This window comes from Eretmochelys imbricata, chromosome 23 (genome assembly GCF_965152235.1).
Source record: "Eretmochelys imbricata isolate rEreImb1 chromosome 23, rEreImb1.hap1, whole genome shotgun sequence".
Lineage (NCBI taxonomy): Eukaryota > Metazoa > Chordata > Testudines > Cheloniidae > Eretmochelys > Eretmochelys imbricata.
Genome location: NC_135594.1, coordinates 8,801,140 through 8,873,228, shown reverse-complemented (window position 1 = coordinate 8,873,228; position 72,089 = coordinate 8,801,140). Strand labels below are relative to the sequence as shown.

The window sequence follows — 72,089 nt, the reverse complement described above, 5'->3', positions numbered from 1 at the left end:
TAAATTTAAAAAGCTATTGCCCTCCCATCCTTGTACTGAACTTGGGAATAGGGAGAGGATCCCCCAGGCAAACCATACCAATGTTGACATCCTCCCCTGTACCATACAAAAAACACTACCCCCAATGTAAGTCCAATAAACAGGAACACAAAAAGTCCTGGTGGGCTATGAAGGTCCCAGTAGCTGGAAAGCTCAGTCCATGGGTTGGCTGTAGTGTTCATTCGTGAAGTGGCTCGTCTGCTGGCTTGCCAGGGTCAGGTGGGGGTTCTGTTGCCAACTTGACGTAGCTATGGTGAATCCAGGAACCTTTACCTGCAACTTTTAAAGCAGAATAAGTACATAACAGAACCTGGTACGGCCCCTCCCACCGAGGTTCCAGGGGGTCGGTGCGGGGGATCTTTTTTACCATTACCCAATCCCCTGGTTTAAAGGAATGAACTTGTAACCCTAAGGGTGCGGTTTGAAACAACTGAGCTTCAGACTGGTTTTCAGTCAGCTCCTTTTGCAGTCTAGCAACATATCTGGCCAAAGTTTCATCTCCATTCAAGAGGCTAGCATGTACAGGAACATAAGTTCCCGGGACCAAAGCTGGTCTCCCAAACAGTACCTCAAATGGGGACAGGCCTAGGGGCATGCGTGGCGTTCGTCTTATATGCCATAAAACTATAGGCAAGGCCTCTGGCCACTTAAGTCCAGTTTCCTTACAAAACTTTGCTACCATTGTCTTTATTGTTCGGTTCATGCGCTCCACCTGACCTGCAGACTGGGGGTGGTACGGGGTGTGTAATTGTCGAATAATCCCCAAGCACCGGTACAGTTCCTCCAAAATCTTTGCAGTAAAGTGTGAGCCCCGATCTGAATCAATGACTTCAGGGACACCAAACCTGGGTACAATGTCTTTCATTAAGAACTTGACCACAGATCTTGCATCTGCCTTTCTGGTTGGTATTGCTTCAGGCCATCCGGAAAGTTGGTCCACTATAACAAGGAGGTGGTGAAACCCTGAGCATTTAGGCATTTCTGCGTAGTCCATCTGCAAGCGCTGAAACGGGAAGTTTGCCCAGGGTCTCCCCCCTTTTGAGTTGGCATCGAGCCGAGTCTTAGCAGAGAAGGCCAGGCAAGTAGGGCAGGAGCCAAGAACTCGCTTTACCGCGGGATAAACATGCGGTGCTGCCCAGAACTTTAGTATGGCAGCCACCGTGCCCTGAATACCAGCGTGACCCAGGGAATGAAAATAATGAGCAGCTGCGAGTAGATAACGACGGGGGAGAATAGGTTTGTTCCCGATCCGCCAAACCTTATCGGAGCCCTTAGATCCCTCCCAGCGTTTCCAGTCATGCAGCTCCTCCAAGGATACGTCAGCATACAGCAGTGTCCAGTCAGCAGGTGGGAAGGACACATCCAGGGGGAGGGAAGCCGAAACCAGAAGGGGCTGTAGAGCTGCAGCCTTTGCGGCTGAATCAGCTAATGCATTGCCCTGAGACACAACACTGTTAGACTGCCTGTGCGCATAACAATGAACCACCGCCACCTGACGAGGGGCCTGAATAGCTTCCAAAAGGGCAGAGATTAGAGGGCCATTAGCGATTTTTGTGCCTGAGGAGGTTAAAAATCCTCGTTGCTTCCAGAGCTGGCCTGTAGCATGACAAACCCCAAAAGCATACTTAGAGTCTGTATAAATGGTAACAGTTTTTTCTGAAGACAATAAGCAAGCCCTGGTAAGCGCGTGTAACTCTGCACCCTGGGCGCTGAAGGAAGGTGGTAGGGGGGCAGCCTCGATAACGTCTGCCTGAGAGGTAACCGAATAGCCCGAGACCCGGTGGCCATTTAAATAGTACGAGGACCCATCTGTGAAAAGAAGTAAATCGGGCTCTACTAAAGGGGAGTCCGCTAAATCCGGGCGGGGCTTACCATTCTGCGCGACGACATCCATGCATACATGGTGAGGGGTACCGTCCTCTGGGAGGGGTAGCATTGTGGCTGGATTGAGGATGTTACAGCGGCGTAAAGTAACGTTGTCAGCGGCCAACAGGATTAGTTCATATTTATGAGCCCGCTGTGGAGACAATGCCTGTGTAGAATGCTGTTTTAAAAGAATTTCAACCTCATGAGGGACCCAGACAGTCAAAGGGTGCCCCAAAACAATAGGTCGTGACCGTTCAACCATGACAGCAGCAGCAGCAACAGACCGTACACAGGAGACAGAGCCCTGAATCACAGGGTCCAGTTGTACTGAATAATAGGCTACGGGGCGTGGGCGACCCCCCAGATATTGCAAAAGGACGCCGCTAGCCACTCCCTGTCGTTCATGAGTGAAAAGAGAAAATGGTTTACCGTAATCCGGGAATCCCAAGGCGGGCGCAGAGATCAGAGCCTTTTTGATGGATTTAAAAGCATTTTCCATTTCCGGGGTCCAGGAGACAGGATCGAGGGTCAGTGTTGTAGTAGCTTGAATTAACGGTTTTACCAATTCTCCGAAAGCCACAACCCAGGGTCGACAGAACCCCGCAGCCCCCAGGAAAGCCCGTAACTGCTTTTTTGTAGTCGGACGTGGGTAATCCTGGATTGCCCGCACCCTATCAGGGGAGAGTAAACGCTCTCCAGGCCTAATTACAAAGCCCAAATAAATTACCTGATTTAGGCACAGCTGCAACTTGGATGGGGAAGCACGATGACCCTTATTAGCTAATGCAGTAAGCAAAACAACAGAGTCAATTAAACATGCGTTATAATCTGAGGCAGCGATTAGCAAATTATTTACATACTGAACCAGGACAGACGAACTAGGCAAAACAATGTCTTTTAAATTCTCGGTGAGAATCCGGGAAAAAATAGTAGGGGATCCTGAGAACCCCTGGGGAAGACGCGTCCATGTTAGCTGCTGACCCTTCCAGGTAAATGCGAATAAATATTGAGAATTAGGGTGCAAAGGAATACTGAAAAATGCTGCACACAAATTTATGACAGTAAAGCAAGTGGCTGACTGAGGAATTAGCGTTAGAATAGTGCTCGGATCAGGGACAACTGGATGGGGGGCTATAACATAACCATTTATAGCCCGAAGATCCTGAACAAATCGATAGACTGGACGCCCGTCTGGTCCCGGTTTAGGCTTCCTTACTGGAAGAATGGGAGTATTACAGGGCGAACTGCAAGGGACTAAAACCCCCTGAGTCAAATAACTGTCAATAAGGAGTGAGATGCCTTCTTCCGCCTCCCTCGGCAAGGGGTATTGTTTTACGGACGGAGGCGGTCCGCCCCCTGTTTTCAGACTCACTGGAACTGCTGATTTAAGAAGACCCACATTAGTAGAATTTGTGCTCCACAAAGCGTGGGGAACACTGGACAATTCAGAGGGCACACCAGGAATAGGGGTAACCGATGTCATAAGAGAAGCAACCGCCGAGTCCGGGACGGACATGCGGAGCCCCTCGGGGGCGCAATATATATGTGCCCCCAATTTGCCCAGCACATCCCGCCCGAGGAGGTTTGCGGGGCCCTCCGGCATTACAACAAATCTATGTGATAGCTTTAAAGAACCAAGCTCGATAGGGACAGGGTAGGATAAAGGGGCCGGGCAGGGATTACCTTCTATACCCTGCACCCAAACCTTGGTATCGGACAGAGAGCCCGGAACAAAAGTTAAAGTGGAGAGAGTGGCCCCAGTATCTACTAGAAAAGGCACAAGGTGTTCCCCAACCTTTAAATAAATTTGTGACTGTAATTCCAAGTCCCATTCCAACTCTCCCAAAGTCCCCAAAACCTCCGCCTCTAGTCACTGGGGGTTAACGAGGTTCTGGGGGGCGTTAGGGGGAAAAGAAGGATTAGCCTCTACCTGGTTCTTTCAAGGAGCCCCTCGGGGAAGCAGGGGACACTCCCTTCTCCAGTGCCCTGGTTGTTTACAATAATTACAATTTCCGTCCCTCATTCTATCCCAACCTTTCCCTCCTCCTGTCCCCTGTCCATGCCCCCTTCCCCTCATCTCTCCGCGCCCTCGCCATTGCTGGTTTCCCGAAGGAGCCTGCAAGGCAGCAGCTAACATACTTACCTCCTCCTTCTTCTGTTTACGTTTTTCCCGTGCTTTTTCATTGTTTCTGCCGTTAAACACAAAGGTGGCCAGGCGGACAACCTCCTGGAGGGGTTTTCCTGGCCAATCGGGCACATGCTTAGAAAAATATTTTTTTATATTTGATGCTGCCTGATCAACATAAAAGGAGACCATCATAGGACGGTTTTCCTCTGCCTCAGGGTTTATACCGCCCCCATATACACGAACTTGCTTGGACAACCGGGCCAAAAAGGCGGAGGGGTGCTCAGTAAGCTCTTGCTGACATTCACGAATTTTAGACCAGTTAGCCGTTTTACTACCAGCTTTACGTACAGCTTTTAAAAGGCCGTTTCTACCTGCCTTTAAAAGGCCCATTTGAGTAGGCACATTAGGATTCCAATTGGGATCAGTCAGGGGCCAAGAAGCCCGGGTACTATTCTCCCCTGCCCAGCGCCTATTAGCATCCAGAATGGAATATTTTTCGTCAGGGGTAAAAAGTGTGTCCAGGATTACCTGGACATCTTCCCATGTAGGATTAAATGCGGTAAATACAGACCGAATGGTTTGCAGAACCTTCTCTGGATCGTCACGCAGGCGAGGCATCTGCTGTTGCCATGTTACTAAATCGCCTGGGCCAAAAGGGCGGTGAACATAGGGAAAAGCAAACCGTTCACTTCCGTCCGTATTATGAGTAACAAGGGGTTGCTGAATGAGGGGAGCTTGCAGAGTAACCGGTGGGTCAATGGTGGGCCCGCACGGGCAGGGGGGTGGTGAGCAAGGAGATGATAGGCATAAGTCAGAAAGCCGAGGGTAAGCCGGGGGAGGGGCAGAAACAGGCCGGGGAGGAGAAGAAACAGGCATAGCACAGAGTGGGGCTGAAGACCCCTGAGATAAATAGGAAAAGGAGGAGGAAAGAGGACGTCCTTTCGCACGCGCATAAGCCCAGTTGTCCCATACATACCAATAATCCATTTGGGCTGGAGCTTTGTCCTCCAGCCTTCTTCTAAGCGTTGTTAATGTATCCCCAGCAAAGGACCCATCCGGTGGCCATTCAACAGATGTTTGAGTTGTTAGTGCTGGCCACTCAACCTTACATAAAATAACAGCTTTCTTTCTGCCTAACCCATGGGTGCCAGAGATATTCCCCCAATTTTCGAGAATTTCAGCTAAAGGGGTCCCCTTACTTACACTCTGCCCAGAACCCATAATGGGCTACCAAAAGAACACAAAATGTGCCACCTTATCGCCTAAGCGACGGCTCACACCCCCCCCTCCTCGGAGTTCTCAAAGGTGAACTCACCTTGTGCCGGCTGGAGCTGTCCGAGAGGAGGAGTGTAGTCTCGCTTGTTGGGGCGAGCCTAGAGTCCCTTCGTGGTCGCCAAAACTGTTACGAATTACACCTGGTAGGACACGCACACAAGTGCTACGAATTACACCTGGTAGGACACGCACACAAGTGCTACGAATTACACCTGGTAGGACACGCACACAAGTGCTACGAATTACACCTGGTAGGACACGCACACAAGTGCTACGAATTACACCTGATAGGACACGCACACAAATGCTGCGAATTATACCTGATAGGACACGCACACCAGTGCTGCGAATTATACCTGATAGGTCACGCACAGTTCGAATCTAGGCTGAGGCACAGAAACAAAGTCCACAACTGCAGAGTTCCCAAAAGACACTAAGTTTATTACGCTCGAGCGTGGTGCCCCCCTGCTAGCCAGGAGGGGACCCTGAATGCAGATTATACAAAGGTTATATACCTTTTAGCAAAGCATGTTGCCCTCGTGCATCGGAAACCTTAGCCAATAAACAAACCCTTGTCTTATCTACCACCTATCCCTGCTTGGTGCATTCCTCGTGCTATACCAGTATGTTAATTACACAGCATGGTCCTAAAGCCATGCATCAGTAACTTTTATTATCAGGATGGGAGGCCTCACATCAAGGCCAAGAGACAGGGAGTTAGAGACTAACAAAAACCAGATACTGGGAGACAAGGCAGGCTGGAGACAAGGAGGAGGATTTTCACAGGAATTCAATATCTAAGAATTACTCCTCCTGATGTATGATGTGCTGGCATTTAAACAATGGTGGGCCCCAAACCAAAATGGAGTCACATGTGCTAACTTTTCCTTAACATTGGGGCAGGAATATACTGTTATTATCCTGATTATGTGAATCAAGGACAGTGGAACTGTCCTTGACCTTTTGTTATGATGGAGGGACTCACCATCAACTAAGCAGCACTCGCTAGGCAAGGGTCATGGGTTCCAAAACCCAGTGAATGAAGAGAGGCTGGAGATAGGTATTAGTATCTGGTGGTGTGAGGGCCTTGTATGCTAATTGCACTTCCTCTTTTTTCTACGGTAGAATATCTGAGCTAATTTTGTTTCCATTAGGAGTCTAATTACAGGCTGCTGAGCTGAATTCAGTTTAGGCTAGTGGTGCACCAGCACTGAGGCTCCCCTACTAGAAGCTGAAATCACAAAAGAGCTAAGCTTACTAAGAGATGAAATCACTCAGTGTTGTGTTAAGTAGTGGGGAAGCCTGAAGATATGTTGCAGAGTAGTTTGCAGGATGGCTGGCAGAACAGAGCGGCTCTTGGAGCAGAGCTGTTTGTGGGACAGCGGGAGCGGTTTATGGGATGGCTGGCAGAGCAAAGCAGGTGGTGGAGTGGAGCAGTTGGTTGGATGCCTGGAGCAGCTCATGGAGGTGGCTGGCAGAGCGGAGCGATTTGTGGGACGGCTGGTGGAGCAGAGCGGAGCCCCATGGAGAGGTGGGGCAATCGGCTTTGGACCATGTAAGGTGCCCCTTAACCCCCCCCCCGCCCCATCTCCACCCAGGTCGGGAGGTAAAACTCTGCAGATAAACTTTTGAACTCTGGGGCTGCACTGACCAGGGACAGAGACTTTTGGGACATTGGACTTTTGGGACTTTGGGTGATTTGGGGTTGCTGGACTCAAGAACCAAAGGGAAAGGGGCATGCCCCAATTTGCTTGGGGTGGGTTTTTTGCTCATGGGTTGTGTTATGAATCCTGTTGGTGGTGTTTCCCCAACATAATGCCACATTGTTTCTCTCTGTTATTAAAAGGCTTTTTGCTACACTCAGACTATGTGCTTGTGAGAGGGGAAGTATTGCCTTTTGGAGGCGCCCAGCGGGGGTGGTATATATTTGTCCCAGGTCACTGGGTGGAGGCTCGAGCCAGTTTTGCATTGTGTTATTGGAATGGAACCCCTAGATACTGAACCCGGCCCTTGTTGCTGCCAACTCTGACGGGCAGAAGGGTTACATGTACATACAGAGACAGACATTGTTACAAGTCAAGAGAGAACCCTGTACAAAGATAAAAGTAAGAACAGTACGTACATATAGAGGTCATCCTAATTGCATCAAATGTCTATGGCTACCTTGCGGGAGAAGGAGGCGGTGTGGGGTCAGGGGTAGGAATGAGTGCTTACAGATATCCGGTGGGTTGTGCAGGGATGGTTAGCATTGTTCTAAGAACTGAGATACTGGGCAGGCATTGACCATATTAGCTTAACAATTGTTTACAGTTGTCAGTGTCTTTTGAGTTACTGAAACATTCCTGCTTGGTCTGCAGTTTCTGTCTTAACTGTTAGCTAAATTTTATCTCCCAAAAGGGGTGTGCACGTGAGTGCTGGGGGAGTCCTCTTACACAGAGCTGACTTCAGGCTGTGTCTGCAGCTGGGTGTGGCCTTACCTGTGTGTGTGTGTGTGTGTGTGTGCTGCAAGAGGCCAGAGAGCCTAATTCAGCAAAGCAGGGAGAGGGAACCTAGGCTGGTTGAGCCGGAGAGGCTTAGTGAAATCCGAATACATCAGATGGCATCCTAGAATGGGGGGGCCTAACCCATCACAGTGGCGCAGCGAGCAGGGTGGCACTGTGCTTCCAGGTGTGGGAGAGGCAGAGTCAGGCCTCTGCCTAACTGAAAGCCACCGGTCAGAGGCGTGCCAGAAGGGTTTTGATAAGGTAAAGGCACTCTTGTCTGCAGAGCCTGTGCTGGCCAGCCCTGACTTTGATAAGATTTTTGAATTGTGCACCAATGCATCTGACACTGGGTTGGGTGCTGTACTGATGCAAACAGGGAAGGACAGCAAGAAGCACCCCATTGCCTTCCTAAGCAAAAAGCTGTCCCCTGCCAAACAGAATTACTCTGTCATAATTTTTTTTTGGGAGTGCACCTTCTGTGTAAGTGAGTGAAATGATGCTGCACAAGAGGGTTTACTGGAGACTGGTATTGTATTCCACCTTTCCCCGGGACTGTAGTCTGATTGATTCATTATGAAATATATTCAAGAGACCAAATAACCTAGTGAAGGAGAAATAGAGCTCAAGAACAGGTTTGCAGGGGTCACTGAACAGGGGTCAGCAGGTAGTCACTGAAGGTGGAAGGGCAAGGAAGAAGAGAAGAGCGGCTAGTCCTATAGGTAAAGGGGAAGAGTCTATGGAGACTACACCAAATATGAGCCCCAGGAGGATACAGGATGGGTTGAAGAAGATCACAAGGGAGAATAGGAATGGAAAGAACTTACAGCCAGAGGAAACAGGGGATAGACTGGAGAATAGCACTGTCACCAGAAAAAGGCAGGTCTGTGTAATCGGGGACCTTTACTGAGAAGAATAGACAGGCCTGTAACCAGAGCTGATCCAGAGAATAGAAGGGTATGCTGTCTTCCATGTGCTAAGGTAGGGGATGTAGACCTGAGGTTGAAAAGGATCCTAAAGGGAGCAGGAAACAATCGCCTAATTATCCTTCATGTGGGAACAAATGATACGGCTAGATTCTCACTGGAAAGTATTAAGGGAGACTATGCTAGGCTGGGGAAGGCGCTTAAGGAAATCGAGGCTCAGGTAATCTTTAGTGGGATTCTGCCTGTTCCTAGAGAAGGCCAACAAAGGTGTGACAAGATTATGACTATCAACAGATGGCTTAGGCAGTGGTGCTATAAGGAGGGCTTTGAGATGTATGGCCACAGGGAGGCATTCATGGACAGAGGACAGTTCTCTCGGGATGGACTTCATCTGAGTAGGGAAGGAAATAGACTTCTAGGATGGAGGCTGGCACAACTATTAAGAGAGCTTTAAACTTGGAATCTGGGGGAGATGTCCAGGTAATCTCCACGCCGGATTTTAGCATTGAGAGGGAAGAAAACAAAGTAAGAAAGGATACAGCTGTGGGTAGGAGAATGGATATAAGGAGGAAGGGCAGTGTGGATACCAGTCTAATAGGTCATACTGGCTGTAGAATGACTGTGCCTAATAGGGTACAGAATGTGAGCCAGGCCAAACAGCAAAAATTAAGATGTTTGTACACCAGTGCGAGGAGCCTAGGTAACAAAATGGAGGAACTAGAGCTACTGGTGCAGGAAGTGAAACAAGATATTATAGGGATAACAGAAACATGGTGGAATAGTAGTCATGATTGGAGTGCAGGTATTGAAGGGTATGTGCTGTTTAGGAAAGACAGAAGTAAAGGAAAAGGTGGTGGAGTAGCATTGTATATCAATGATGAGGTAGATCGTAAAGAAATAAGAAGCGATGGAATGGATAAGACAGAGTCCGTCTGGGCAAAAATTACACTGGGGAAGAAAACTACCAGAGCCTCCCCTGGGATAGTGCTTGGGGTGTGCTATAGACCGCCAGGATCTAATTTGGATATGGATAGAGCCCTCTTTAATGTTTTTAATAAAGTAAATACTAATAGAAACTGTGTGATCATGGGAGACTTCAACTTTCCAGATATAGACTGGAGGACGAGTGCTAGTAATAATAATAGGGCTCAGATTTTCCTAGATGCGATAGCTGATGGATTCCTTCATCAAGTAGTTGCTGAACCGACTGGAGGGGATGCCATTTTCGATTTGGTTTTGGTGAGTAGTTAGGACCTCATAGAAGAAATGGTTGTAGGGGACAATCTTGGTTCAAGTGATCATGAGCTAATTCAGTTCAAACTGAATGGAAGGATTAATAAAAAGAAATCTGTGACTAGGGTTTTTGATTTCAAAAGGACTGACTTTCAAAAATTAAGGAAATTAGTCAGGGAAGTGGATTGGACTGAAGAACTTATGGATCTAAAGGCAGAGGAGGCCTGGGATTACTTTAAATCAAAGCTGCAGAAGCTATCGGAAGCCTGCATCCCAAGAAAGGGGAAAAAATTCATCGGCAGGAGTTGCAGACCAAGCTGGATGAGCAAGCACCTCAGAGAGGTGATTAAGAAAAAGCGGAAAGCATACAGGGAGTGGAAAAAGGGAGGGATCAGCAAGGAAAGCTACCTTATTGAGGTCAGAATATGTAGGGATAAAGTGAGACAGGCTAAAAGTCAAGCAGAGTTGGACCTTGCAAAGGGAATTAAAACCAATAGTAAAAGGTTCTCTAGCCATATAAATAAGAAGAAAACAAAGAAAGAAGAAGTGGTAACGCTAAACACTGAGGATGGAGTGGAGGTGAAGGATAATCTAGGCATGGCCCAATATCTAAACAAATACTTTGCCTCAGTCTTTAATAAGGCTAAAGAGGATCTTAGGGATCTTAGGGTAGCATGACAAATGGGAATGAGGATATGGAGGTAGATATTACCATATCTGAGGTTGAAGCGAACCTCAAACAGCTTCATGGGACTAAATCAGGGGGCCCAGATAATCTTCATCCAAGAATATTAAAGGAAGTGGCACATGAAATTGCAAGCCCATTAGCAAGAATTTGTAATGAATCTGTAAACTCAGGGGTTGTACCGTGTGATTGGAGAATTGCTAACATAGTTCCTATTTTTAAGAAAGGGAAAAAACGTAATCGGGGTAACTACAGGCCTGTTAGTTTGACATCTGTAAGTATGCAAGGTCTTGGAAAAAATTTTGAAGGAGAAAGTAGTTAAAGACATTGAAGTCAATGGTAAATGGGACAAAATATAACATGGTTTTACAAAAGGTAGATCGTGCCAAACCAACCTGATCTCCTTCTTTGAGAAAGTAACAGATTTTTTTAGACAAAGGAAACACAGTGGATCTAATTTACCTAGATTTCAGTAAGGCGTTTGATACTGTGCCACATGGGGAATTATTAGTTAAATTGGAAAAGATGGGGATCAATATGAACATTGAAAAGTGGATAAGGAATTTGTTAAAGAGGAGACGGGTCCTGCTGAATGTGAACTGTCAGCCTAGAGGGAGGTTACCAGTGGAGTTCCTCAAGGATCAGTTTTGGGACCAATCTTATTTAATCTTTTTATTACTGACTTCGGCACAAAAAGTGGGAGTGTGCTAATAAAGTTTCAGAGTAACAGCCGTGTTAGTCTGTATTCGCAAAAAGAAAAGGAGGACTTGTGGCACTTGTGCATCCGATGAAGTGAGCTGTAGCTCACGAAAGCTTATGCTCAAATAAATTGGTTAGTCTCTAAGGTGCCACAAGTCCTCCTTTTCTTTTTGCTAATAAAGTTTGCGGATGATACAAAGCTGGGAGGTATTGCCAATTGAGAGAAGGACCGGCATATCATACAGGAGGATCTGGATGACCTTGTAAACTGGAGTAATAGTAATAGGATGAAATTTAATAGTGAGAAGTGTAAGGTCATGCATTTAGGGATTAATAACAAGAATTTTAGTTATAAGCTGGGGATGCATCAATTAGAAGTAACGGAGGAGGAGAAGGACCTCGGAGTATTGGTTGATCATAGGATGACTATGAGCTGTCAATGTGATATGGCCATGAAAAAAAGCTAATGCAGTCTTGGGATGCATCGAGCGAGGTATGTCCAGTAGAGATAAAGAGGTGTTAGTACCATTATACAAGGCACTGGTGAGACCTCACCTGGAATACTGTGTGCAGTTCTGGTCTCCCATGTTTAAGAAGGTTGAATTCAAACTGGAACAGGTACAGAGAAGGGCTACTAGGATGATCTGAGGAATGGAAAACCTGTCTTATGAAAGGAGACTCAAGGATCTTGGCTTGTTTAGCCTAACTAAAAGAAGGTTGAGGGGAGATATGATTGCTCTCTATAAATATATCAGAGGGATAAATACTGGAGAGGGAGAGGAATTATTTAAGCTCAGTAGCAATGTGGACACAGGAACAAATGGATATTAACTGGACATTGGGAAGTTTAGACTTGAAATTAGACGAAGGTTTCTAACCATCAGAGGAGTGAAGTTCTGGAACAGCCTTCCAAGGGAAGCAGTGGGGGCAAAAGATCTATCTGGCTTTAAGATTAAACTCGATAAGTTTATGGAGGAGATGGTATGATGGGATAACATGATTTTGGTAATTAATTGATCTTTAAATATTCGTGGTAAATAGGTCTAATGGCCTGTGATGCGATGTTAGATGGGGTGGGATCTGAGTTACTACAGAAAATTCTTTCCTGGGTATCTGGCTGGTGAATCTTGCCCATATGCTCAGGGTTTAGCTGATCACCATATTTGGGGTTGGGAAGGAATTTTCTTCCAGGGCAGATTGGAAGAGGTTTTTTCGCCTTCCTCTGTAGCATGGGGCACGGGTCACTTGCTGGAGGATTCTCTGCTCCTTGAAGTCTTTAAACCATGATTTGAGGATTTCAATAGCTCAGACATAGGTGAGAGGTTTTTTCGCAGGAGTGGGTGGGTGAGATTCTGTGGCCTGCGTTGTGTAGGAGGTCAGACTAGATGATCATAATGGTCCCTTCTGACCTTAGTATCTATAAATATCAGTCAGGTGTATTGCTAAAAGCCAAAATATGGCCAAGAAATTGACTGTACAATTTATCAACAATGAGTAACAGAAGCTGGCCCTAAGAAACCCTCCAAGCAAATTGTATGCTGGTGATGACTTTCAGTGCTCTTATTTCATCGGCTAATATGGCACAGAAAATTAGAGTTTGGTGGATTTCAGGTTAATTAATGGAAATCTAAAATAGTTTCAGCATGTGTGTGTGAGGTGGGAGTTTAAGAAAAGCCCAGAGCCCCCTCCCACACTCTGAAACCCTTGGCCTCTGCCAGCCCAGAGCCCCCTCCTTCACTCCAAACCCCTCATCCCCGGCCCCACCCCAGAGCCCACACCCCCAGCCTGGAGCTCTCACCTCCTCCTGCACCCCAATAACCTGCTCCAGCCCAGAGCCCCCTCCTGTACCCTGAACCCCTCATTTCTGCCCCACCCCGGAGCCTACCCCCCAGTCTCTGCCCAAAGCCCATACCCTTTCCTGCAAACCAACTCCCTGCTCGGAGCCCTCTCCCACATTCCAAACCCCTTGGTCCCACCTCCCCAGCCCAGAGCCCCAAACTGCTCATCCCCGGCCCCACCCCAGAGCCTGCACTCCCAGTCCAGAGCCCTCACCCCATCCCAAACCCCACCCTGCTTCCCCAGCCTGGAGCCCCCTCCTACAGTCCGAACTCCTCATCCCTGGCCCTACCCCAGAGCCCACACCCCCAGCCCAGAGCCTTTACCCCTTCCTTCATCCCAACCCCCCTGCCCTGCCCCGTGAGACCCCTTCTGCACCCTGAACCCCTGATTTATGGCCCCACCCCTGGAGCCTGCACCCCCAGCTGGAGCCATCACCCCCTTCCACACCCCAACCTTCTACTCCCCAGCCTACATCCCAACCTACTCCAGTGCCCCCAGTCCCCAGCACCCTCCTGTTCTTCCTAGCAGCTGCCCCAATTAGGTGGCCCTGCTCCCCACAAGCAGCTGGTGGCTGCTTGGGGTGGAGGGGTCAGGTGAAGATGCTCTGAATTTGCAGCTCCCTTCCTTGGTAGCCCCTCTGAGCTCTCTGTGGTATGTCTACACTGCAGTTAAATGCCCTGCTGGCCTGGCTCAGTGGACTGGGGCTGTAACATTATGGTGTAGACATTTAGGTTCTCTGAGTCCCTGCCCCCCACGAGGGGTCTCAGAGCTTGGGGTTCAGCTAACCCAAACACAGCCCCACAGTGAGCAGCAGACAGGGGCCAGCCAGCTTTAATTGCTGTGTAGATACACCCCCCCACCCAGCAAGTGGGACACAGCAGCTGCTAGCCTCGGTGGCTGTGCAGGCCAGTCCCTCCCTGCAGGAGGTGCACGTAGCTTAGTGTGGTTTGGGGTGTGTCTCTGTCACTGCATCAAGGGGCAGTGCACTGGGGCTGGTCCAGTGCACTGGCCACGGCAACCCACCCAGTCAGTGGGGCACATCAGGAGCCACGCCAGCAGCCAGACATCGCTGCGTGCAGAGCCTGGCGCTTCACACTGGTGGGTGCCCACCGGGGTCTGCAAAAAGTACGAGGGTCATATGGTGTGGTGGTGTCTATACACAGGCAGCACAAAGGGGGCCTGGAAAAGGGAATGCATCGCTTCACTAGGACTGATGGTCCTGAAACAGAAGAGCTAGTCCCACCCTGGCTACGGTAATCGCCCTTCCACCCCTATACTGACCCTTTATGCTTTAATTAAAGGACTACTTGGAAATTATACGAGAACGTTTATTTTTAAGGGCACGTCCCCAATGTTTTATTTGTGACACACACTCATGTACAAATGACACCTTGCATTACAGTGTACAATCCTTTGTATGATTAGTGGTGTATACAAGACAATATTTATTGATTGGATATGGAACCGAATTGGGCACCGAATGACGGACAGGTGGTCAGGCTGTGTGTGGCATTGTAACATATTTCCTCTCCACTTGCTTTGGGACAAATCTGGGACGCAATACAGGTGAAAAAACTTGAAACAAAGAACACTAGCAAATCTGTTGGTTAGCAGGATGGTAAAATAGGGAGGGGTAAGTTTCTGCGGCATGAATTTCATTTTATGCAACCTCATCTTAACACTGAAGAGCTATAATAAATTCATAAAATAACATTAATGCCATATTAAGGTTATATATTTAAACATAAGTGTCAGGAAATGTTAACATTAAGACTCCCATAACATTAATTTGTCCACATTGCATATATTGTCTATTAAAGTGAACATTTAAACAATTTAGTCATTAAAGATGGAACAGCATAACATTTCCCCCCGGCTATCCAGGGCATTGTCAGGTAGGGAAGGAATCAGTCAGTGGCTGCAGCGTGACTGGACCCCCTACCCAGACAGTTGGGTGAAGGCAAGAAAAATCACGCTCCTGCAATAGTCTCTTCAGTCTTGCTCATTGCGAGTGAGTGGGACTCTTTTGGGGGGCAATTCGTTTTACCATAGTGTTTAAAATCTCCCCCTGGTGAGGTGAAGGGCATTTGAATCACACATTCCATCTCCCACATGCAAACTGTTGCAGCTTCTGGCCTTCTCCTGGTGCCTGCTTGGGCCTTGCAGTCAAAATGAGTGAGTGAGCAAGGGGACGGGGCGGTAGAGAGCGAGCGAAAGACAGAGGGGGGATGGAGTGAGCTGGGGCAGAGCCTCAGGAAGGGGTGGGGCAGGGAGCGGGGCAAGGGGGTTTGGTTTTCTGCAATTAGAAAGTTGGCAACCCTAGTTAGTGCACTTCCCTGAGAGGTGGAGGATTCCTTTCTTATCAGACAAAGAGGGTTTGAACTCAGTTCTCCCACTTCCCAGTTGAGTACCCGAATCACTGGGCTACAAATTATGAGGGAGGGTGGAGTTCTCACCTGCGTGGTTAGAGACCTGCGTTCAAGTCCCCTCTTCTGTCTGAGGGGTCAAAGGGATCTGACCAAAGCTAAATCTATGTGTGCAGCTGGGTGCCTGATTATTTATTATTTGTCTCATCATTGCACCTAGCATCCCCCGCCACTGACCAGGCCCCGCGTTGTGCCAGGCGCTATGCAAACCCAGAACTAAAGGACAGTCCCTGACTTGAAGAACTGAGAATATAAGTGTGAGACAAGAGACAACAGATGGATCCAGAGAGACCAACTGGGCGGGTACCAGGAAACAATGAGACAATATTGGCCAGAATGACAGGCAGTGGTCTCAGCGCAGCAGTGGGCTAACCATTGTCAAGCTTTTATAGGCCTCATGTGAAAGGCGAATTAAATGGAGGGTTTTGAAGGAGGATAATGAGGTGGTTTTGTGGCTGTTTACAGGGGGCTCCTCCCAGGCGTGCGGGACAGCAGGGGAGAAAGCACAAAGGGGCTGGTTGGAGAATTTAACAAGTGGTGATGGTGGCTGGCATCGGTGGGCCAGTCTGAGGCTGGAGAGAGAGATGCTAGGTTGGGTGCAGGCTGAAAGTGAAGACAAGTAGTTTGTTTGATACGACAGAGAAGGGGGAGCTAGTGGAGGCTAGGATTGCTACTATTTAATCGCACCAACCCAAACACCTTTGCTCCCCCCCTTCCCTGAGGCCATGCCCTTGCCCCACCCCTTCTCCCTGTCACTTGAGCAGCCACCTATGGCGCCGCGGCCATGCTGCTATTGGTAGTGCATCTGTCAGTCGGGGCTGGGAATCACCCTCCCAGCTGCTGCGAAGGCACGTCCTTAGGGTCAGTGATTTATTCCAGTTTCACAATTCTTTACTTCTGATGCAAATAACAGTCAGTGATCAAAGTGAGACGACACCACGTTTGTGTGGAACATCGGTAGCTGTGGGACGAAAATGAGCCACGCCCCTGGGTAGAAGATACAGTTGAGAAGAATGGGATGGAGTAGAGCGGTTTGGATCTCAAGATCACCAAGATGGGGGGAGTTTTGGTTTGTGCCCCCACCAAAGGGAGTAGGCATTAGTTGAGCAGGAACAACAAGAAACAGGGAAACTGGGGCTCTCTTAATTCCTCCTACCACACACACTGCTCTTTACATGAAAATTGTAGTTGGTCCTTTCACTGTTAGGTGTCAGTAATGCTCTTTCCACTTTAACCCAAAGAAACAGCAGCTGAGGTTAAGTTTGCCTTTAGTTTTGTACATTCCTCCTTTTTGATCTCACAACTGGAAAAAGCATCACAACAGTCAAAGCTCAGTCCCCTGGCATGCTAGATGAAGACGTTCACAACATGATCTGGCTGCCTCTTCTCTGCTTACTGTACAGTAACTCATGTACGGAAAAAACCAAGACCGGTATATGTCCCATTTCTGCTCTTTCTCCAAATTATACCAATGTGAGTAGTCAGCTTGCAGGGAAGAGAGGCTAATATTGGAGGAATTGGTTAAGCAGACATTGCTCTGATGGGAAAATTGTGAAAAGCTAAAGGGCTTTTGTTATTTTATCACCTGCTAATTAAGAACATCCACTCGCCAACACAATTTCAAAAAAACCTGCCTGATAATAAAATCCCCTGTAAACTTTTAATGGATCCTTTGGTGGAATACTGGGGGATCAAAGAATCTCTTTGCAAGCCAAAATATAGAGAGAAGATCTGGAAGGCAATATGCATACACAGAAGCCAGGAAGAAACAGAGGAGCAAAAAGTCCAGGCCAATTGTTCTGGGAGGTCACAGAGAGCACCCTCCAAGCCTGGGGCAGAAATTTGGGGTGCAGGAGGGGGTGCAGGGTGTGGGCTCCGGCTGGCTACCTCAGGCAGCTCTAGGAAGCGACCGGCATGTCCAGCTCCTAGGTGCAGGGACAGACAGGCAGCTCCATGCACTGTCCCGTCCTGCAGGCACAGCTCCCACTGCCTGTGGTTCCCGGCCAATGGGAGCTGTGGAGCTGGCATCAGGGCAGTGCAGAGACCCCATGGCCACCCCTGTGCCTAGGAGCTGGACATGGCGGCCGCTTCCGGGAGCCGCACGGAGCCAAGTATGGAGCCAGCCTTAGCCCCACTGCACTGCCGACTGGACTTCGGCCTATTAAAGTTTCCCGGATAGCTTTCAATAGCCACTGGGAGATTGAGGCCGATTCCGGGAAACTCGCGACCAATCCAGGAGGGTTGGCAACCCTAGGGGGTACTGCAGCATCCTCTGGCTTGAAGTGGTTTCCATTATATAAAGGGTTTACAGTTTGGTTTAATGGCTTTCAGCATCCCCACTATACAAATTGTTCCAGCGCCCCTGGGTAGGGTATGAATTAGAGTATAAGGCCTGACTGTCCTCTCAGTTGCACAGCAGGAAATCAGGAGTAATTCACTGGACTCACATTGTGGTAAAACTGCTGCAAGTGGGATCAGTATCCAGCTCATTGTCTGTAATGACGCAATCTCGTGCTATTTTGTCCGTAGGATTCTGCCTCATTCAGTGCACACCATGGACAATGTTTAGGGAACAGGAAGGAGAACATTTGGGGGCAAACTATATTTGTATCTCCTAAAGTATAAAACTAGAGTAAATCCAGATGGACACATGAAATACTCAAAGACTATTACATCAGCTTGGTAAAGGCTATATGTAAATGCATGAGACAGCTCGAGAGTGGGTTCCTGGCTTGACAGGGGAGCTAAAGAGTTTCCTGTAGTATCTAAAGTCACCGTGGGTGATTAATGCAAATTTGTGGGCAGGTTACAAGTCTGGGGACTTCGGGGAAATTGCATGGACTGATTTGACTGGGATCAAGAGGACTGACAAACAGAGCACTGAGAATTGCATGAAGTGACCACCCTGCTGTCAGGAGAAAGGCTGCTCTCGCTGACACTCGATCCAAGAACTGACAAGAGACTGTGACCAAGAGGGCCAGGATCTGCGGAGAGGACCTGAAGGAACTCTAGAACCTACCAGGGTCCCCAGATGGAAGATGGTGACCTCTGGGAAGCTAGGCATGTGTATCAGCTGGTTATTATTTTTGAGATCTGTTTTCTCTGGAATGCTTTTGTTCTGAATAAATAATGCTTTGCCGTAGGGAGGCTGGCTGGTCACTGGTTAACCCTGTCATTGCCCTGAGGGGAACAGAACTACAGAAGCTGGACTGAAGTCAGGCCTTACATGGAATTGCAGGGGGTCTGCAACCTAAAACCCAGATTTGAAAAGAAAGGGACGCAGGGCCCAGCCCTGTGAAAGGTGATGTTTAGAGACCTGCGACATAAGTGTAGTTCCCTCAAGGAGGCCACAAGGGAGTCAGAGGTGAAGTTACCTGAGGAAAGTACGGATTCGAAGGCCAGAAGGGGCCTTTGTGTTCATCTAGTTTGACTGCTTGTATAACACAAGCCAGAGAAGTGCCCCAAATAATCCCTAGAGCAGACCTCTTAGATGTGACCCTTCTTCCAGTCTGAGTCAGAAGCAGCAAGGGCCAGATTCAATATCTAGGGGTTCCTTTTCAACAATGCAACACAAAACCAGCTCGAGCCCCCACCCAGTAACCTGGGACAATTACATAACACCCCCTGGGTGTCTCTAAGAGGCAAAACTTCCCCTCTTGCAAGCACAGAGTGCAGAAAATAATCTTTTAATAAAAGGAGGGAAGCCACCCGGCATTAACTTGGGAAAACACCACAAGCAGGATTCATAAACAGGAAACCACGAGGAAAAGACTCACCCCAGCATTTGTTGGGCAGTGCCCTTTTGCCTCAGGTTCTTAACTCCAGCAACCGAAAGTTCCTTTAACGCAGTGGTCCCCAACCTTTCTTGTGGGAATAGCAATATGAAGAAGACTGTGGCGGGCGCCAGACACCCCACCATCGAAATGCTGCTTCTCGGTGGCATTTCGGCGGTGGGGTGTCCTGCGAGCGGACAAAAATGCCCTGGCGGGCACCATGGCACCCACAGGCACCAGGTTGGAGACCCCTGCTTTAACGTGTCCCTCCCTTCTCCGCACCCCACTCACAGTTGTTGTCCTTGGTCAGCGCAGACCCAGAGTTCAGAAGTGCACCTGCAGACTTCACCTCACACCATGGCTGGGGTGCACAGCAAGAAGGTACCTTGCTCATTCCCCATCCAGGTGCTTACTCACTGATCCACCAGCCACCCTCCCCTTCATTGGGATGTCTTCAGGTCCCGCCAATTAACACAGCTCTCAGGGATTTCAGCTGTTAGTGGGGCAACCTCACCGCTAATGCAGACTGGGCAGTCACTTACACCAGAGACGCTACCCCAAAGCAGGTCTAATGCCTAGATTTGGCTATCAGCAATTTGGGCTCTGCAGTGCATAACAAGACTTTCCACTGGGTCTAAATTAGCTCTGTTATTACACACTGGAAAGAGAAAGGGCCAGATGATGCCTAGGACCCTTAAACAAGGCCTACACCACCAGGTATGGGAGTCCTGTGACTGTCCCAGTCACCCCCACTCTCAACTCACTGGGCTTTGGCACCCATGGGCCCCGTCTAGCAAATGAAGTTTAGTTGAGGGTGAGTCCCTCAATCAGGGTATGCCAAGCACAGTTCCACTGCCCTGGATTCACCCAACAAGGATAACCACGCTTTAGTGCCCCTGGACCCAATAACAAGGAGAGTGGTGATCCAACACCAGCCAAAAGTGATCATTTGGGCACAGCAGTCCCCTCATGCCGAGCACCTAGGCAGGGTGGGTGTGCCCATGCAAACAAGATCAGCTTCTGAAGTCCTCTTTCCCAGCTCTTCGCTAGCTCATTCAGACCCTTATTACATAGAAAAACATCCATTCTTTATTTAAAAATAGTCAGTGATGGAGAATCCACCATGGCCCTTGGTAAATTCTTCTAGTGGTTAAATACCCTCACAGTTAAAAATGTACACCTTATTTCTAGGGCTGTCAAGTGATTAAAAAAATGAATCACGATTAATCACGATGTTAAACAATAAGAGAATACAATTTATTTAAATTTTTTGGATGTTTTTCTACATTTTCAAATATATTGATTTCAATTACAAAGTGTACAGCACTCACTTTATATTTATTTTTATTACAAATATTTGCACTGTAAAAACTAAAAGAAATAGTATTTTTCAATTCACAAGTACTGTAGTATAGTCTCTTAATCACGAAAGCTGAACTTACAAATGTTCTGAAAGCATGCTCCACACCTCATCCCTCTCAGATTTTGGAAGGCACTTCAGATTTTTAAACCTAGGGTCAAGTGCTGTCATTATGTTTAGAAATCTCACATTGATACTTTCTTTGTGTTTTGTCAAATCTGCAGTGAAAGTGTTCTTAAAACAAATTGTGCTGGGTCATCATCTGAGACTGCTATAACATGAAATATAGGGCAGAATGTCAGTAAAACAGAGCAGGAGACATGAATTCCCCCCCAAGGAGTTCAGTCACAAATTTAATTAATGCATTATTTTTTTAACAAGCATCATCAGCATAGAAGCATGTCCTCAGGAATGGTGGCCAAAGCCTGAAAGGGCATATGAATGTTTAGCATATCTGACATGTAAATACCTTGCAATGCCAGCTACAGAAGTGCCATGTGAATGGCTGTTCTCACTTTCAGGTTACATTGAAAACAAGAAGCAAGCAGCATTATCTCCCATACATGTAAACAAACTTGTTTGTCTTAGCAAGAAGTAGGACTGAGTGGACGCGTAGTCTGTAAAGTTTTACACTGTTTTGTTTTTGAGTGCAGTTATGTACCCAAAAAAATCTACATTTGTAAATTGCATTTTCATGGTAAAAAGATTGCACTACAGCACTTGTATGAGGTGAACTGAAAACTATTTCTTTCTTTCATCATTTTACAGTGAAAATATTGGTAATAAAAATGATAATATAAAGTGAGCACTGTATATTTGTATTCTGTCTCGTAATTAAAATCAATATATTTGAAAATGTAGAAAAACATTCACAAATATTTAATAAATTTCAATTGGTATTCGATTGTTTAACAGTGCGATAAAAACTGTGGTTAATTTTTTTAATTGTGATTAATTTTTTTGAGTTAATTGCGTGAGTTAACTGTGATTAATCAACATCCCTTCTTATTTCCAGTCTGAATTTGTCTTGCTAAAATTTCCATTGAATCATGTTATACCCTTCTTTGCTAAATTGAAGAGCCCATTATTAAATATGTGTTCCCCACGTACATATTTAGAGACTGTGATCAAGTCACCCCTAACCTTCTCTTTTGTAAACTAACTAGATTGAGCTCCTTGGGTCTATCAATATAAGGCAGGTTTTCCAATCTTTTAATCATTCTTGTGGCTCTTCTCTGACCCCTCTCCAATGTATCAACATCCTTCTTGAATTGTGGACCCCAGAACTGGACACGATATTCCAGCAACAGTCACATTAATGCCCAATACAGACGTAAAATAACCTCTCCGCTCCTATGCGAGATTCCCTTGTTTATACACCCCAGAGTCACGTTCGCCCTTCTGACTGCAGTGTTGCGCTGGCAGCACATGTCCAGCTGATTGTCCCCCACAACCCCCAAACCTTTTTCAGAGTCACTGCTTCCCAGCAGAGTCTCCCAACCTGTAAATTTGGCCTGCATTCTTTGTTCCTAGATGTATATTTACATTTTGCCATGTTAAAACACATATTGTTTGCTTGTGCCCACTTTACCATCAATCCAGATGACTCTGTCCTCTTCACTATTTACCATTCCCCCAATTTTTGTGTCATTTGCAAACTTTATCAGTGATGATTTTAAGTTTTCTTCCAGGTCATTGATAAAAACGTTAAACTTGCTTGCAGGAGCCCACTGGAAACATGTGGTTCCCTGTTTATAGTTACATTTTGAGACCTATTAGTTAGCCAGTATTTAATCCATTTAATGTGTTTCATGTTAATTTTATGCAGTATTGTTGTAGCCATGTCGGTCCCGGGATATTAGAGAGACAAGGTGGGTGAGGTAATATCTGTTAGCGGACCAACTTCTGTTGGTGAGAGAGACAAGCTTTCGAGTTTGCACTGACCTCTTCTTCAGGTCTTGGAAATGTACTCAGAGAGTCACAGCTAAATAAAAGGTGGAACAGGTTGTTTAGCATAAATCTTTTACACATATTCTAGGGACCATTTGAGATGTTAATTTTATATCATTTAATATCATTCTAATGTTTTAATAAAAATGTTGGCCTGTAATAAGTCAAACATCTTACAGAAGTCTAAGTATATTACATCAACACTGTTACCTTTGCCAACCGGTAGCCTTTTATTTGATTTAAAGTGAATTTTGTAATGTGGTATTACACCCCCATGGGTTCGGCTCTGACGTCTACAGTTTCAAGCTTAACAGAGTAAAAGTCACCACTGCTACTTGCTTCAGATTTAGAGTCTCCAGGAACACATAAAGACCAGGGTAGTGACCACACAGACATTCGCACGTACAAGGTCTTGTCTGTTTTACAAGATTTATTAAAGTTACAATTAAAGTTATGATTACCCAACCGTCTATACAGACCTATGCACAAGTCACAAATATAGTTATACACGCACCCTTAACAACAGTGTTAGGGTCTGGTGGGTCTCTCATGGATTGATCATCAGTGGAGTGATGGTTCCTGCTGGAGTTTCCCATAGGAGGCTCAATTTTTCTGTTCTCGGCATCCTCTTTTATAATGTGATTCTGTCTATACCTACATTCGGCACATGTCCAAAAAAGTGTCAGCCCTCTTTTTCCTTATTAGTCTGATGTCCCCTAGAAATTTAAGGGAGCCCAATTTCTCGTAGACTCTCTTTATTCTCATCAACACTGACGCACAACCTGTATCATATGGTTTAGAGACATGTTGGAAACAGCTGTGCCTTTAAGGTATTTTTATGATTTAAAATTAAACTTCTGGATATTTTTTTTGCAATATTACCACTTGGTACCTCTTCTCCCATAACCTTAGGGCATCGGGTTAGTCTTCGGTCATTTACTTATGTCAGCATTTCTTAGCTCCAAGACCTAAAATAGCTAAGCTAAAATCTTGCAGTCCTCAGCCTACAGGCCTTGCATTTCAACTCTACTTAATTAGATACCTAATACATGATTATTCCCTCTACATACTGATCAGTCTTGTATTTCTCTACTCCTACAACTTAACTCTATTTAGCATACAATGATTATTTATAACATAACATGTTAGTTAATTATAACATCACACTATAAATGAACAATAAACTACAATCATTGGCTACATCTTCCCCCCCTTGACAGGGTGTGTGTTATCTCACTATCAAAATGATAATTAGATAATAGGATTCCTGTCATATACATATTACATGACAGTATACAGCAATGATTAATACAATTGTACACATAGTGAGGATACTATGTACAATAATTCACTCCTTTCATTCAATTTTCATCCCTCTTGATGCAGTGAATACTTTATGTGAACTGCTACTGTCCAAAATTTCAGACAGTGCTTGGTTTGCCTTATTTATGTCATTCCTATTTTTAATTAAATGTGAATCTTTTATCTTTACAATTGTTATAGCTGTAAAGTTAATGGTGATATGCATGAAGCACTGGTGTACTTTGTCTAATCAGATTCTGATAATCTGGGTTGCTAAGAATAACAGTTTCCTTTTCAAAAAGTACTGGAGATATTGTCGTGTGCCCAATAACTGTGGGTACCTTTCCAGCTGGCCACACAGTGGGGTCTTTACCTCAAACACATTATACCTACAGATCCATTGATACATTTGAGAGCAACAAGGAATCTGTGGGACTTTCCATGGTTGGGCATTTTGGTGATGCACCAGCAGAGGGATTTGCATACATTCCTTATAGATGGGTGGCCTATGGAATGGTCAGCTAATTGGTTAAACACATCCTTATTTGTGTGGACGAGTAATGATAATGTGACCGAGATATATAAGGATTGTAAAATATCACAGGTTTTGATTAAATAATGTATCATGATTTGGAGGTGGTGTCACGGATCCCAAGTTTCTAATTGAACCAAATAGTATTTTTTTTTTATTTGGTTTGGCATTTGACATTCTCTCCTCCGTGTTTTTGAATACAATGTGGAAAATGCCAATTCAAAATTTGTTGATCTCTGATTAATTTGGGTACTTTTCTCTTTGTTCCAAGAATTGTCAGGTATTATCAATAGTGTCTATTACATAGTCATCATATAATGAACAAATAATTTCTTTTCCAAGTTAGTGATTTTTTTCCTGATCATTATATTTTATCAATTGATTAATCTTCTTCTGAGTTTCATTAAACAATTTGGTTATTTCATGCATATCACACACTGTGTATCATTGCTCAGTTGCTACACTATAAATTCCCTTTAACGTGGGGTCCATGACTTGAGTTAGCTTTGTCCTGAATCACATAACTGATATGCCTTTTGATTCTTTTAACATGAACCTTATTTCAAATTAACACTTTTGTACTAAATAAACCTGTGATAGTGTTTAAAACTTCAAAAAAGGATTAATTTCTCCTTTTCTTCCAGAAACACAAAGGTTGGTTTGTATCTTAATACCTAAACTGGTAATAGTCTGAACTCATTGTTGATGAGCAGTAATCTTATCTGTGAGAAGTACTGAAAAGAAAGATGCACGCTTACTATTCTTACGATACTAAATTCACTCATTTACCAATTAGATAAACTTAATACAACAGGGATATGAATCAATTGTACTCAGCTGATTAATATCCCTGGTATGGACGAAGCTGTGAGACCACTAACAGGGCCTTCTTGTAGAACTGGACATTTCGCAGGGTTCTGTGAATCCTAATCCTTTTTCATTACTATTGCCTGTACTTTTACTTTAATATGTTTATTAATAACTTTTACACTACCCAACAACTTCATTTGGATACAAGCTTCATATTCTCCTTTATTTTCATTATTTCATTATTACATATGACCAATGCTCCATTTTTTTTTACTGAGCTTTGACATTTGGTTTTGTTTTTCCATAATCCATATGGGATTCCATTACTTCTTGGTGAAGATTTACCTTCCCTTGTAATATGTTTTATATCCTCCCCCCCGGATTCCTTAGTTAAGGGAGTTTTTTTTCCAATTTACAAAATACATTTGCTTTTATGTTATATTTAAGAACAAATTTCTTCCCTGCATGCAGGGGTGTAATCAGGAAGGCCAAAGCACAATTGGAGGTGCAACTAGCAAGGGTTGTGAAGGGTAACAAGAAGGGTTTCTACAGGTATGTTAGCAATGAGAAAAAGGTCAGGGAAAGTGTGGGGCCCTTAATGAATGGGGGAGGCCACCTAGTGACAGATGATGTGGAAAAAGCTGAAGTACTCAATGCTTTTTTTGGCTCGGTCTTCACAGACAAGGTCAGCTCCCAGACTGCTGTCCTGGGCAACATAGTATGGGGAGGAGGTGAGCAGCCCTCAGTGGTGAAAGAACAGGTTAAGGACTATTTAGAAAAGCTGGATATGCACAAGTGCATGGGTCCAGATCTAATGCATCCGAGGGTGCAGAGGGAATTGGCTGATGTGATTGCAGAGCCATCGGCCATTATCTTTGAAAACTCGTGGTGATTAAGAAAGGTCCTGGATGAGTGGAAAAAAGGCAAATATAGTGCCCATCTTTAAGAAAGAGAAGAAGGGGAACTACAGACTGGTCAACCTCACCTCAGTCCCTGGAAAAATCATGGAGCAGGTCCTCAAGGAAACCGTTTTAAAGCACTTGGAGGAGAGGAAGGTGATCAGGAACAGTCAACAGGAATTCACTAAGGGCAAGTCATGCCTGACGAACCTGATTGCCTTCTATGATGAGATAACTGGCTCTGTGGATATGGGGAAAGCAGTGGACGTTATATATCTTGACTTTAGCAAAGCTTTTGATACGGTCTCCCACAGTATTCTTGCCAGCAAGTTAAAGAAGTATGGCTTCGATAAAGTGTTTAGAAAGCTGGTTAGATTGTTGGGCTCAACAGGTAGTGATCGATGGCTTGATGTCTAGTTGGCAGCCAGTATCAAGTGGAGTGTCCCAGGGGTCAGTCCTGGAGCCGGTTTTGTTCCACATCTTTATTAATGATCTGGATGATGGGATAGATTGCACCCTCAGCAAGTCTGTGGATGACACTAAGCTGTGGGGGAGAGGTAGATACACTGGAGGGTAGGGATAGAATTAAGAGTGACCTAGACAAATTGGAGGATTGGGCCAAAAGAAATCTGATGAGGTTCAACAAGGACAAGTGCAGAGTCCTGCACTTAGGAAGGAAGAATCCCATGCACTGCTACAGGCTGGGGACGGACTGGCTAAGAAGGAGTTCTGCAGAAAAGGACCTGGGGATTACAGTGGAGGAGAAGCTGGATATGAGTCAACAGTGTGCCCTTGTTGCCAAGAAGGCTAACAGCATATTGGGCTGTATAAGTAGGAGCAATGCCAGCATTTTGAGGGAAGTGATTATTCCCCTGTATTCGGCACTGGTGAGGCCACATCTGGAGTATTGCGTCCAGTTTTGGTCTCCCCACTACAGAAAAGATGTGAACAAATTGGAGAGAGTCCAGTGGAAGGCAACGAAAATTATCAGGGGGCTGGGACACATGACTTACAAGGAGAGGCTGAGGGAACTGAGCTTGTTTAGTCTGCAGAAGAGAAGAGTGAGAAGGGATTTGATAGCTGCTTTCAGCTACTTGAAGGGGGTTTCCAAAGAGGATGGATCTAGACTGTTCTCAGTGGTGGCAGATGACAGAACAAGGAGCAATGGGCTCATGGTGCAGTGGGGGAGGTCTAGGTTGGATATTAGAAAACACTATTTCACTAGGAGGGTGATGAAGCACTGGAATGGGTTACCCAGGGAGGTGGTGGAAGCTCCATCCTTAGAGGTTTTTAAGGCCCGGCTTGACAAACCTTAATCTTCTATGATTCTATAATTCTCTGAAAACACTGACACCCTCCAGCAATGGGCCTGCCATGCGATCAGGACAGAATAAAGAATTTGAACATTTGACTGGAATATCATATGATGAATGAATGAAGATTTGACTTCAACTTCTTTTTTTTCATCCCTGGGGGCTCAACGCGACCTTTGTGCTACGTTTCCTGGGATGAAAGACGTAGGAATTCCTCTCTTGTTACTCCCAATCACAACAGCTACAGCTGCGTGGGCTTTTCTATCACTGAAATCTGTGTTCTGAAAGAAGTTGCCTTCTGCCTGATCATGTGAATGAACTAATGAGCATATGAATTGAAGGAGTGGAAGTACCAGATACATGAGAAGCCACCAAAGATGAATGCACTGAATTTGAGAAGTTCGTTCACAGAATTGTGCAAAATTATAACAAGAAACCAAGAAGGATGTAGATATAGTGCTTCACAGAAGGCTTGAACAGCCAACTTTAATTTGTGTGATGATTTTAAAACATGAGTTAAATCCAATAAAATGGCCATGAAACACCTTTCAGTTTTTACTATGGTGCTATACAGCCCACCTGTGGCCTCATGGGCTCACCCTTCATTGGCCCTCCCCCTCTCCCCCAGTAAATTCAAATACCCCCCTAGATTCCATTCCTGGGGAAAACACTGGGCCCATGTGCCCTCCCCAAACACTGATCTCCCATTGTGTCACTTGGCAGGGTCAGGCCTGGCATGAGCGGGAGGAGGAGTGCCCCTCAGTGCCCACCATGGAGCAGGTTGGCCCACAGCCTGGGTGAGCCCTTGTGTGCTGGGAGCCTCTCACTGCACACTGAGCCCTGATTCTGACTCAGGTTTGATCCCAAGCCCCCCTTCTGTCCACACACAAATCACATCAGCAAAGACTCAGGACCTGGGTCCCAGGACCCTGCTGGGGAATGGGTCAGAGCCTGAGTCCTGTCCAAGCCCTGTTGTGTCACAGTGTGGATACAGGTCAAGCCACAGACCCAAGGCAGTAGGTCTGCATAGTACAGTATAGATGTGTTAGCATGGCTGTGAGACCCAGCTCCAGCAATTGTAAACTCCCACAGCCTACACCCCCCTCCCACAGGCTCCAGTCATTCTTGTTGTTACTTATTTTCTGATTCCTCGTAACCAGTAAAAGTCCCTGTTATTCATCAGAAAAGCTTGACCAGCTTGTGCGGGCAGCATGCCACCCACACAGCCAGGGGTATGAGATCTCCAGCCCTGTCTCCAGACACTCAGCCTCTACATACCCCCTTCCCTCCCCTCTCTGTCTCCCCCTTTGCTGCCCTCTCCTCCTGTTCTCCTCAGGACGCTCCCCAAGCACCTGCCACCCCTGGCTCTCTAATAATCACAACAGCTGTGTCGCACCCACGTGAATTGCAGAGGGAACGGCTGTTCAGCCTCCTTGATTGCATCCAGCTTCCCTGACTGCTGCACTTTGCATCAGCATGTAAATGTGGCTACAAACCATGGATGGCTAAGCCTTCCCAAACCTCACGCTGCCAGGGGGAGGGGGCACAGTGGCGGATTTGGGGCCCCCGGAAAAATCTTCACCCTGCCATGGCCCCGGGGCTAGTGGAGCTCTTGCTCCCTGCTGCAGCCCCAGCTTTTCTGGTCTCGGGGTGCTTGGGGTGCAGGGGGGTTGCCAGGTGTCCAGTTTTTGACTGGAACGTCCCTTTGAAAAGGGAGCCTGGCAGCATTCAGTCAGCACAGCTGACCTGACGCTAAAAGTCCGGTTGGCCACAGTAACCGGCCACCGCCACTGCGGGTGGGAAGAGCAGCAGCTGTGGCTGGAGCCACATGGAGGAGCAGCTCGCGGCAGGCGAACACTGGCTGGCTTGCACACCAGGCTCCAAGAAGTAGGTGCCGCCACCCGGGGGGGGATCCTGTCCACCCCCCTTCTGCCCCGCTGTGCCCTGATTGCCCCGGCCCCTCACCACCGGGACCGACCCCTCCCCACCCATGCCCCTGGTTCCGGGGACTGACCCCCGCTGTGCCCCGATTGTTCCTCCCAGCCTGGCTCTGCAGGCAGCAGGTGAGTCCAGTGAGAGAGGGTGTCAGCGAGGCGGGGGTGAGGAGTGACTGGGGGGGCAGGGCCTCAGGGGAAGAGGCAGAGCAGGGGGGACAAGGGTGTTCAGGTTTCAGCAATTAGAAAGCTGGCAACCCGGGAGGGGGGGGATGTAGTGAGTGAGGAGCGGGACTGTCAAGGTTCCTTTTCCACTCTGAACTGTAGGGTACAGATGTGGGGACCTGCATGAAAACCTCCTAAGCTTACTTTTACCAGCTTAGGTTAAAACTTCCCCAAGGTACAAATTAATTTTACCCTTTGCCCTTGGATTTCCACTGCCACCACCAAACTTTATCTGGGTTCCTGAAAAAAACGGAGTTTGGACACGTCTTTCCCCCCAAAATCCTCCCAACCCTTGCACCCCACTTCCTGGGGAAGGTTTGGTAAAAATCCTCACCAATTTGCATAGGTGACCACAGACCCAAACCCTTGGATCTTAGAACAATGAAAAAGCATTCAGTTTTCTTACAAGAAGACTTTTAATAGAAGTAAAGGAATCACCTCTGTAAAATCAGGATGGTAGATACCTTACAGGGTAATTAGATTCAAAACACAGAGAATCCCTCTAGGCAAAACCTTAAGTTACAAAAAAGACACACGGACAGGAATATTCATTCTATTCAGCACAGCTCTTTTCTCAGCCATTTAAAGAAATCATAATCTAACACATACCTAGCTAGATTACTTACTAAAAGTTTTAAGACTCCATTCCTGTTCTGTCCCCGGCAAAAGCAGCATACAGACAGACACAGACCCTTTGTTTCTCTCCCTCCTCCCAGCTTTAGAAAGTATCTTGTCTCCTCATTGGTCATTTTGGTCAGGTGCCAGCAAGGTTACCTTTAGCTTCTTAACCCTTTACAGGTAAGAGGATTTTTCCTCTGGCCAGGAGGGATTTTAAAGGGGTTTACCCTTCCCTTTATATTTATGACAGGGGCCATGAGGGAAGGGGCAGAATGGGGTGGGGCCATGGGTGGGGCCGCAGGTGATAGGGGTGGAATGGGGGAGGGGCTCCTGCCAGGGCCAAGAGCTCTGCCGCGGTCCCGGCGAAGGCTGAGAGCTAGCTCTCATCCCCCACCCCGTGGCCCTGACCGAGCTCTCACCTCCCGCCCCAGCTGGGGCCACGGGAGGGGGCTGACGCTGGCCAGCCGTGGGGTGGCCTTGGCCGAAAGAGGCTGGGCAGGGCGGGAGTCAGGCTGAGCGTGGCTGAGGGGTACATGCTTGGGAAAGGCACCAGCACCTTGCGCTCCCACTGAGCAGGGAAAAGAGACGGGGCTTCCTTCCTTTGAGGTTTTCAAGGCCCGGCTTGACAGAGCCCTGGCTGGGATTTAGCTGGGGATTGGTCCTGCTTGGAGCAGGGGGTTGGACTAGATACCTCCTGAGGTCCCTTCCAACCCTGATCTTCTATGATTCTATGGCTGGCAGCACAGCTCCACCAGACAGGGTGCAGGAAGCCCGCTGAGTCCCGTCTCTTCCTTGACGGCAGCCACAGTGCCCTCACCAGTAGGTGTCTGATGCCGGAGCGCGCACAGGCCTGGGTCAAGTCCGCAGCGGGAGGCGATGGGAGAAGTGAGTGGGGGAGGAGCTGTGAGGGAAGTGGAGACAAGGCGTTGCCAGCTTGGAGTGGGTGTGGGGAGGGTGTGAAAGGTATGCCATGGTTACCCTGCACATTCATCTTAGCTGTCAGGCACAATGAAATAGCCCGAGCAATGCTTTGTCTTTCAATAATTTACAGCCGTGGTTCTCAACCTGTTTATCATTGTGGGCTGCATATGTGGCCCACAAAGTGTTTCCTGGGCTGCTGGTTGAGAACCACATTGCCCCCCCACCTAATCCCCCCCCAAACCCCTATGCCCAATGCCCTCCTCCCAGAGACCCCTCCACAGAGTGGCACCAGGGGCAGAGGGCTGGGTGGAGGGTGGGTGGCAGGGACCCCCACCCCCGGACCCTGACCCTGCCGGTGTGTGGGGCCGGGCGGCAGCTGGGACCCCGGACCCCAACCCCAACCCTACCACTGTGTGGGGCCGGGTGGCAGTCAGCTGCCCAGACCCTGCCCCTGTGCGGGGCTGGGTGGCAGCCCAGAGCCCACAGCCTGGATCCTGACCCTGCTGTCTGGGGTCAGGTGGTACTGGGACCTCAGACCCCAAGCCTGCCGCGCGGCTGCCAGGACCCCAGGCTGCGAGCCTACTGCACTGGGCCAGGCAGCAGCCTGGAGCAGAGAGTGTGGCAGGGCTGCTGGCTGTGCCCCACGGCCTTTAACACACAGCTGAACTAGGCCGCAGCTGTGTGCTAATTGGGCTGCATGCAGCCCACAGGCTGCAGGTTGAGACCTGCTGATCTACAGCTGTGTGCCTAAATAAGCACTTTAGGTGCCTTTAAAAGATACAGCTGGCAGCTGCTTAAGCTGATATAAGATCACTATATGGTGATTAATTCCTTGGTGGCATCTTCTTTAGATGAATTCATGCTGGTAATGGACACTGCACTGTGAGAACCCAGTTCCCAGTACAAGTAGATGCAGTGCTTTAGAGGGGCCTGGAAAAGGAAACTTTGTTTTGGTTGTTTAAACCCACGCCCAAAAGTTACATGCTGCCTCTGCCTGAGTTCCCATCCTGCACTCTACCCACATGGTGACACCTCCTCTCGCCGTGTTTCGAGGCTTGCTAAGTGCTTGGCCTCAGTGGCTTCCTGCGCTAGTGCGTTCCCCTTCCCCAGGCACATTGCACATTATGCAATACAGGATTTCCCTTTCTCAGCTCTGAATTTCCTGTCTTTTTCCCCTCTCTCCCCCGCAGCACCTCCTGCCTGCTGGCAGCCCCGCCGATCAGTTCCTTCCCCACCCTTCCAGCACCTCCCGCCCACCTGGATCAGCTGTTCCACAGTGTACAGGAGGTGCTGGGAGGGAGGGGGAGGTGCATTGACGGGGCATGCTCGGGGGAGGGGGTGGAACTGGGCAGGAAGAGGTGGGATGGGGTGGGGCCTTGGGGGAAGGGGTGGAGTAGGGGCGGGGCCTGGGGAGGAGGGCGGGCAGGAAGAAGCGGGGTGGGGGTTTGGGGGAAGGGGTTGAGTGGGGGTGGGACCTGGGGCTGAGCAGGGGTTGTGCACCCCAGGGAAAGCTGGAAGCTGGTGCCTGTGGATGGGGATGTTTTGTTTGAACTTGCGGGTACAAGGTGTAGGGTTGGTAACTAGCCATGTCTGGCGTGGAACACGTAACTTGTTGGTATCAATGTTTAAAAAGAGGAGTCATAGGAGGGGCGTCTTTGCCCAGCCGAGGGGGCAGCGTCCTGGTGCCCTGACTGAGCTGGTACCATGGTCAGGGGCATACGCGTGTTAGTGCACCGGTAACCGCGGAGCCCGGGCGCTGGTCCCCTGCTGTTAAGTGCTGAGGACTGTTGTTGCTGCCCCAACACAGTCCAGGCTGCCAAGCTCTTACAGCTGCTCCGTGCTGCTGTTCTTGGAGCGCTGGTGTCAGCTGCACGAGCAGAGAGCAGCCTGCTAAGTCAGCAGACCTCGATGGGACTCATTAAGAGAGACCACAGGCTCGGTTTGGTGGCAAAGGTTTACTGTCGATGAAGCACGGTCCTAGTGCCCTCGCTCCATGGTTACAGGTACCCTAACACCTGTATGCCCCCAACACTGGTCCCAGCTCGGTCTCATAGACTCATAGGCTTTAAGGCCAGAGGGGACCATCATGATCATCTAGTCTGACCTCCTGCACATCTCAGGCCACAGAACCTCACCCACTCCTATACCAGACCCCTAACCTCTGGCTGAGTTACTGAAGTCCTCAGATCATGAATTAAAGACTTCAGGTTACAGAGAATCCACCATTTACACTAGTTTAAACCTGCAGGTGACCCATGCCCCACTATGCTGCCCCCTCAGCTGGCCAAAGTTGCCCCTCCTATGACTTCTCCTTTTCTACACTGATACCAACGAGTTAAGTGTTCCACGCCAGACATGGCTAGTTACCAACCCTACACCTTGTACCTGAAAGTTCAAACAAAACGTCATAGAATCACAGAATTATAGAATATCAGGGTTGGAAGGGACCTCAGGAGGTCATCTAGTCCAACCTCCTGCTCAAAGCAGGACCAATCCCCAATTAAATCATCCCAGCCAGGGCTTTGTCAAGCCTGACCTTAAAAACTTCTAAGGAAGGAGATTCTACCACCTCCCTAGGTAACGCATTCCAGTGTTTCACCACCCTCCTAGTGAAAAAGTTTTTCCTAATATCCAACCTAAACCTCCCCCACTGCAACTTGAGACCATTACTCCTTGTCCTGTCCTCTTCTACTACTGAGAATAGTCTAGAACCATCCTCTCTGGAACCACCTCTCAGGTAGTTGAAAGCAGCTATCAAATCCCCCCTCATTCTTCTCTTCTGCAGACTAAACAATCCCAGTTCCCTCAGCCTCTCCTCATAAGTCATGTGTTCCAGACCCCTAATCATTTTTGTTGCCCTTGGCTGGACTCTCTCCAATTTATCCACATCCTTCTTGTAGTGTGGGGCCCAAAACTGGACACAGTACTCCAGATGAGGCCTCACCAATGTCGAATAGAGGGGGATGATCACGTCCCTCGATCTGCTCGCTATGCCCCTACTTATACATCCCAAAATGCCATTGGCCTTCTTGGCAACAAGGCCACACTGCTGACTCATATCCAGCTTCTCGTCCACTGTCACCCCTAGGTCCTTTTCCGCAGAACTGCTGCCTAGCCATTCGGTCCCTAGTCTGTAGCTGTGCATTGGGTTCTTCCGTCCTAAGTGCAGGACACTGCACTTATCCTTATTGAACCTCATCAGATTTCTTTTGGCCCAATCCTCCAATTTGTCTAGGTCCCTCTGTATCCTATCCCTGCCCTCCAGCGTATCTACCACTCCTCCCAGTTTAGTATCATCCGCAAATTTGCTGAGAGTGCAATCCACACCACCCTCCAGATCATTTATGAAGATATTGAACAAAACCGGCCCCAGGACCGACCCCTGGGGCACTCCACTTGACACCGGCTGCCAACTAGACATGGAGCCATTGATCACTACCCGCTGAGCCCGACAATCTAGCCAACTTTCTACCCACCTTATAGTGCATCCATCCAGCCCATACTTCTTTAACTTGCTGACAAGAATACTGTGGGAGACCGTGTCAAAAGCTTTGCTAAAGTCAAGAAACAATACATCCACTGCTTTCCCTTCATCCACAGAACCAGAAATCTCATCATAGAAGGCGATTAGATTAGTCAGGCATGACCTTCCCTTGGTGAATCCATGCTGACTGTTCCTGATCACTTTCCTCTCATGTAAGTGCTTCAGGATTGATTCTTTGAGGACCTGCTCCGTGATTTTTCTGGGGACTGAAGTGAGGCTGACTGGCCTGTAGTTCCCAGGATCCTCCTTCTTCCCTTTTTTAAAGATTGGCACTACATTAGCCTTTTTCCAGTCATCCGGGACTTCCCCCGTTCGCCACGAGTTTTCAAAGATAATGGCCAATGGCTCTGCAATTACAGCCGCCAATTCCTTTAGCACTCTCGGATGCAACTCGTCCGGCCCCATGGACTTGTGCACGTCCAGCTTTTCTAAATAGTCTCTAACCACCTCTTTCTCCACAGAGGGCTGGCCATCTATTCCCTATGTTGTGATGCCCAGCGCAGCAGCCTGGGAGCTGACCTTGTTAGTGAAGACAGAGGCTTCATCCATTGTCCTGTCATCTCATCCTTATCTTGTGAGAGGTGGGTGCGTTCCTCTGAAGGAGATGTTGTTCATGTATCTAGTTACCTGAGAACTCTGGGTGTTCCTGTACCATACTTCTCAGTCAGGAACATGCTTACTAGGTTAGCTAATACTTGGGGTGTTGCTATTCTGCCAAGGCCAGGCCTACTGTGGTTCACAGCCTCTGGTTCACACTGCTAGTTATGCCTACGGCTCCAGCAAGGACTACACCTGTCTTTCCAAGCTCTCTTTGTACGTGAGTTTTTCCATTTCCTGCATCATTCTTGTCCTTTTCTGCACACAGGACTCAGGTGTAGCTGCACCATTGATTTCGATAACAGCATGAGCATATTCACCATCCCATTCCCCATGTCCATCCAGGACCAGGTTTGCTTTTTGCCTGCCGATTGAGCTGCCTGCAGAGATGTCCGGGCTCCCACCCTGTACTGTACGGGTAGTGTAAGGAGCAGGAGAAGTGGATTGCCAGAAAATAGTGTCTATTTCTCGACAGTTCCCCACCTTGGTTAGACAGGACTTCCTTTTGCAAAAACGCTGATGACTAGAGATCTTCACATCCTGCCACTGTCGTTTATAGACCCTGCCCCACAGGCAAAGGCTGGGCTGCACCTCAGCTAGCAGGAAGCATACGTAGCTGGTGCTGGTCCTGAATGCTTGGCTGAGGCCTGGGAAGGCAGTGAGTTGGCTCTGCCAGAGGCGGGCTGGTGGTGCTCTGCAGGAGCTGCTGCTGAACAATCCCTCATTGCTGTGAGTTGGCTAACGTTGGAGAGCTGATTGTGCCAGTGGCTGCAGGCCGGTGTGTGGGTATCCAGATAACCAACAACACCAGAGGTGTGACCCTCGAGAACCCCAGGTAAGCAGGTTCCCATAGCCCCGTCCACGTGGCTTCCCAAGTCCATGGTATACGGTATATGTCTGCCACTGAATATCTGTCTGTCTGTCTATCCGTCCCCATACACCCCATCTATCTATCTATCTATCTATCTATCTATCTATCTATCTATCTATCTATCTATCCCCATACACCTCCTCTCTGTCTCCCCTACATATTGGGTGAGTGATATATGTCACTTTGGGTCACTGCAAATCCCGCTGCCCTCTGGGCTGAATTTTCTGTTTCTAGCCCTGCGGAGGCACAAGATTGTAATGGACCTTCGAGCCAGGACATTTTATGTAATGTGTCCAGGACTAGGGTTGGGAGAGTTTGGAGAGAAATCACACTTTTGTTGGGGGGGGAAGGGGATTTGAGAGAAAACAGCTGCTGGAAGCCTCTTGGGAGGTTGGAAAGTCTGAGTAAGTCCCCAGGAGATGGACTGGGGGCAGATGACATGGTGATAAGCCTGTGATGTATTGTAAAGGTGTTCAGTGTATTTATTTCACATTGATACCACCTCCATATACATGTATGTATGTGTCTGTCATGTACACTCACACGTATACACCCACACATAGCCATGCAAACATGTACACACACATACACGTGTGCTCAAACACTCATATACAGCCGTATGATGTGTGTGTCTGTCTGTGTGTGGCCCTGAATGCTTTAGTTAATAACATAATGTGCAGGACCATGTAACGCTTTCAGGGTTGCCAGATTTCTACTGCATTAATAGCCCAAAGTTATTTAAATACTAGCCCCAAAGTAGCCCAATACATTTATTGAAACAAAGGTGTTTATTTATTTATTTATTAACCCATTGGTCTGTACATCAAATAACAAAGGAAAGCTTTCGTTAGATACCCAGTACAGATTTAATTTTTTTTAAAAAAAGCTACAAGCCCCAGCTGGCGTTCATCCAGATTAGCAACAAAGCTGTGAGAAAACAATCACATTCAAAATCAAAACCCCAAGGGGAATTTTGACAGGAAGGTCACTCCAGCTGGCCCCCACCTCAAACATATTAAATTTCTGTTGACAGTCAGATCGCTACACACCCAGCCCAGATGAGACCCCCTACAAAAACCGTGACAGCCAGTGACCCCCACTAAAATCCTTCCACCCAAAGTCCCCTAAATCCTAGGGAAACCCAGAACTGCAATATAAGCTCTGTCACCCAGACTCCACCTTTTTGCCCCCCAAGTAAACAACCTGATGCCCAGAGCTTCCTACCACCCAGTAAAAACCCAGAGCCCCCCAAGAGACACCCTGCCACTTAGACCCCCCCTCGCCCAGCCCTGTCATGTGCAGCCCCAGAGGGGCAGCTCTGGCTCCTCCCCCTGCCTTAGATCCAGCCTGGCTGCTGCTATCCCCGAGGCCAGAGGGCTCCTCCTTGCCCAATCCCGGAGCCTGCAGGATGCTGCTGGGCTCCAGCAGCTCAGGCCAGGCTCTGCAGCAGGCACTCCCACCAGGCAGGCTGCAGCTGTGTGAGCAGGGAGCAGGGCAGTGGGGGAGGCAGAGGGTGGCCCCACCAGTCTGGCCCCACTTATCTATCTCCATTACCTTATGCCTTGATCATGCAGGAAAGACCCTCCAGCCCTGGGGGCTGGCCAAGGTGGGGCTGTGCTCTCTTGTCCAGCAACCTGTGTGTCCCCTCTGCAGAAGAGTGGGTGGGCTGCGATCGTCCCCAGCCCCTCGGGTCAGGATTCCCCCGCTGCTGGGACGCAGTTATTAATTATTGTTAGGGATGTTGTGTAGTGAAGGAACCTCGTGGTGTTTTCCTCTGCGACTTACTGTTTCAGCAGCCGTGCCATGATAGACCCTGAGTCCCGCATTCCCCCCAGCTCTTCGGGGAGCTGCGTGTTTGTGAAAACAAGCCACATGGCCCGCGGGAGCGTCGGGGTGCTGAGCTACGAGTCCGCTGCCTTCACCCTGGCCATCATGTTCTCCAACCCCTTCGACCGCTTCCTCTACAGCTCTGAGTTTGCCATCCAGCTCTTCGCTGGCAGGAAGCAATTCCACAGCATGGAGCGCCTTTACCACTATATGTTCAGCGACGGCCCTCCCTATAAGTGCAAGTCCCACAGGAAAGTGAAGCTCGAGGTCCAGGACGGCCAGCTGGAGGTGACCAATGAGGAGATGCAGGTGAAGGCCACCGTGTCCAGCCAGGATAAGTCCATCATTAAAGTGCAGATTGAGCAAAATGATCCCTGCCCACCCTAGTCAGCCAACCCAGGCGGCCCAAGGAAATCCCCAGTGTGACCGACCAGGAGGCTGCCGGTGGTAAACAGTGACTCTCTTTCTCCCAGCCTGAGTAGGCAGCGATGTGCTACCTCTGCTCGAGTTGGTGCACTAAGAATGGCCAGAGCGGCGTGCGTGGTGGGAGGAGCTCGACACCCAAGTGCACTCGCACCTGAGTCCCTGACCCCCATGCCACAGTGTCCACACTGCTATTTCTAGTGCACTCGTGCATGTCTGTCTACCCAGGCTGGGCGCTATCCAGGCATCCAGGGTTTTGTCATCATTTCATAAAAAAACTTTTGTTTCTTGCTTATTTTTTAACCTCAGAAATAACAGGTGTTGGCCTATGAAGACCTGAAGCTTCAGCATTTATCATGGTGATAAAACTCCCAGAAAGCTTTGCAAAAAGTAATGCTAAAAAAGATAACATAGAATTATTAGCAAATAAGAGCTAAACTTCTTGTAAGTGGAAATATGTTTAAGAGCATGACCTTTTGGTATAGCTGTATAAGGTTGTTTTTAATTGCATGTGTGCTTGCTAGGTAAAATATAATTGGCTCAGCAACTTAAAATAAAAGTTATAAATTGTAATGGAAAACAAAAGAAAGGGATAAGTAGATAAGATCATAACATAAGAATATAAGAATGGCCATACTGGATCTGCCCAATGGTCCATCTAGCCCAGTGCAAGATGCTTCAGAGGGAATGAACAGAACAGGGCAATTCAAGTGATCCGTCCCCTGTTGTCCAGTCCCAGCTTCTGGCAGTCAGAGGTTTAGGGATATCCGGAGCATGGGGTTGTGTCCTTGACCATCTTGACTAGTAGCTGTGATGTGTTCCCCCCAGGGTGCAACCTGGAACTGGGGTACCACTGAACCCGCCTGACTCACAAGCCTGGGCTCCCTTACACTGTCCTGCCGAGACAGGCCCTCAGGCCCCGTCCAGCACACATACAGGTAGGGACGCACCCTGCTGCAGCAACATACAAACGCTGAGATCAGCCCTGAATGGGAAGGCTTAAGCTAAGGAACTGCCCAGCACTCAAGTGAACACCCCCCAACATTATACCAGCTTGCGCTGCACAGGGACCTGTACAGCGTACGCTCATGAAATTCGTCCCTCCTTCAATGTGGAGAGGAATGTACACAGCTTTCTGCCCCCTGGTTATGATTTCCACACGCTGGTTTTACCCAAACAAAACAAGTGTATTAACTATAAAAGATAGATTTTAAGTTATTATAAGGGATAGCAAAGAGATCAAAGCAGATTACCTAGCAAATACACAAAAAAACAGTCTAAGCTTAATATACTAAGGAGATGGGATATGAGTAGCAAATTCTCACCCTAACTGTTGATTTAGGCAGTTTGTAGAGATTCTTGAGGGCAAGCTGCACTTGTTTGCAGCTTAAAACCACAGGTATTTCTCTCGCAGGCCAGAAATGTCTCTAGCCTGTGTCCAACAGTTCTCCCGCAGTTCAGTCCTTGTTTCTCAGGTGTTTTCAAGCATCTCCTTTGGGCAGGGAGTCAATGAAGAACCACAATGATGTCATTCCTCCATCTTAAATAGCTTTTGCATATCGTGGGAACCCTTTGTCTCCCAGTTTTGTTCACATGCCAGTCAGTGGAAAAACACTGGTATGGATGGAGTCCAGTACCAGGTGACCTTGTCGTGTCAAAGCAGCCATGAGTCAGAGGCTGTTTGTAGCATCCTCAGGAAGGCTCCCAGTGGGACATTAGCTTCTTTTAAGACCTGTTCTTGCTAATAGCCCTTTCCAGCCAGCCATTTAGATTGACTGCATTCTGTCTAGTGGGCATTCTCCAGGTGTAAACATATTTGTAATAGATGCATAGACAATATTCCTAACGTTAGATACCACAATGATACATGCATACAAATAGGATAATCATATTCAGTGAACTATAACTTTTCCAATTATATCTTACAGGACCTATCTTGCATAAAATACATTATAGTTATGCCATAATCATATCATAACAATATTACTACTAAGAATAGGGGGTGTAATGCCACACTAGCCATTTATCCTCCATGAACTTATGTATTTCTTTCTTTAACCCCATTATAATTTTGTCCTTCACAACATCACCTGCCAACGAGTTTCGCAGGTTGTGTGTATGTTGTGTGAAGAAGTATTTCCTTTTCTTTATTTTAAACCTGCTGCCTATTAATTTCATTGGGTGACCCCCTAGTTCTTGTGTTAGGAAAAAGATAACCTTTCCCTAGTTGATAAATAACACTTCCCTATTTGCTTTCTCTGCACCATTCATGATTTTATAGACCTCTGTCATACCCCAGTGGTGGTCTGTACCCTGTATTCACCACTTTCACACTGTTGTAATAATCTTTGTACAAAATTTGAAAACTCATAACTCGCTGGTCAATATTGTCCTCAAGGGTGAACATGCTGTTGGGGGAGGCTAACCCCCAGCCCCTCCCACTCTGCCCAAGGCCCCACCCTTCTGCCCCCCTCCTCCACTGGAGCCTGGAGCACACACCCCCAACCCTCCCATGCAACCCCAGCCCCAGTGCGCCAGGCAGGCGGCTTGGCTGGAGCATCCCCAGCCCCAGCCCCAGTGCTGGGCGGGCGGGCAGTGTGACTGGAGCACCTCCAGCCCTGGAGCGCTGGGCGGGCAGTCCGGTCCCAGCGCTGGGAAGACGGGTGGCATGGTGCGGCGAGGCCTCAGCCTGGGGGTGTTGTGTGCACCGTGGCACCCAGCCTGCCACAGAAGGGAACAGCAGGCAGGAGGCAGCTTGGGAGTGAAGCATGGGCGAGGCCACGCCAGCCTGTTTGGGGAGGCACAGCCTTCCCCTGCCTATGATACCTGCCGCCCATGATTGTCCTGATAAAATGTGTGTAGCAACATTGTATGTAAAGTTATAAGATTCCGTTGCATGGTGTTAGTAAGAAATATTCCAAGTCTGGGGTCAGCCAAAAAAATCTACATCTTAAAAAGAAATATCTTGGCGTTTCCATCCACACAGCCTCTTTATCTCCTGAACCTCAGCTGGAGTTGCTTCTCAAAGTAGGGAAAGGACAATAAGAAGGAAGGGCAGATGCCCCAAATCATTCTTCCCTTTCTCTCTGCCCATGACATCCGTGACACCTGGAGAACAAAGGGAGCAGCATGGGAGCAGGGGAGGGATCTTGACTGAAAGTTCAGCCAGTAGAACTGCTGGAACATGTGGTGACAGAGAGCTTGCTTTGAATTCATTCGAGTTTGTTAAGTTAGACATTAGGTGTATTTTACTCTTATTTTTCTTTTAACCAATTCTGACTTGTGTCCCATTACTTGTGTTCACTTAAAGTCTATCCTTTCGTAGTTAATAAACTTGTTTTGTTGTTTTTTTTCTAAACCAGTGTGTTTGCATTGAAGGGTTTGGGGAAACTCCATTTGGGATAACAGGATTTGTGCATATCATTTTCTTTTAATAAATGCCGGACTTCCTATGAGCTTGTATTGTCCAGGAGGGTGCAGGGCAGTAGAAGACGCACATATCTGGGGAAAGTCTGGGACTGGGAGTTTCCTGGTGTCCCTCTGCAGTGTAATTCATGAGCGGCTGGCTGCAGCACTCACACAATAGCAGTGTAAAAGGCACCGCAGGTTAGAGAGGTGAGGGGACACAGCAGTTCATCAGTCCAGAGCGTAGCCTGGGTATGTCACAATCCCCCCTTAGTTGTCTCTTTTCTTTTTAATCTTTCCTTGCACTGAAGCTGTTCCTTATCCCTAATCATTTTTGTTGCCCTTTTCTGAACCTTTTCCATTTCCAACATATGTTTTCCGAGATGGGATGACCACATCCGCACACAGTATTCAAGATATGGGCTTAGCATGGATTTATATAGAGGCAACATGATATTTTCTGTCTTATTATCTGTCCCTTTCCTAATGATTCCCCACATTCTGTTCGCTTTTTTGACGGCTGCTGCACACTGAGCAGATGTTTTCCGAGAACCATCCAGGAGGACTCCAAGATCTCTTTTTTGAGTGGTAACAGCTAATTTACACCCCATCTGTTTTTTTTTTTTGTATATGTGGGATTATGCTTTCCAATGTGCATTACTTTTCACTTATCAACACTGAATTATGTTTGCCATTTTGTTGCCTAGTCACCCAGTTTTGTGAGATTCCTTTGTAACTCTTTTCAAAGAGTAATCTTTTCTCTCTTGAGTAATTTAGTATCATCTGCAATCTTTGCCATCTCACTTTTACCCCTTTCTCTAGGTCAGGGGTTCTCAAACTTCATTTCACCGTACCCCCTTCTGACAACAAAAATTACTACATGACCCCAGGAGGGTGACCAAAGCCTGAACTCATCTGAGCCCTGCCACTCCTGGTGGGAGGCCAAAGCCCAAGCCCCGCCGCCCAGGTTGGAGGCAGGCCCAAAGCCAAGACTGAGCCCATTGCCCCACATGGAGGGGCCGAAGCCAAAGGGCTTTAGCCCCAGGCCGGGGGGTTTATAACCTGAGCCCCGCCATGCAGGGCTGAAGTTCTCGGGCTTCAGGCCTGGGCAGTGAGGCTCGGGCTTCAGCTTCGGCCCCAGGCCCCAGCAAGTCTAAAACCAGCTCTGGTGACCCCAATAAAACAGGGACATGACCCACTTTGGGGTCCTGACCAGAGTTGCCAACTTTCATATGATAAATAGGCACTGACTTTCATAATAAACCAAAAATCAAGCTAATCCCATTTCAAAACAAGGTCAAAACAAGCCAATCCCTAAGAACCCCACCACTCTTGTGACTAGATCCCCGCGGCGTGCAGTCAGGAGCTGTGGTCGGCCCACTGTGCACCCCTGACTCTCTCCCACCCAGCCCCTGCTTGCCTCTTGCCCCTGCTTGCCCCTCCTTTCCCCTGCTTGCCGGGAGTTGATCAAAAAAAAGAAGCAACAAGCTACAAGCCAAACAAGCAACAAGCTACAAGCCAAAAACTAGCCAACAAGCAACTCACAAACCAATTAAGCCAAAAACAAGCCCAATTTCAGAGGTTTTTTCTGTAGGTTTGGCATGTCTGGTCCTGACCCACAGTTTGAGAACCACTGGTCTAGATAATTTATGGTTGAATGGCAGTGGTCCAAGTACAGATCCTTGTGGGACCCTGATATTTACCTCTCTTCTATGTGAAAACTGACCATTGATTCCTACCCTTTGTTTCCTGTCTGTTAACCAGTTACCAGCCCATGAGAGGACATTTCCATTACTTTGTTTAAGAGCTTTTGTTGAAGGATCTTGTCAAAGGCTTTCTAACAGTCCAAGTATATTACATCCATTGGATCACCCTTGTCTACCTGTTTGTTGACCCCCTCAAAGAATTCTAATAGATTGGTGAGGTACCATTGCCCTTTAAAAAGTTTTGTTGATTCTTCCTCAACATATTGTGTTTATTTCTGCGTGTGACAATTTTGTTCTTTACTATAGTTTCCAACCACATTGCCTGGTACTCAAGTTAGGCTTACTGGCCTGTTATTGCCAGGATCACCTCTGGAACCATTTTAAAAGATAGGTGTTACATTAGCTACCGTCTAGTCATCTGGACAGAGCCTGATTTAAGGGGTAGGTTACATAACACAGTTAGTAATTCTGGAATTTCATATTTGAGTTCCTTCAGCATTCTGGGACAGTTCCTGAGATCTGTCACCTAAAAAGAATGGCTGAAGGGTTGGAATCTCCCTCACATTCTCTGCAGTGAAGACCAATGAGAAAAAAAATCATTTAGCTTCACCGCAATGAACTTTTTCTTCCTTGAGTGCTCATTTAGCACCTCAACCATCCAGTGGCTCCGCTAATTGTTTGGCAGGCTTCCCGCTTCTGATGTAATTAACAAAAAATTTGCTCTTAGTTTTTGTGTCTTTAGCTGGTTGCCCTACACATTCTTTTTTTGGACTGCCTTATTATACTTTTACACTTGACTTGCCAGAGTTGACGCTCCTTTCTATTTTTCTCAGTAGGATTTGACTTCAGCTTTCTAAAGGATGCCTTTTTGCCTCTAACCATTTCTTGTACATTGTTGTTTATTCCTGGTGGCATTTTTTTGGTCCTCTTGTTGTATTGTTTTTATTTGGAGTATACACTTTGTTGAGCCTCTATTATGGCATTTTAAAATAGTCTACATGCAGTTTGCAGGCATTTATCACTTGTGACTGTTCCTTTTAATTTCCATTTAACTAGTTTCCTCATTTTTGTGTCGTTCCCCTTTCTGAAGTTAAATGCTACTGCTATGGATCCTTTCATATTTCCCACCCCACACGGATGTTAAATTTAAATATATTATGGTTGCTATTACTGAGTGATATAGTGACCTGTTGGGCCAGATCCTGTGCTCTACTTAGCACTAAATCAAGAATTGTCTCTCTCCTTGTGGCATCCAGGATTAGTTGCTCTTAGAAGCAGTCATTAACGGTGCCAAGAAATGTTGCCAAGAACGGTGCAACAATGCCAAGAACGGTGCCAAGAAATGTGCCCTGCATCCTGTCCTGAGATGACATGTACACACTCAATATGGGGATAGTTGAAATCCCCCATTATTACTGAGTTTTCTGTTTTTGTAGACTCTCTAATATCCCTGAGCTTTTCACAGTCACTGTCACCATCCTGGTCAGGTGGTTGGTAGTAGATTCAAGTTGCTATTCTCTTATTACTCAAGCATGGAATTTCTCTCCATAGAGATTTTATGGTAGTTTGATTCATTAAAATTTTTTACTATCTTTGACTCCATGATTTCTCTTACATAATCTGCCATTCCCCCACCAGGGTCACCTACTCTGTCATGCCTGCATATTTTGTACACTGATATTACCGTGTCCCATTCATTATCATCATTTCACCAAGTTTTTGTGATGCCTATTGTACCAGTATCCTCATTTCATACCAGGCACTCAAGTCACCCATCTTCGTATTTAAACTTCTAACATTTGTACACAAGCACTTATAAAATTTGTCAATATTTAGTTGTCTGCCTTCTTGTGATGTAATTGAATGGGACTCTTTTTCATTTGATTGTTTCTCTTCAGTTCCTACATGAGCTTTATCAACTTCCATACTCTCCTCCTTACTAGGATATAGACAGTCCACTTTAATAAATCCCCCCCAAGGGATGTCTCTGTCTGAACCATGTACTTCTCTGTACTTGTCAGCTTTCCCCCAGCTCTTAGTGTAAAAGCTCCTCTATGACCTTTTTTATTTTACATACCGACAGTCTTGTTCCATTTCGGTTTAGGTGGAGCCTATCCTTCGTGTATAGGCTCCTCCTTTTCCAAAGGTTCCCTAGTTCCTAATAAACTTGAATCCCTCCTCCCTATGCTATTGTCTCATCCACATATTGAGACCCTGCAGATCTGCCTGTCTAACTGACACTGTGCATGGAACTGGAAGGATTTCAGAGAATGCTACGATGGAGGTCCAGGATTTTACTCTCTAACCTAGCAGCCTAAATTTGGCCTCCAGGACCTCTCTATTACCTTTCCCTATGCTACTGTACCTACATGTGAAATCACAAAAGCAAAGATTTATTGGAGCTACTTACAGACATAGGTGGTTCTTGCAATGCACCCAGCACATCTGTCAGCGGACTCCTTTCAGGGAACTATCTATACATAAGAAACAGATATGAGATTCAAAACTGTACTGATAGCGAAATGCTAAGAAATGGCAAATGCCAGAACGCCTGATTATAAAGAAATAAAAATAAGATTGGCCAGTGAGAATGGGATGATTGACTCCCTTGTAGTAAGTATATAATAGACCATAGGAGCATTTTATTTGCATGGGACACAAAGTCTGAGAAAAAAGAAAAGGAGTACTTATGGCACCTTAGAGACTAACAAATTTATTTGAGCATAAGCTTTCGTGAGCTACAGCTCACTTCATATGAGTGAAGCTTATGCTCAAATAAATTTGTTAGTCACTAAGGTGCCACAAGTACTCCTTTTCTTTTTGCGAATACAGACTAACACGGCTTCTACTCTGAAACCTGTCAAAGTCTGAGAAATGCTTCTGGGGTTCATATAATCATAGAATATCAGGGTTGGAAGGGACCTCAGGAGGTCATCTAGTCCAACCCCCTGCTCAGAGCAGGACCGATCCCCGACTAAATCATCCCAGCCAGGGCTTTGTCAAGCCTGACCTTAAAAACCTCAAAGGAAGGAGATTCCACCATCTCCCTAGGTAACGCATTCCAGTGTTTCACCACCCTCCTAGTGAAAAAGTTTTTCCTAATATCTAACCTAAATCTCCCCCACTGCAGCTTGAGACCATTACTCCTTGTTCTGTCATCTGCTACCACTGAGAACAGTCTAGATCCATCCTCTTTGCAACCCCCTTTCAGGTAGTTGAAAGCAGCTATCAAATCCCCCCTCATTCTTCTCTTCTGAAGACTAATGAAGATATTGAACAAAACTGGCCCCAGGACCGACCCCTGGGGCACTCCACTTGATACCGGCTACCAACTAGACATGGAGCCATTGATCACTATCCGTTGAGCCCGACAATCTAACCAGCTTTCTATCCACCTTATAGTCCATTCATCCAGCCCATATTTCTTTAACTTGCTTGGGTTATGGGTTATGCTTGTTCTTTGTATAACTCAGAGGAAGAGGACAAAAGTAAACAGGAAAAGAAAAGAAAAGCGTTCAAGCAGCTGGCTGATGGTTCTAGAAACAGAAAAAGCTTCCTCTCTTGCAAAGTTTATAAAAAGCAAGAGATAAGATCAGTAAAAATTTCAGCTACAGCATACTCAGAAAATCCAGTAGAATGTTAGAAGGTCAAAGAGAGGTCGAGACAGTTATGAAACAAATAGCTGTGGTAAAGCAGGAAGCTTCCACAAATTATGCAAAACGTGGACAGGTAACCTCTTATGAAAACAACTGAAATATCGTGCTGCTGTATCTAGTGTATTAAAATGCTTTGCTTTTTCTCTTTCTATTTTTATGAATTCCTTCTTTTCTGACATTTTCTTAATAGGTACTTGCTTGTTTTCTTTTCTTTAATTCTGCATATGCAAAGCCGACATAAGCAAAAACTTTTTTCCTAAAATGTATCATTGGACTAAGTAATAGGATTTCAATCTAACACCTCATTGTGTCTAAATTCAGTAATTTATTTTTACTTAGAGACCACTGTAATTTTGGATTTTTGTGTATTAAGACTAATTTAGCAATTACCAGCTACTAAAACTATTCTGCTGTTTTCTAAAAGGAACTGGTGTATTTTTCAAAATGTGGAATTGTACTGTGTGGTGTTAAACCTCTGTGCAAATGTATTATGTAATGGTTAACCTTGTTCTGTTGTTAAATTTACATGCAACTTAAAACTAACAATTATGCTAAATCTACTCTCTGCGTGTTACGCACTCAGTTCATGTCTCTCTGGGTGAAAATCACCGCCAGATATGAAAAAGGGATTTTTTATGTAACTTTATACCATGTTAAATAATTTGTCACTTCAAAGACTAAAATAACTGTTAATTTGGCTATTGTGACAGACCCAGACCAGTGGGGTACGGGAGTCTGGTCAAAGGCAAATATACTGGCCACTGGATGAATAGTTTTCTGTTCCCTGACTGACCAGAGCAGGAGCTGCCCTCAAGCAACCAGGAACCTGCTAGAACCAATTAAGGCAGGCAAGCTAATTAAGACACCTGGAGCCAATTAAGAATTTACTAGAATCAATTATGGCAGGCAGCTAATCAGGACACCTGGTTTAAAAAGGACCTCCCATCAGTTAGTGGGGGGCGTGCAAGGAGTGAGATACAAATGCTGCTGGAGGACTGAGGAGTACAAGTGTGATTAGGCTTCAGGAGGAAGATCCTGCGGTGAGGATAAAGAAGGTGCTGGGGGCAGGCATGGGGAAGTAGCCCAGGGAGTTATCGCTGTAGCTGTCACGCAGCTGATACAGGAGACATGGTAGACAGCTGCTATCCACAGGGCCCTGGGCTGGAACCTGGTGTAGAGGGTGTGCCTGGGTTCCCCCCACCCTCCCCAACCCCTGAGGAGGAGGAGGGGTTGACCTGGTTCTGTGAGCAACACCAGAAGGGAAGGTCTAATTTGGAAAGGGATCTGGCCTGTCCCTAACCCACTAGGTGGGATAACATAAACTGCAGAGATTGTTCTCCGTATGCCCAATGCTGGCCAGTGATGAGGTTAGCTGAGTGAATGGCAGGTTTGAGCTCTAGCAGAAGTAGCCAAACTGAGGGCTGAAGTGAGCAAATCCACCAAAAAGCGCAGGACCCACCAAGGCAAAGGAGGAATTTTGTCACACTATCTATATTTCATGTGTAAATGTGTTTTATTCATAACAATCTCTATCTAAATGTTCCTTTTTCTGTACCCCTTCCTTTGGTCTTAAAAAAAAAAAGTCAATTCTTTTACAAAACTGAATGTGCAAAAGAGGGAGGACAGTGACGGAAACTATCCTTTAAGTTTCAGAGTAACAGCCGTGTTAGTCTGTATTCGCAAAAAGGAGGACTTGTGGCACCTTAGAGACTAACCAGTTTATTTGGGCATGAGCTTTCGTGAGCTACAGCTCACTTCATCGGATGCATACTGTGGAAAATACAGAAGATGTTTGTTTTTAATACACACAAATCATGAAAAAATGGGTGTTTATCACTACAAAAGGTTTTCTCTCCCCCCCACCCCAGTCTCCTGCTGGTAATAGCTTATGTAAAGTGATCACTCTCCTTACAGTGTGTATGATAAGCAAGGTGGGGGGGGGGGGAAGAAAACCTGGATTTGTGCTAGAAATGGCCCACCTTGCTTTTCTTCCCCCCCCCCCCCCCCACCTTGCTTATCATACACACTGTAAGGAGAGTGATCACTTTACATAAGCTATTACCAGCAGGAGACTGGGGTGGGAGGAGAGAAAACCTTTTGTAGTGGTAAACACCCATTTTTTCATGATTTGTGTGTATTAAAAACAAACATCTTCTGTATTTTCCACAGTATGCATCCGATGAAGTGAGCTGTAGCTCACGAAAGCTCATGCCCAAATAAACTGGTTAGTCTCTAAGGTGCCACAAGTCCTCCTTTTCTTTTTATCCTTTAAGTGTAAATCGTCTGCTGTACTAGCAAGTCACAGTGGTAAAAAACACAATATATAAAAAGCAGGTGCAGGAAGAAAAAAAACCCTGCTGCAAGACTCACTTTTAAAATCTTACAAATCAAATTAATCTCAACAAGGAAGAAACTGACACACACACAAAAAAAACAAAAACCCAAAAGGAATTACCAAAATGCTAAAGTTAAAAAAACTTTATTGTAAACAAGTTCAGTGAAGCTAATTATTTTAACCTTGAAAAATCCAAATGTCAATCTTGTACTATAATTTCTAAGCAACAAAATGTTGACTTTGTTTCTAAGCCTAAACTCTTTCCTTCTTTCTATATGTACAGCAGTGCTCATGAGGTGAGGAAAATGAAAATAAAGTTTTATTTCATTTTAATTTCTTTTTTGGGAGGGAGGGTTCTTCCTTTCTCTCACTCTGCCTCCCAATAAAAAAAGCAAGAGCCACAACCTCTGAGGCACAGAGAGAATCTAGAAACCCCCAAGTAACTCACAAGAAGGAGGCTGTTGATCAGCTACAGTTCCAGGTAAGTAGGTTCCCATTGCCCCTCAGCAATGCTTTCCAAGTGAGTCCACAGCTGCTGTCTTTGTGCAGGCTTGGAAGGGTGAGATTTTAATCAGGGAATGTCAACAAATGTTGATTTCAGTGTGTGCACACGCAAACCGACGAAACAATATTTCCCTCAATAATAATCAGCATTTACTGCTGGCAGATGAAGAAAAATGCTGCTTGAGAAATAGTTGGAATTTGCTTAGAGGCAATTTACTTTGGCACTTTCTGAGAGAACACTGGTTTGAAATAAACTCCCCAGCCAGCTGTAGATGCTACAACATTCTGTGTGGACGACACTGATCAATCTAAAATCCTCTGCCGAGTACCCTCATGAGACAGGGGTTGTGCATTGTGCACTATCCTCCACGTTTTTAGGGTCTGCCCCAATTAGTTGCAGTTTCCACAGCTTGTGACCTTGAACCAACAGTCGTTTGCATTGTGAGACTGTTTGATACACGGGAGGCACTGTCTCTGAGTGTTCGCCATGTTGTGCTTTCTTCTTAAGCCCCTTCTTTATTTGTTGTACATGATGCTGTTGCTGCTTCCTGGCATCTTTAGTCGCTGCCTCTATTGATACATCAATTTCCAGTGCACATTTTAGGGTCAAATCCGCCTCAGTCAATAATCATTCTTGGGTTGCTTCATTTTCTTTAGGATTGTCCTGGAGTCTGACAGGAGTTAAAGATTAATCATTAATTAAAGATTATGTCATGTGATGAAAGCTCCAGAAATATGTCCAGTCAAAATTGGCAACCCTACGGTCTCTTAATGCATCACTTAAACCTTCTCCACAATTGCAATGCTCTGTTAATTTCCTTGGCCCAGCTATAAATTCAGGAATGATTTCATTTTCTTTTTGACGCCATGTATAAAAGCGGAAATTCTCTGCAACTCCCAGTGGTTTTGGGGAGATGTGACTTGAGAGAATTTCCAGAATTTCAATGAATGTTTTGTCCGCTGGTTCAATGGGGGGCTATCAGTCTATGCAGCAGGTTTGAGCTTTTAATCCCTGTTTTGCTCAGTATAACAACCACCATGTTCTCATCACTGATCCTGTCATAAATATCAAGGGAAGGGTAACCACCTTTCTGTATACAGTGCTATAAAATCCCTCCTGGCCAGAGGCAAAATCCTTTTACCTGTAAAGAGTTAAGAAGCTCAGGTAACCTGGCTGGCACCTGACCCAAAATGACCAATGAGGGGACAAGATACTTTCAAATCTGGAGCGGGGGGGGGGAGGTTTTTTTCTGTCTGTGTGATACCTTTGCTGGGAACAGATCAAGGATGCAAGCCCTCCAACTTCTGTAAGGTTAGTAAGTAATCTAGCTAGAAAATGCATTAGGTTTTCTTTGTTTTGGCTTGTGAAATTCGCTGTGCTGGAGGAAATGTGTATTCCTGTTTTTGTGTCTTTTTTGTAACTTAAGGTTTAGCCTGGAGGGATTCTGTTTTGAATCTGACTGCCTGTAAGATTATCTTCCATTCTGATTTTACAGAGTTGTTCTCTTATCTTTTTTTGTTCTTCTAATAAAGTTCTGTTTTTTAAGAATCGGTTTGGGGGGTCTTAAAAATCCAAGGCTGGTCTGTGCTCATCTTGTTTATTCTCAAGCCTCCCCAGGAAAGGGGGTGTAAGGGCTTGGGGGGATATTTTGGGGAAATAGGAACTCCAAGTGGTCCTTTCCCTGATTGCTGCCACCACGAAGTGATTTAACAAACATACTGTTCAAGGACAAGGTGAAATTTGTGCCTTGGGAAAGTTTTTAACCTAAGCTGGTAAAAATAAGTTAAGGGGTCTTTCATGTGGGTCCCCACATCTGTACCCTAGAGTTCAGAGTGGGGAGAGAACCCTGACAGATCCCATGAGCCATTCTACACACTTCTAGCCTCTCTAGTTGGGTGGGCCTGGCCTCTGCTGAGCTCGGAGATGAGCTCATTTTCCCCAAACAGCCTTGTTTTCCCCTAGCTGAGCAGGTCTCTCAGAGTCCAGGGGCTGCAGGCTGCAGTTTCACTCCCAGAGGCGTATGTACTTGCCCTGTGTTCCTGGGTTGGGATCCCATCCTCATCATCAATTCTCGTGTCTTTTGCTCTTTAGTGCAAGGGAATGACACAGGTATGGTAGGTCCCAAGTAACTGGGTTTACTAATTATATGCAACAGGCCACTCCTGTCACATACATGCTGCTGTTCCAGTTGGGTTCTGGATACACAGTGAATGCCAGGGCAGTGCTCACCCTATTCTTGTACAGTTCAGCTAGCCTATTAAACCCCTTTGCTAATATGCTTCACCGGAACACGTTTCACACCTTGTGAAAGCTGAGGAGCTCTGACTGTGTGCTAGATTCCTGGCCAAATGGGGCTCTCTACAGCAGGAATGGACGGGAGCAGGATACCGAATGGAGATGTCATTGCACAGGGCTGTCCTGTACCTCTAATTAGCACCGGTATGTGGGCATTCATGACTCTGGTCCGCTCAGACGTGCTTTGGGAGAGGCTCAGCCAGTGCTCACTGATGATCTGCTCAATAATTTTTTTTCCCTCAGAGCCACTGCAATCTTCCAAGATGGGAAGGGGCAAAGACATCGAAGAGATTCTTAGAGGTGTGACGCATTCCAGATGTGTGGGAGTTGAGATAACCAACAAAACTGCAGTGAACCTCCGCTCCCCCAGGTTTGGAGTTTGTCCATTACACCTGTTTCTAATGGGCTCTTTCAGATGCTTTCAATATAAATGAAGAGAGAATTGAGTTCCCCTTCTGTACCTGCTGCACTGGGTACCCACTCTCATGACTGCAGTCCCCCCTTTGCTTTCATTTCAACCTCATTTTCATGGGGTGTGTTCTACCCAATGCTGAATACTGAGCTTCAAGCTGGGAATCTCTCTGGGCCCATGCACTGGTGGGACAGCTCTGTTAGCAGGACCCTCCGTGCCTTTCCCTCGCCCAGAGCAGAGTAAATGAGAGCAAATGCTGGGATGCCCTGAATGCTAAAGAGAAAAGCGCTCTCCAGTCCAAGTGTCTCTAGATTCTTCCAAGCAGTCAGGCAACGAGGAGGCTGGGGGACAGGTGTGGTGACCCGGCCTGGCGAGGCTTTGCTAACTGTGAGGGGAGGCAGAGCTAAATCTAGATCAAGGGGATCATTTTATCTTTTTAGAACCTTATAAGGGAAAACCCCAAAATTGTACCAGGAGTATAAATAATACAGAACATGTCCAAAGACTTACTATTTATAATAGGTTACCAACTCACTAACCTTTGTGACAGGTTTCAGAGTAACAGCCGTGTTAGTCTGTATTCGCAAAAAGAAAAGGAGGACTTGTGGCACCTTAGAGACTAACCAATTTATTTGAGCATGAGCTTTTGTGAGCTACAGCTCACTTCACTTTGTGAGCTTGTACACACTGTGCAGTTAGTACCAAATGCATTGTTATTAACAAGAACAAAAGAGATTACTGAATAATATACCGTGTCACTTCAGAGAAGAATCAGCTTGTCCTCTCCTTGCTGTAAAAATCCAGCTCCACGCTTGCTATCCTGTTCTTTGCTTCTCTTTAGCTCAAAGTGCTCCTGACTTTCGATGTTCCTGGGCTGTACCTCTTCTCACCAAGTTTATCCACAAGCTAGTTGATCCCTCACCTAGTGGACCCTCACTTGTCCATTAGGCCCCTTTGACCTGTATTCTGTCAATAGATGTTCAGACAGTCATTCTCTCTGTTCATGTACTTTAGGGCAGTGGCACTCAGACTTTCCAGACTGCTGTACCCATTTCAGGAGTCTGCTGTGTCTTGTGTACCCCCAAGTTTCACCTCACTTAAAAATAGTGACCATATTTCCCTATGCTGAATATGGGACACCTGGTAAAATTGCTCATATTCAAGTGAGTTCAATGGCAATCAATCAATCAGAATTATGCAGTACGAATGTTCAAAATAACATTAAGTTGAGTGAGCGTCTGTAAAAAAGAAATACTGCATTATTATAACATTAATAATTGGTCAAAATTAAAACTATATACTTACAATTACTAGAGTGGTTACTACTCTGTGGTTACTACTCTGATTTTTATTTTGGGGGGTAGGGGCTTGCAGGGCTCAAGCCAGCTCCACATGTCAGAATCTGGGGAGGCAGTGCCATCTCCCCTCCCCGATTCACCTCAGCAGGCCACCCAGCCCGTCTTGGTTGCAAGGGGGAGGCGCAACCAAAAACTGTAACTCAAAGGTGGAGGGGTCTGCTTGAAAAGTTTGAAAATAGCTCAAGGTGAAGGGAGGGGGTAGCTAGGGGCTGTGCACGGGCAGGGGGTAGGGAGTGTGTAGCTGGGGCTGTGCGTGGGAAGGGGGTAAGTCAGGGTGCAGGGGGAGGGGTACCTAGGGGCTGTGTGCCAGGAGAGCTTCCCTGACATCCCTGAACTATAAGGTCAATAGAAAGCTGGCTAGATCGTCGGGCTCAACGGGTAGTGATTAATGGCTCCATGTCGAGTTGGCAGCCAGTATCAAGCAGAGTGCCCCAAGGCCGGTTTTGTTCAATATCTTCATTAATGATCTGGAGGATGGTGTGGACTGCACCCTCAGCAAGTTTGCAGATGATACAAAACTGGGAGGAGTGGTAGATATGCTGGAGGGTACGGATAGGATACAGAGGGAGCTAGACAAAGTGGAGGATTGGGCCAAAAGAAATCTGATGAGGTTCAACAAAGACAAATCCAGAGTCCTGCACTTAGGACAGAAGAATCCCATGCACCGCTACAGACTAGGGACTGAGTGGCTAGGCAGCAGTCCTGCAGAAAAGGACCTAGGGGTTACAGTGGATGAGAAGCTGGATATGAGTCAACAGTGTGCCCTTGTTGCCAAGAAGGTTAACGGCATTTTGGGCTGTATAAGTAGGGGCATTGCCAGCAGATTGAGGGACATGATCGTTCCCCTCTATTCAACATTGGTGAGGCCTTATCTGGAGTACTATGTCCAGTTTTGGGCCCCACACTACAAGAAGGATGTGGAAAAATTGGAAAGCGTCCAGTGGAGGGCAACAAAAATGATTAGGGGGCTGGAACACATGACTTATGAGGAGAGGCTGAGGGAACTGGGATTGTTTAGTCTGCAGAAGAGAAGAACGGGGCGGAGGGGGGATTTGATAGCTGCTTTCAACTACCTGAAAGGGGGTTCCAAAGAGGATGGATCTAGACTGTTCTCAGGGGTAGCAGATGACAGAACAAGGCGTAATGGTCTCAAGTTGCAGTGGGGGAGGTTTAGGTTGGATATTAGGAAAAACTTTTTCACCAGGAGGGTGGTAAAGCACTGGAATGCGTAACCTAGGAAGATGGTGGAATCGCCTTCCTTTGAGGTTTTTAAGGTCAGGCTTGACAAAGCCCTGGCTGGGATGATTTAGTTGGGGATTGGTCCTACTTTGAGCAGGGGATTGGACTAGATACGTCCTGAGGTCCCTTCAAACCTTGATATTCTATGTTCCCTCAGGGCTCTGCCAGCCATGGAGCCGGGTCCCCCACCCCTTCAGCTCTTACCAGCTGCGTAAACAAAGTGGGCTGGGAGCTGTGGAGCAGCTTCAACCACCTGCACCAGCAGCAGAGTAGAGAACACCACGGCTGCCTGCTTCATGGCACTAGCCAGAGGAGCAGCTGCCCTGCACACAGCCTGGATCCAGCTTCCTGCCTCCGACTTCGGGTGGGAGAGGGAAGGAGCCGTGGCAGGTGTGGAACTGTCCCCTGGACTGCTCTGCACTTGCACTGCAGTTTGGGGGGAAAACACTCCCGGGACCCACCCAACTCTGCCCATGGGCTCAGGAGGCATCTCCCACAGGGGGAACACCCGGGCTCTCAGCTTCAGTCCTACCACTCGTGGCTTGTGGGGGCACCAGGGATCGGGCTTTCAGTCCCGTGACACCTGACTTCAGCTCCGGGATCCACGCTTCAGTGATGGGGAGGGGATGCCAGGGCTTCAGCCGGGGGGCGACGGGGGCAGTACTGGGGATGGGGATTCAGCCCAGGTGGAGAGAAGGGGCAGCAGGTCTTCAGCCCCGTTGCTCCTGCCTTCAGCCCTGCGGCGGGTGCCAGGGATGGAGGCTTCAGCCTGGGGAAGGGGGTGCCAGGGTTTCAGCGGGTGTGTGTGTGTTGTGGGGGGCACTAGGGAAAGGGTTTCAGCTGGGGTGGGGAGGGCAGGGCTTCAGCAGGGGGTGGCACCAGGGAAGGGGCTTCAGGTGGTGGACACCGGGGCTTCAGCCCCGTGGCAGGCGCTGGAGATCAGGGCTTCTGTCCCGCAGCAGGTGCCGGGATTAGGGCTTCGTCCTGGGGGAGTGTCAGGGCTTCACCTGGGGGGGCAAGGGCAGAGCTTCAGCAGAGGGTGGCACCCGGGAAGGGGCTTCAGCCGGGGGGCACCAAGGCTTCAGCCCTGCGGCAGGCGCCGGGGATCAGGGCTTCAGCTCTGCGGCTTCCGGCTTCCGTCCTGTGGGGGTCACCAGTGTTCAGGGCTTCAGCCCCACGAGGGGGAAGGGGCTCCAGGGGTTGGGGCTTCTACCTCACGGCTTGAAAGGGCTGGCGGACCCCCGTTGAGAAACCCTTCTTTAGGTTTCACACAGGGAGGGGTGATACACACCCCTACCCACGCACATACACACACATCCTTCCCCCTCTATCACACAGGGATGCCTCTCCCCCTGCCTGGCGTTGTGTCTTCCCGCCTCCGCACCCGGCCGAAGACACCACGTGCTCACTGCATGCCCACACTCACCCGCCAGCCAACCGCAAACAGGAGGCGGCTGGGGCTGTGCGGACTGCTGACTAACCAGTAGGGGGAGCAGAAAAGACGGGACAATTTGCCTGTTTTTTTTTAAAAAAGGCGGGACATTTGCAAAAGGGCTTAAATAAGGGACTGTCTTGTTAAAAACGGGATGGATGGTCACCCTACTTAAAAACGACTTGCTTGCAAAATCAGACATGAAAATACAAAAGTGTCCCAGCACACTATTACTGAAACATTGCTGATTTTCTCCTTTTTACCATATAATTATAAAATAAATCAATTTGGAATATAAATATTGTACTTACATTTCAGTGTATAGTGTATAGAGCAGTATAAACAAATCATTGTCAGTATGAAATTTTAGTTTGTACTGACTTCTCTAGTGCTTTTTATGTAGCCTGTTGTAAAACTAGGTAACTAGCTAGATGTACCCCCTGGAAGACCTCTGCATACCCCCAGGGATACACGTACCCTTGGTTGAGAACCACTGCTTTATGGCCTTTGTGGGGTGGGCCTCTCATTTACTGTTTTCAGGATCTGGTTTAATCTCACACAACTTTTTCATCAATTCCCTTTTCCATGAATTAATTTCCTTTCAGTGTTTTTCCCCTTGATACTCACTCTCTGGTACGTCTATAGATTTTATTTCCCTCTACTTCCCTCCTCTAATAGAACCTGCTCACGTACCTAAGACCTTTTCCCCCTTCTTCTCCTGACCTAAGACCGTTTCCCCTTGCTTTTCCTGACCTAAGACCTTTCCTATTTACCTTCTTTCCTCCTCCTCACTTCCCTGTCCCCGCCTTCTATTCTCCTGTTCTTCTTTTATTTTGTCACCTTCCCACCTATTCCAGTTCTGGTTCATCCGCTAGCTCACTATCTCAATTATTCTCCTTCTCCAACAGCTTTTTCCAACTGCCCTTTCGGGTGGATCCTGAACCCTGTGCTCCCAGCCCCACAGCAGCCCTTTCCCCCAAGCCAGCAGTTCATCATGTCCTCCCTCCACCAACCCCCACATCAGTTTTGACTTCTGGGAGTTTCAGTGAGTCTTAACCCTCCTGTCCCCTTTCCCAGGCTCAATGCTGCCGGGAGGGAGAGGAGAGGGGTTGGGCAGACTGGCCCATTGCTTATAGCAGGGGAAGGGGAGCAGAGTTGCCCTGATCTGCTGAGCTCTTTCCATTCCCTCCTCCCCTGCCATGAGCAATGTGTCCATCCGCCCATCCCCCCACCCAAAAACGCCTCTCAGCTCCTGAGGGGTGGACGGACATTGACAGCAATCCTGATTGGCTGCCCTTCTCCAGGAGGCAGAGCAGTGTGGTAGGGAGCCAATCAGAGGCAATGTCCCCTGAGCCAGACACTCCGGGGAACCTATATATAAGAACCTATTTAGAACAGAATGGAATAGAATAGCATGAGCGTTTCACATCATCATCAGATGGGTGCCCACAGGGGCCAAACCCACCTTGTTGCTAGGGAATTGCCAGACGTGGAAACACTGAAAGAATGACTGTTGGGGGCTTTTTCTTTGGCTTTTTGGTCATGTTTCCCAGCTTTTGTCTCCATCCTAGGGGCTAGTGCTGTGTCTATGTGCCTTGCCCAATAATAAAAATACAAAGAAATCACAGAGCAGCTGAGTCCTTGATAACTCTGTTTTGCAACTCTGTTAGCCAGCTTTACAGGCCCAGCTACTCACAAACTACTGCTCTGACTAGTTTTGGGTGACTTCTAAAACACCAAACACAGTGAGTGCCACATTTGTAAACAAATGAAAGCTGAGATTCCTGCCGCTGAGCTTTAAGAGAAACACCCAGATTCACAAACCTGATGATAAAATTGTGAGAGCTGGCAACACTGTCAATGCTGCAGTCAGGTGACTAAACGCCGTTTCTGCTTTGTTAACTCATGGTTGATTCTAATAACCCCCTGCTGAGGACTGTCACAAACAGAATTCTTGTCTCCCTACAGCTTTTTCTGTTACAGCGGTCACACCTTCATCCCCCCTGCACCAGCCATCAGCCCTGGCTGCAAGGAGACCTGTGTGTTTGTGAAGAGGAACTTCAGTGCCTGGGGAGTTGCAGGGGTTCTCGCGTATGAGTGGGACAGGTTCTCATTTATCGTCATGTTCTTGAACCCCTTTGACAACAACCTGAACCGCCTCCAGTATGCACTGGAAATCCGTGAGGGCAGAATGAGCTGCAGGGAATTGGAGAGTCTGTACCACAGCATGCGTGGCCACAGGCCTCTGTCCAGCACCTATCAAAAGGAACAACTTGGGAGAAACACAGCTGCCCTTGTTGTTACCTTACATAGCTTTCAGATTTCTGCCACTATGTCCAATCACAGCAAAGCTGCCCTTAGATTATTAATTGAAGAGAGAGGTTCTCCTCCCTGCTACACTTCACTGCCACCTTGCTCCCAGCAGCCATCTTCTCTGTTCCCCCGCTTCTCTCAGAAGCTGACCAAGTAACATGCCTGAAAATGGTGTTCCTGTCTCAGAAATCCCAAACGAGAGGGAGACACCACCCTGCCTTGGAATGCTCTTCATGCAGAATCCAGGACCTGCAGAGGGCAAATTTTCAGTGGATCCCCCCCCCCCTCGCTCCCCCCAGTCTTTTCTCTTCAGATTATTATTTTATTTTGTCCAGGGGAAAAAAATCAACCTGTATAGCTGTTCCTGAACAAAGCAAATAATGGGCTCGGGACCACAGAAAGAAGCTCACCAGAGAACCCATGGGAAATAATCACTGCTCGGTCGCATGTGCCAAGAACCTGAGTAATAACAAAGCTCAGCAGCAGAACCATTCCAAACCCAGCTGACAAGTAGTAAAGATGACTGGTGGGAAGACAAGAGGGCCTGATTTTGCATTTGGGCCTGATCTGACCACTCTTAGCCACATTAAATGAAATTCCCCTTTGCACAGAGTCAATATTAGTCCCATGAACCCCACCGAAGCTTCCAAAATTTGATTTAGTTGGGGTTGGTCCTGCTTTGAGCAGGGGTTGGACTAGATGACCTCCTGAGGTCTCTTCCAACCCTGAGATTCTATGATTCTATGAAATATAACCTATGTGGTATTTTGGCCTCTGAGGAGTGGGCTTCACCTGTTGAGTGACTAGATCCTCAGCACCACAATTCCAGGGGCCCAGCACCCACAGATGGAGCTAGATTTCCAAATGCGCTCAGCATCCAACATGCTCCCAGCTGTTCTCACAAACTGGCCCTGACTGTGGGTTCTGGGCTTCTCTGGTCATTCTGGCCACGCTCTGCAAGTGAGTCCCAATGGGGGCCCTTGCATAGCAAGGTGCTGCTGAGGTTGAGTCAAGGGGCCAGAGCCGAGCCCCGTTGTCGGCAGTCTGGTCATAGACACATGCAGGAAAATTCCTATTCCCCACAGCTGCTCCAAGTGTCCTATTCCCGGGAGCTGGAGCCATGCGTTTGCATATGTCAATATAGGAGGGGTCAGGAAGGCCTGTGGGAGGGTTTTGTAGCACCATTTGACAGCCCTGGATCTGGGACTACGCAGCCCTGTTCTGGAGCTGATGGGGAACATAAGAACGGCTATACTGGGTAAGACGAAAAGTCCATCTAGAGCAGTATCCTCTCTCCTGACAGTGGCCAATGCCAGGTGCTCCAGAGGGAATGAACAGAACAGGGAATCGTCATGTGATCCATTACTTCAGCGTTGTGTGAAAAAAGACTTCCTTTGTTTGTTTTAAACCTGCAAGGCACCATCCACGCAGCCTGAGACTTACATCAGCTAAACCCCCACAACGCACCATCCCCACAGCCTGAGACTTACACCAGCTAAACCCCCTCAACGCACCATCCCCACAGCCTGAGACCTGCACCAGCTAAACCCCCTCAATGCACCATCCCCACAGCCTGAGACCTACATCAGCTAACGCCCCACAAGGCACCATACGGACAGCCTAAGATAGGCACCAGCTAAACCCCTGCAATGCATCATCCAGATAGCCTGAGACCTACACCAGCTAGAGGGACAGAACCACATTGGAAATAGCAGCAGTGATGGGGTTAAAGAAGGGCAAAGATTGCTATTTCTGCTTTCTGTAGTAATGTTGGTTGGCCCCTGCTCTTTCTCCCCACATCACCTCTCATGTCTACAGGAAGACGCTAAGTCCCTGGGTGCATGGACTGTACCCTTGTGTCTGTCCCAGACAAAGGCACGTACATTCTGGGTGCTGTGAAATCTAATAAAACTTCATAATACTAAAAACTGTCCTGAGGAGAGTCACATCTAAACAAAGACCAGAATTAATTGTTTTGTTCTCATAAATACAGAGGGTCCAGGTCACCACTGATATCAATTGGCCATAGCTCCATTGTAGTCAAAGGGCCAGATCCCCAGCTGCAGTAAACTGGTCCTGCTCCATTGGAGTCAATGGGCCAATTTACGTCAGTTGGAGGTCTGGCCCAGAGATCAGCCCAAGCCTATTGCCGCGGACTCCATGGACTGTCTGAGTTTCTCACCTGCAGCTGAACTCTCACTTTAGCCCAGCTCTACTCAAACAGACGAAGAGCAATGCACACTGGGAAGGCTACTGACTTTTCTACCATCTCCTCTTTATGGCAGAGGCTTAAGGTAATAAGCTCACAGAAATCTTATACCCCCAGCAGCAAGATGTTCCACCGGGAAGCTGACACATCTCCAAATGCCGCTTGTGGCAGAGTGGGCTGTATCTGTATCCAATGACAAACTCCCTTTTGTATTTGGTGGTGAACACAACTTGCCCAAGGCAACCTATTGTGTTGTGTTAACCTTTGTCCCCTGACCTGAGCTCAGGTGGCCATTTATATCTTAGAAAGTGTTAAGATGTTTGCTCAATGAGCGTAAATGAAATTAAAGCAATAAACGCTAGCAGGAGTCAGCGAAGAAACATAACAATTGTTTTAAAATAAGGTTTTACAGCGGGCCTGATGGCTAGTATGTAGCTAGCAGTAGTAATAGCTAGCACAAGGCCATATTATGCCAAGTTTAGTAAGTAACCTTGGTTTAGCAGATTTAACAATACATAACTTGTGATAGACTGTCTAGACCAGGGGTGATCAATTATTTTTTGTCAAGGTCCACATTTCTTGGTCAAGGTATAGTCAAGGTCCAGTCTCCAGGGAAAATACAAAAATAATAATAATGATAATAAGAAAATAAAAAGATTTTGGGGTCCATTCAAAAGTGTCTGGTGGTCCAGATTTGCCCCGCAGTAATCCTGTTGACTACCCCTGGTCTAGACCACAGAGGCTTTATTTAGTCAGCCTTCATCAACCACATTGTACAGAAAACTAGCTGTCTGTGCAACTGCATACAAGAATAACTGTAACCCCATACAGGCAGTAGGAATGATGCATGTGGCTTAGAGGCCAAGACTTAATTGAATATGGTCTCAGAAATAGGTGGGTGTAAGGAATAGGGGCATAAAAAGGAAACAAACCTCAGCTTCTGGGGCAACCTCAGAATGGTAGGACGATGACAACTTTAATGCCTATTTCACCTTAAGGCGAACCCACAACCCTGTGGATTGGTTAGTACACATCTGCTGTTAGTCTTCTCGTGTTTGTCTAGTGTAAGCAGAGTCTGTGCCCTTTGCCAGTTGGCATAAAGGGGTTTTTGGGGTTACACTGCCATGGTGTTACGAGGTTTACAGGGTCAGTGTGTTTAGTTTTGTTTGGGGAAAGGACCTGGTATGTAACCTCACAGCCAGGTTGAACTGAGCCCTGGGCTGACATCTCACAGTGTGCCTGGTGTGGGAGAGGCAGCAGGAGGTGGCTGGATCCCTATAGACATGCTCCAGAGAGCCACTGTTGAGAGGAAGTGTAACACGGAGCCAAAGGAAGGGCAGGAGGTGGAGCTGAGTGTATCTGAACCGAGAGCTCCCACACTGCCTGGGGAGGGGACAGAGTTGTGATAGTGACAGACCAAAGCATGGCTAAGATGAGACTCCGCAATGATGTGGGATATGTGGTGACCCCGAGCAGGAACGGCAGAAGGTCCCTAAAAGCAGCGCCCAAACCCCTGTGCCGCCCCTTCTCCCTAAGCTCCCTTCCCCACACCACCCCTTCACCTGATGCCCCACCCTCGTGCCACTCCTTCTCTCAGAGGCCCTGCCTTTATGCTGCCCCTTCCCCGTGATTCCCCACCCTCGCACTACCCCTTACCATGAGGCCCGTCTGTGACATTGCACTCCATATGATTTTATGAAAATATGCTAATGAGTGTGAATATAATGTAACTGGAATATGCTTCATGCGAAAGCTCTCTTGTGACATATCATTACAAAGTTTATAATCTACTGCATATGTTCATCCTATTTGTATGAATGTATCATTCTTGTATCTGAAACTAGGAATATAAAATAGAACTCTGAGGTCCTATTATAGTTATGCAAAGTGTGGGCCATTAATTGTGGTTTAGAATCTTGATGACTCCTATCAACTAGGACAATTGACTGTAGATGGCTCTGTTTACTTTTAAGTCTTCCTGAGTCAGGCCGGGAAGAATGAAGGCTTGGGGTCTCACAGAACATGTGACCATGTCACCTGGTACTGGAATCCATCTTAAACCTGATGCTTTTCCATTTAGAAGGAGGGGTAGGGACCCAAAGAGACAAAAGATTCCTGCCTTGTGCCAAAGGCATATAAGGCAGTGGAACAGAACAAAGGGGGCTGCAGTCATGAGAAATCCCCTAGCTACCACCTGAGCTGGAACAAGGACTGTACCAGGGGAAAGGATTGGGTCCAGATTAGAGAGGAGTCGAGTCTGTGAAAGCTTATTGGAACATCACTGAGGGTGAGATTTATCTGTAATCAGTTTCTTACTGTATTAGGCTTAGACTTACATGTTTTTGTTTTATTTTGCTTCCTAATTTACTTTGTTCTGTTTGTTATTACTTGGAACCACTTAAATCCTACTTTTTATATTTAATAAAATCACTTTTACTTATTAATTAACCTGGAGCAAGTAATTAATTCCTGGGGGAGCAAACAGCTGTGCATATCCCTCTATCAATATTATAGATGGTGGACACTTTATGAGTTTACCTGTATAAGCTTTATACAGAGTAAAACGGATTTATTTTGGGTTTGGATCCTATTGGGAGCTGGGTGTCCGGGTGCTAGAGACAGGAGCACTTGCTAAGCTGTTTTCAGTTAAGTCTGCAGCTTTTGCGGGATGTGGTTCAGACCTGGGTCTGTGTTTGCAGCAGGCTAGCGTGACTGGCTCAACAAGGCAGGCTTCTGGAGGCCCAAACTGACAAAAAAAAAAATGGGCTCAGAGATAGTCTCAGGACATCAGGTGGCAGTCCCAACGGGGTCTCTGTGACCCAACCCGTCACACCATCCTCCACTCATTCCTCTCCAACCCCTCCCCCACCCCGGACCCTTATGGCCAATAAAAAGTGCAAGGCCCCTGGCCACCCCTGTTCTGGTGCCCCTGACCCCGAGACCCTGCAGCACCACCCACGCCAGCTTTCCGGCTTCTCGGGGATCTTCCCCTCCCTGCTACACTGGACCAGGGCATGATGGGTACTGCAGCTGCTGAGCTCTGGGTTACCCCTGTGCAGTGCAGCCCCCATGGTGCAGAAGTGCAGGTGACCCCAGCCCTGTGTTCTGACAGGCAGAATGTCCAACAGCTGTTTCCTCGCAGCAACACCCAGCATGCCCAGATGTATTCAGGCCTCTGGTTTCAGTCTCCACAGTGCATTGCACATGTGAGCCACAGTGCTTGCAGCTGTGTGCACATTTTAAGCACAGTGCAGTTTGCCTCAGATCCTTGTCTGAGGAGCCCCCGCAAACCAAGTGGCATTGTGACCTGGCACATGGAGGTTTCAGTGCCACTCAGGATGGACCCATCCAGCTTACTCTGCTACCCAGCGGGGGCTAAGAGTACTGTGGACTCAGCGGGCTGATGTGTGGGGCCCAGTGGCTGAAGCAGGGGTGGCTCCATAGGGGTTGGTGGTGATTGGGATCTCCCTGGCTCACACCATACATGTGCATACCATGGGAACCATTTATAGGGGCATCCCTGATCTGAGCAAAGCAGCCTCTGTGTCCAAGAGAGAATAAAATGAAAGTGAAAGAGGTTTGCCACAGTTACGGGAATCCAGTTATGCTGCTGGGAAAATGTTTTGTCATCCTTGAAAATCTATCACTTCATTGCAATCTGTGTCAGCAGGGTCTGAGTGAGCTCTCCCCTGCTATCTAGTGATGAGCTGGGGGAATCCTTTGGGAACAGACTGGTTTTGCATAAACACGCCCACTCTTCACACTGCCCAGAGCGGCTGACAGCCAGGTGGGCAGATCTGGTTGTGATCCCATTTTCATGAATGTGCTGCCATCTACTGCTATCAGGCAGGATAACAGGGCCCTTTCTGTGTCCCCCAGTTACAGTCCAGGAAACCTTTGCAGTGCACCCCCAGATACAACTCTTTCCCCCCTGCTGTTCTTCCCTTCCTGTTAAATCTCACAATCCTTCATCTGCATTTGGTGCAGACTGTTGCTGGTGACTGTGAACGAGACAACACCCAATTTATATTGCACCAGACGGATAAACGTCTCTGGTCTGGCAGGAAACTAACTTTTCATCTCTGCTGGGGCTCAATCCCTTCTTGATACAAATGCTCAGAAGATAATTCCAGTATATAGACATAACTCCTTACATAGTAGCTGCACATATATTTTACGATGATATTCACAACCATTGTGACATCAGCCTTCCTTTAATACCTAACACAACACTCTTTGGTGAACCAGGGTCAAACCCCCCAGGAATCCTGGGCCCAGCCATGTCGGGGTTATGAGGACTCTGCCACACAAGAGAGTGTAAGGGGAGCCCTCGAGGTCAGGCAGGCCTCTGGGTGAAGAGAGTGGGAGCGAGGACTCAGATCCTTTCATTATCCAAATTTCCCCACAGTAACAGGACCATTCCCCCGCTTACACTGACTACTGACTCCTGTTCTAACCAGTAGGCACAACCACCCATGTCCCGGTAACTTGGTCTCTCTGTTCTCCTCCTGGCTTCCTGGCTCCAGTCCCCACAGCCTGCACCCAATATCCCAGCCCTCGCATTTGCAACTGGGGAAACGTCCCCATCCCTGCTCATAGCCCCCTGTTTGCAGTTGTCTCTAGTACCTAAAGGGGCTTTATTACTTCTTCTGCTGAGCCTGAAGGAGGGAGCTTGGCACTCACTTGCTCAACAAGGTCTGTGGTTGTCTGGATCCAACATGACGGTATGTTGGATACAGCATATAGCATGACGGTATGGACGTGGAAAGGAATGCACATGCCTTGTGCCCTGCCAGTACGGTTTGGTTGAGTGCCTGCTACAACTTTCACTAAATGGATTTTTTGTTGGTGTTAATATAAATATGGAAAATGGAAGTACAAATTTCAGCAATAATGGCACTGTTCAGTCTGGAGCCCGGCCCAGGGCGCTGTTCGGCCTGGCCCCTGGCTGTTTTGGGTCTGGTTTTTCCCCTTTTTCCTCTTCCCCCGCCCCGACTCCCCCAGGCATTCACCCCAGATGCTCACTTCTAAATGCTGATGCTGCTTATTACTATTCCAAAGGGGGCTTTACCTTTCCTTGGCATCCACAGAGATTTCTGGCTGAACTATTCGGAACAATCGGTGGTGAAGACAAGTCACAGACATCAGAGAAATGTAGGGTTGGAAGGGATCTCGAGAGGTCATCTAGCCCATCCTCCATGCTGAGGCAGGACCCTATAAATCTAGACCATCCCTGGCAGGGGTTTGTCCAACCTGTCCTTAAAAACCTCCATTGATGGGGATCCCACAGCCTCCCTAGGTCACCGGTTCCACCTGGCCCCTGGCTGTTTTGGGTCTGGAGCCCAGCCCCGGGGCACTGTTCAGTCTGGAAACAGGCTCTAAACCCCCTCCCCTCCTGACCTGGGTCAGCTAGCATGGGCTTAAAGCCCCTACGAACCCTGGTCAGAGGGCAGTGGCACTGGAACCATGTGTATAGTGGGGGTGCTGAGAGCCATTGAACCAAACTGTAAACCCTGTATATGATGGAAACCACTCCAAGCTGAGGGGTGCTGCCACAGCCCCAGCACTCCTGGTTCCAGCCCCCCGTCAGAGGGTCTCTGTGTAGATGGTGGGGGTTTGGGCTAAAACCTGGGTAAGAGGCAGGATTATCTGTGCAGTGAAGACAGAACCTGTGAGAGCTGCCAAGGCTGATTCCCCACTCTGGCACTTTGAATTAATACTAGCCACTCCAGGCTTGTATTAAACTTCTCTCTGACCTTGGATGGGTAGATGCTGCCACCACCCAAGTGCAAAAAACCCCTTTGGACCAAAGAAGGACTTGGGAATTCCTCCCTGTGGGGTACCCTCAAGCCTTTCACACACCCCTCTGGGGAAGAGCTGAGAAAGAAAACAAAGGAAATCAGCTGTTGCCAGCAGCTAATCAAACAAGATATGCACAAACGTCTGAGGACACAAAAACCCAGTCCTGTTCTTAAAAAAGGTAAATTTTATTAAAAACAAAAAGAAAGAAAATACATCTGGAACTTAGACTTTTGCTAGATTTTAAAAACCCACTTACAAAAATTAAACATCAAGAATAACCTTCTTGAGGTCCAGCTTAAAGGTTACAAGCAAAAGTATTTGGGGTTAGCACAGAGGAGTCCACAAGCCAGTAAGAAATAAACAGAAATAAATCTAATCACATCTTTCTAGACATTTTCTGATTTACTTACATATCTAGGGTCTCAAATGGGGTGAACTGATGATTTCCGTACCTGACAGAATGCTTATTTCCAGATGCTCTCTCTGTACATCTAGAGCAGTGTATATTTCTCTCAGTAGCTTCCCCAAACGTCAGCTCCCATCTAGTTTCTTTTCACAAAGCCTCTTTATTTTGTGTACCTCAAAAGCTTGTCTCTATCACCTCTATCACCTCTCCCACCATGTCTCTCTAAAGTAGGTGGGACTGGGAGCTGCTTGGATGGGAAGGGCGCAAGATTGAAGAAAGTGGTGCTTAAATAGGGAAGGCCTTCGTCTAGCAGGGGCCTGAAAACAGATGATTCAATAAAAAAGGAAGGATAAAGAAGAGTCAAGGGCATTGTGCATCTCCACCAGGGGCAGAGTTAAGGGTGCATTGTGCCACTTTGATATTTGCTACTTACTATTTTGGTATGTGTAAATAAAGATTTTGGGCAGGTGCTACCATAGCAAATGCCAGATAGTGTCAGAGCAAAGGTCTCCAAGTGAAAGTCCACAGGGAATGACTTTTTAAGGGAAAAGATCTTTGAATCTACAAATATCAACCAGACCTGGTGAGACATTCCTGGCTAAACGCAGACACTAGAAGCTGACTTCTTGTTCAGGGAAAGACAGCTGGGGAACTGCATAGCTACAGCCCCAAAGTGGGTTAACCCAAGGAGATGGAACTTCCTGCTCCATGCATGGAGTACAATCAGCCTGTTCATTCTGGGGATCAAACGTCATGTCTGCTTTGCTAACAGCTAGTGATTATAGTAATCCACTGCTGAGGGTGCAACATAACAAGTCAATTTCCTATCTCCCCACAAAAAGAAAAGGAGTAATTGTGGCACCTTAGAGACTAACCAATTTATTTGAGCATAGGCTTTCGTGAGCTACAGCTCACTTCATCGGATGCATACTGTGGAAAGTGTAGAAGATCTTTTATACACACAAAGCATGAAAAAATACTTCCCCCCACCCCACTCTCCTGCTGGTAATAGGGTTTCTGTGTGTGTGTGGGGGGGGGGGTGAGAAAACCTGGATTTGTGCTGGAAATGGCCCAACTTGATTATCATACACATTGTAAGGAGAGTGATCACTTTAGGTAAGCTATTGCCAGCAGGCGAGTGGGGTGGGGGGAGGTATTTTTTCATGCTTTGTGTGTATAAAAGATCTTCCACACTTTCCACAGTATGCATCCGATGAAGTGAGCTGTAGCTCACGAAAGCTCATGCTCAAATAAATTGGTTAGTCTCTAAGGTGCCACAAGTACTCCTTTTCTTTTTGCGAATACAGACTAACACAGCTGTTACTCTGAAACCTATCTCCCCACAGTGTTTTCTGTTACAGCGGTCACACCTTCAGTCCTGTCCCACCATCTATCAGCCCCCAAAGCAAGGAGACCTGTGTGTTTGTGAAAAGGAACTTCAGCACTTGGGGGATTGCAGGAATCTTCACCTATGAGTCAGACAGGTTCTCATTTATCGCCATGTTCTCCAACCCCTTCGACAACAACCTGAACGAACTTGAGTACGGACTGGAAATCTTTGAAGGCAAAAAGAACTTCAGGGAAAATGTGCTGAAGTTAAAGTACGAAGAAATACGCAGCTCCAGGGTTCAAAAGGAACATACGTAAGTGAGAAACTTGGCAGAAATTCAACAGCTCTTGTTGTTAAGCTAGGGCAGTTTAAAATTTCTGGCACCATGTCCAACCACAGCAAAGCTGTTTTTAAGATACTGATTGAAGAAACTGATTCCCCTCCCACCTACTCTCTAGCATCTAATGAGCCAAACTCCTTATTTCAGAAACCTAAGCAATAAAATCCCCGCAAATGATTGAACTGGCCCATGGTGCATTTCAGATGAGCGGGAAATGTCCCCCAACTTTTGAATCCCTTTGAACATGCTGCAGAATTCAGGCTGCTTTTCCCCTAAGAAGTTCCCTCCTTTTTGTCTGGTTGGGAACTTCTCATGAACAAACTCTGAGATTTGCAAACTGTTTGAGTTTGAGAGTAACAGTCGTGTTAGTCTGTATTCGCAAAAAGAAAAGGAGTACTTGTGGAAGTGAGCTGTAACTCACAAAAGCTTATGCTCAAATAAATTGGTTAGTCTCTAAGGTGCCACAAGTACTCCTTTTCTGTTTGAGTTTGGTCATTTTTCACCTACAACTTTTAATGAAGATTTCCCCCCCCCCCCCGCTCCGTTTGTTTGTCTGCATATGTTGCATTTTAATCTATTTTTTTTATTTCCAATTGCTGCCAGTTATGCTCGCTCCTCAGCTGTCCAAAATCCTGTCACCTTTATCCCAAATAATAGTTTGAAAAGAACATTTTCCTACAAAAATATTTTTGACTAAATCCCATTTTTTGGTGGGAAAATGATTCTGATAAAAAAAGGTTTAATTAGTGGCAGTGCAGTGGTTTGACAGACTCCTCAAAACTAGAGCAGGGGCTTGTTAGGTTATAAGGCACAATATTGATCAAAAAATTAATGGAAACGAAGAGAGATTTGCTAGGGTGTGTGTATTTAGTAATGGCTATTTTGTCTGTATGTTGTAAAAAATTAAAATCTTATGATCCTAGGTTGGGCTTTTCCCACGTCAATAAAAGAAATTGAAACAGAAGTGAAAAGCCTAAATCAAGAGAGATTGCACATCTGCATTCCTTTGATGATGATGATGATGCTCATTAAAATGTTTTGCAGTTTTTTTCCCTTTGCTTTTGTGCTTTTCTTGACAAACAGAGGCAGGTTTTATTTTTTTTCAAACGGAGAAGACTCAAACCGCCCTGGGTTAAACAGAACGGTCCCTCAGTACATTTCTAGCACTGAGTGAGTGAGAGGTCGGCGTGGGGCTAGGCATGGGACAGGGCCGAAGGGTATTAGCCAGGTTGTGTTTGTGACTACTTGTGCTGTGTAATGAAGGGAGCAGGGCATGTTCCAGCCTCCAGGGGCTATCGTCTGGCACTGTGGGAGAGTCCTGGAGCTGCTCTTTTTGAGCAGTAAAACAATCCAGATGGGAAAGAGCCCCCCCATGGGAATGAGATCCTTCCACACACAGCTGCCCACTGGGTCCTTGGCTATGCTGCTGCACGGGAGGGTGCGGGAGGCTTGCAGGCCAGGTGCTCTGGCTGGGGACACACACAGTGTGAGGCACCATGATGGCGGGGGGAGGGGGGGGAGTGACACCTCTAATATCCTGGGACTGGCTTCCCTAGGGGTTGTTGGTGCACAAGAGCCCCCAGCCTGACTCTAAACCTCCAGACTTCTTGGCTGAATTGGCAGGGGGGATGAAACCTACACATCCGTACCAGCTTACAGGACACCAGCAGGGGCGACAGAGCCCTAGGCACACCCCACAGGCCTGTCCCTAGGACATGGCCCTGCCGCTCATTGCTTGGCAATTGCCAGGGTCCCCCCACTGGGTTCGTCAGGGAATTGCCACACCTCCTGTGTGGTTCAGCCCCTGCATGCCTAAGCAGAGAGCTCTGGGGGCTGGAGGGGTGGTGGGGGCTTTGCGAGCCACCCCAGCAGAGCCACAACAGGAAGGCAGCAGTGAACAACGGGCCCTCTGCTGGGGAGGTGTTGCTGGTGCCCAACCAGAACGGCGAGTGTCACAGAGCACACCTCTGGGAGCTATTGTCACAGAGCACACCTCTGGGAGCTATTGTCACAGGCTCCCTGCACACTCAGGCAGGTCACATTTCCAAGCCTTTCTCCCCAACTCAAAAGGCCTGAAAAATGTCATCCAATTGTCATCCCGTGGTTTCAGGAGATGAGCCCTGGGCACAAGGGTCTGTGCCTTTCTCCAGCGCTGGAGAGGGCCAAATTCAAAACAGTCCCACAGGCACGCAAGGCTGATCAGGTGCGAGAGGTAACTGCAAGACCCAGCATGCCTGCAGCATGCCAGATGAGGATGCAGCCTGTGCTATTTCTATGGCACATTGGTAACCAAGAGAGGGGCACGGCGGGGCTGGTGTGAAACCCCAATAAGGATCTGAATTGGTGGCAAAAATACTGCCTTAGAAAGAAGGAGCAAAATGAGCATCACCCCAACTGGACGGGCAGCTCTGGGGCACAGCACAGGGTCTGGGGATGTGTCTAGAAATAGTCCCAAGCTAGGAACTTTTCAGTCAGTGCTAAACCCCTCCAAGTGAGTTACCCCAAACAGCTCAGCGCCAGCCAGCCTGGGGTCTCCACTGAGAGCCAGGGGCTAAAGGCAGCTTCTAGGGCCCTGAGCCACACTGAGCTGTGAGAGCGTGTTGGTTATTTGAACCCAGAGTGCCCCCTGCTGTCAGCTCAGGAAGCTGGTTTGCTGGCATTTCATGGATGGGGAAGGGGCTCCCAGCACACCCCAAAGGCTGAGAGGAATTGGGCTGCTTCCCTCAATGGAGCTAAGGAGAGTCACCATCTGAGGGTCCCCCATAGCATTATTTGGGGGGCAGTGAATTCCTATAGCCCAAGGCCAGAAGGGACCACTGTGATCATCTAGCCTGAGTTCCTGTTTGGCACA

General features: G+C 47.3%; 1 long non-coding RNA gene across 1 annotated transcript; it reads left to right on the top strand.

Annotated features, from left to right (window-relative positions):
- Positions 1-36,001: 36,001 nt before the first annotated feature.
- LOC144278781 (uncharacterized) lies at positions 36,002-63,797 on the top strand. Its single transcript, XR_013348631.1, has 3 exons — positions 36,002-36,209; positions 52,641-52,767; positions 58,807-63,797. It is a non-coding gene; the product is annotated as an uncharacterized LOC144278781 (long non-coding RNA).
- The last annotated feature ends 8,292 nt before the right edge of the window (positions 63,798-72,089 follow it).